Source organism: Trichosurus vulpecula, chromosome 2 (assembly GCF_011100635.1).
Source record: "Trichosurus vulpecula isolate mTriVul1 chromosome 2, mTriVul1.pri, whole genome shotgun sequence".
NCBI lineage: Eukaryota > Metazoa > Chordata > Mammalia > Diprotodontia > Phalangeridae > Trichosurus > Trichosurus vulpecula.
The window spans coordinates 81766643-81838731 of record NC_050574.1 but is presented as its reverse complement, the minus strand read 5'-3'; the positions used below and the strand labels follow the sequence as shown (position 1 = coordinate 81838731).

The window sequence follows — 72089 nt, the reverse complement described above, 5'->3', positions numbered from 1 at the left end:
AATACCTTTGACTTTGGGAACGTAGTTAATTATATCCATAATCTTATTTTTCCAAGATAAATAGAGGTTATGGAGGTTATAATATAATTTCTTCAATCTGTGCCAGAGCTTCTCTCTAATAATCATTTATATTAATAATCACATGGACAATACCGCCAAATATGTTTCCCTAGCAAACTTTACCAGTAATGGTTTAAATTGGGAGAAGTTTAATACCACTTTTTGCCAAGGAATTAAGGAACAAATGCGGGAAGACAGCAATGACAAAGAAACTGAAAAAAGTGGGGGTTGGGTGCCCAGTGCCAGAGAAATGATGAAGTCCAGAAGAGTGCAGGCAGGCAGGAAATGTGAGAAAAGAATTGAGGGCTGGCCTGGGCACTCTCCTCAAATGGAGCTTCTGAGAGGAGCTCTCCATTCTGCATTCATTCAGTCAGAGGGAGGGAGGGGACCTAGGGTCTATAACAACAGTTTGCTAGCAGCTGCTGTGGCTGTGTAAAACCAACAACAACCAGCACACGGAGGACTGCTAGCAAATTGTTGTTACAAAATGGCATAGTCATACCGGATCTGCAGATTAAAAGGAAAGTATGGAGTTTTGGGGTACTGAGATCCCAGTTATTGGGTTGCTCTTTGTACTTGTGGTGGCTATGGTTCTGTGGAGCCCCAGGAGCAACAGAGGCCTAAAGGAGAGCAGGCAAGTAGCAGTGATGGGAGTGGTTTCCTACGAGCCCAGAGTAGGGGCCCTGGGAGATTACCTCTCCTTCCCTCTCCCTACCCTACTAGCTCTCCAGAGGAGACAGGCCAGAGTAGAGGCTGTGGGAAGAGAACAAACAGTGCTTGGGGGAGGTGTGGATGGCTGGAGCGAGGGCTTGAGATGATAAGCCCAGCTCCAGACTGTGCTGAAAGGGTGAATGTCTTGACATCATATTGTATGACAAGTTTTGAAACAGGAGTGGAGAATGGCCTTCATGAAGATTTGGCAGGAGTGTCTGGTGGGGAGGGAGAAGAAGTGGATGGTAGCTGCCGACATATTAACTCAGATGGAGCAGAAGACTGCTTGCATGAGAACTTTGGAAAGGTGAGAGTGGTGAGGTGAATGCAAAGGTGGAGAACCACCTACATGGGGATTCCAGCAGAAGTCAGGAATGGCCAGCAGGAGCTGGATGACCAGGAACCCAGGAACTTGGAATTCAGCCCTGGGGCAAGATAAAAACTTGTGTGCTTTTTTTGCTGCCTTCCACTGGGACTGTTTAGGACCCAGGAGGGAGGGGTGGAGTTGCCTATGGTGGTGGTGGTGGGGAAGTGCTTTGGACCCCCAGCGACCCCACCCTATTGGCTTTGTTACCCAGCCACCCCTCAGGACTTGGAAATGGGGGGCTGGAACAATGTGGAAAGAATAGACCCCCAAAAGAACTTTATTTGGACTTTTTTGTTTGTTTGCTTTGGGACTTTACTAATTAAAGCATGATGGTACCTGAGGGTGCCAGGAGGAAGCCTGCAATGGCAATGTAGGGAGAAAGACACAGCCCCAAGAGAACTTTATTTGGACTTTTTTTGTTTTCATTGGGACTTTGCTAATTAAAGCATGCCCATTCCTGAGGGTACAGGGAGGAAGCCTGCAACTGCAACGTGGGGAGAAGGACCCACCCTCAAGAAGAATTTTACTTGGACACTCTGTATTTACTAAAGGAGATGGTTACTTGCTGTGACCAAGGGGTGGATCATGTTTGTATCATAAACAAGTATTTTGGGGAATGATACTGAATGATATGTTATAGTTCCATGATTGATTGGATCACAATGTATAATGCTTTTATTTGTTCCAGGATCCATGGCTATTTACATTATATAACGCCAAATATCCTGGAAGGGGGGAGATGTATAAGTAAGTAAGGTGGGACTTTCTTTTACTGCTTTCTCTTTTATTACTTATTTAATCAAGAGCCCTTGAAGAGTCTGGCCTTTGTTTCTTTGATGGGATTGGGAGTCTTTGATGACTTGCTTGCCTCAAGGGACAACCTAGTTTATGTGAGTTTAAGTCACGTGTTTCTGATGCCAGAAGCTTTTAGGCCACATGGGTTTGAGTTGCATTTTTGTGACGCTTCTAGGTCACGTGAGTTTGAGTCACATATTGTGATGCCCTTTGACCCTGAAAAAGATACATAAACCCAGAGGTTGGCGTTTTTCCTTTGGGGTTCTCACTCACTGGAAGAATGGCATGTGACTCTGGGCAAGCTGATGTTAAGAGCCCCCCGGCTTTGAAGAAACCCAGAAATTTTGTTTGGGGCTCTCTCTCACTGGAAGAGTGGTGGGTGACTCTGGGCAAGTCACTGTAACTGCCCCCTGGCTTTGCTAACCCAGATATTGGTTTGTATTTGGTCTCTTTATAATGTATGTTTGTAATTTGTATTTGCTCTGAAGTTTAGGTTGCTGGCTTTTCCTCCTGAACTAAGTGAGTGATATTCAAATGTTGGATTGAAGTGGGATTGTTAACCCCTTGAAGTTACTTTCCTTAGTATAGCAGATCAAAGAACCTGTGCTTGCAGGCCTCTGTGTGCTGGTTGTTGTTGGTTTTACACAGCCACAGTGGCTGCTAGCCAAATTGTGGCTACAGGATCAGGGAGGAATGAGGAGATAGGGCTGATGTGATCTTGCAAGAAGATGCAGTTTATGGGGAGCATGATGAAATCTAAAGAAGTGCAGCCAGTTGGGAAATGGACAGTGACAGGTTGGAGTGCACACAGAAAAAGTAGATCAAGATGTTGATATATCTTGTGATCATGGCATAGAAGAGTGGTAGAAGGAAATGAAGGCATTTATAGTTGTGGGGTAGAGGTAGAGACTTCTAAATATTTTCAAGTGTTGGAATGTCTATCCTGTGGGAGAAGGATAAGATATGGTCTGTTTTGTCCAGGAGGCAAGAACTAGGGGTAGGCAATTCGTGGAAGAGCCTAGATTAGTCTTGTTGTAAACAGAAACTGGCTGACAGTTCAGACTGTGGAAAGATGAATAGGTTTCCTCAAAGGGTAGTGAGCATTTCTGACTAGAGATTTAGGAATGAAGGCTGGATGATTTTGCTAGGGAAGCCCTCACTTCCCTTTCCCCACTGTCAAAGTTACAAGAAGAAAGGGAAAGAATTATCTTACTCACATCTACTCCTGTTCCCTCTTTGAAATTACACTATAAGCTCACCATGCCTCCTTCTACTTGGGTGGACTTTCCTATTTGCCCTCAGCCAGAAGGTCCTAGAATCAGGGGTGGAGAATCTGTAGCCTTGAGGCCACATGTGTCCCTCTAGGTCCTCAAGTGTGGCCCTTTGAATGAATCCTAATTTCACAGAACCCACCCACAGCACCTTGCAATGGCCAGCTATAACATGCTGATGTCCAGGAACGCAATTCTGGTCCACTTCTAGGTGACTATCCCAGTCAAAGTAAGATGGTTTTAGAATGGACTGTGTGTGAAATATGAAACCATTTCAGAGCTTTCCCTTCATGCATGCACATACTTACAGTTCTGAAGAGTATACTCAGAAAGACAATGGAGCAGGAACTTTCTTTAACCCAATGGATCAAGACCAATAGGCTCTTTTATTTCCTCTGATGCCCCTTTTGCATGAGGGTGAAGAAAAGGCTCTTGAACATCTGACCTGAAGTGTTGTTGCTGAATGGGATAATTCTGGGAAATAGAAGTATTCTGGGAAATGAAAAGAAAATGATTTTGACATTCTGTTTAGTGGGTTCTGAGGTGGGAAAGTGTGTTGGTAAACAAAATGGGCTCTTAGCACTCAGTTCAACCAAGTGCCCTCGAAGAATTTGGCCTTTGTTTCCTTGATTAGATTGAGACTCCTTGGTGACCTCCTTGCCTCAGGAGAGGGCATAAGTTTGAGTGACATGTTTGGGACATCAGAGGCTTTTAGACTACGTGGGTTTAAGTAGCCTCTTTGTGATGATTTTAGGTCACATGGGTGAGTTGCATGTGTGACTCACCCTTGACCCTGAAAAAGATATGAAACCAAGGGTTGGCTTTCTCTTTTTTGGAGCTCTTGCCCACAGCCATGGCGGCATGCATGACTCTGGGCCAGCCCTTGTTATGAGCTCCCAGGCTGAACCTAGATGTTGGTATCTATGAATTGTATTTGGTCTGTGTGTCAATGTTTGTAATTTGTTTGTATTTGTTCCAAAGTTCAGGTGCTGGCTTTTTCCCCTGAACTAAGTGAATGGTATTTGTATGCTGAATCAAAGTAAGCTTGTTAACCCCTTAGCGTTGCTTTCCTTAGTAAAGCAGATCAAAAGAACCCGGGCTTTGGCAGCATTCTTGTTGTTGGACTTGTGTTGGTCTTTCCCCTCTGCAGCAGCTGCTGGCCAAATTGTTGAAACAGAAAGTGTGTAAGTACAGTGTGCTTGTATGTAGGACTGTATTTTTCTCTCGGAGTACCTAGGTCCTCTAAGTTCCATATACCTGAGAACTCTTTCTTATTTCCCCCATCCCTGGTGAAAACCTTACCTTGTTTCTCTCTCTTCTTGACTGCTTTCCTATTGAATTTTCATGTATTTGTGCAACAAATTGTATGTGCATATGTTTGACCTTTTCTTTCCCAATTCAGAGAAGGATGAAATACATGAGATATCCATGTCCACTCTTGATTTTTTGTCTTGGTATGCTTGTTTTCTCAAGCACTCCAACTGTGAGAAATAGCAAGTTCCTACATCCTTCTTACTCCATTTGTCATTCCTTTTTTCTTTTATCTCTTAAAAGTAAAAAAATAGAACATGCATTTGGCATTCCTTCAGGGAGTGCACTGCTTAAGCAATGGTCTCTATCTTCTTTTCTAATCTATTCTCTTTGCAATTTATATTTCCCCCAGCAGCTCTAATTTCATTTTGCTTCATTTGCTCTGGCTTTATTTCTTTGGGTCATTTTTGCAGTTCTTATGGCCTAACCCAGATCTTCACAACTTGGCAGTAGGTAGGGACCAAAATTAAAATAGGCTAAACTTCTTCAGACTGTGGATAGGTTTTTAGTGACTCACTTTCCAAGTAAAAGTATAATTAATGATTTAAACTATTTTGCCAATAAACTATATTTAAAAAGGGAAATTTCAATTATTACCAATTAATTACACTTAAGATTTTTATTCATCGTGAAATCACATTGATGTTTAAAAATTATTTTGCTAATTGGTCAAGTTTCAATACATTTTTCAGGTTTTCTTATTGTTTATATTTAGTTAATGGGATGTATTGACACTTTTTGTTACCACGCAGTTTATCATCAGCTAGTCTTCACTGCACAGTCATATGGGGCAAACTTATATTCTCAAAAACTCTTTTTTTAATTGGGATGTAATTCAAAATCTGCAATCAGCAAACACTTCTTTATGAAGTCACCTTCAGTAAAAGATTTCCCAGCAGCAGCAATTTCTTTAGAAATCCAAAAACTAGCCTTAGTAGTTGCTTCATTTTCTGAATTTACTTTCTTGAAAAACTGTTGTTCCCCACTGAGATTTTTCAACAATTTGGACATTTTAATTTTTTTCGTTGGTGTCCAATTTACTTAAGTCAGGATGTTTTGATGCAAAATGGTGACAAAGATTGTATTGCTTCAGAACTGCTACTACTTCTTAGCAAACAAGGCACAATATTTTGTCTCTTGTGTAAGTAAACAGGTATCTATTTGTCCACTCCAGATTAAACACTCTATGTTCAGATTCTATCTTCCCTTTTCTTTTACCACCCATTTTACAAAGAGTGACCGATATGTGGAATAGATTAGGTATATAACATATGGAGGTAAATGACCATCATAATCCAGTGTTTGATAAACACTTTGTAAACGACTTTGTAAAATTAAATAAATTATAAATAAATAAATAAATAAAAAATTAGAATAAAGTTTATTCTAACTTTAATGTTAGAATAAAAAAATCTCCACAGCAGCTGATCACATACAGTGAAATACTGACCTGAGTGTCTGGCTTCAGAGAGAGTGCCAGACACTCATATAACTTAAAGGGTGGCCACACAGTGAGGGAGGAGAAGAAACACTTGTGTTGTTGCCCCTCATTGCATAGCAAGGGTCAGCTGCATTGGCATGTGACTGCACCCACTTTGTCTCTGTTCAACACCAGTAAGGACTGAAAACACAGTGAAAAGATACAATTCTTTCTCCTCTCAGACCAGAGACAAACTAGATGGTTGGTTGCTGCAGATCATGTGGCAAACAGGAGAGAATGTGCAGTGGCAACCCACTGGCCAAGTTATATGATGGGCAAAAGAGTGACTAGTGGAAGGTGAGTTAAGTGGGGCACAGACAAAGCATTTGTTACATCTTTACTCTGTTTACATCCGTTATATTTTTCATGGGCCATCCAAAATCCTTTGGTGTGCCGCAAGTGGCCCACAGGCCATATGTTGTGCCCACCTGTCTTAGCCATCCTTTTGTCCAAGGCTTTGCTTATGCATAGAAAAGAAAGAAGGAAGGATGGATTTATCAAAGACATACAGTGTGCCCGACAGTATGCTAAGCACTTTACAAAACTGATCTCATTTGATCCTCACAACTATTCTAGGAGGTAGGTGCTATTATCATGACCTTTTTATATTTGAGGAAACTAAGGCAGCTAGGTGGCACAGTGGATAGAGTTCTGGGTCAGGAGTCAGGAAGACTCATCTTCTTGAGTTTAAATCTGGCCTTAGACACTTACTAGCTGTATGACCCTGGGCAAGTCACTTAACCCGGTTTGTATCAATTTTTTCATCTGTAAAATGAGCTGGAGAGGGAAATGAAAAACCACTCCTATATCTTTGACAAGAAAACTCCAAATGAGGTCATGAAGAGTTAGAAATGACTGAAACAACTGAACAACAAATAGCACATAGGGGGTAAATGACTTGCCCAGGGTCATACAGATAGTATCTGACACCATATTTGAACTCAGGACTTCTTGATTCTAGGCCCAGTGCTCTATCTACTTTACCACCTAGGTGTCTTATACTTTTTGTGTCATTATTCTCTTCTAGGTTCAGCTCTTGGGGGTCTCTTAACTCATGGTATGTCTTTACTATATTCAGAGCTGTCTTCTCTTTATTCATATCTACAACTTCAGTTCCTGGATTGTGGTTTTGTGCCAGGACCAGGCTCTTTATCCTCTTGTACCCTGTATAGAGTTGGCATGCCATTTGTTTCTTTTCCCCCTGTAGTCTGGATGCTGCCATTGTCGCCCTACACTTATGGATGGGATAGCTGAGAACTAGCCCACCTTCTGCTGTACTAATTGGCTTCTGCCTTGATCTCTGGAGTCTCAAGGCAAGTATTGACCCAGGCTCTATCACCCTTTCCTTCTTCTTCTGCAATTCCCAACTGGGACTCTCTCTTGTTGTGGCCCTGAAAGGCCCCAGTGACATGTTTGAAATTGTGTTGGTTTCTATGTTCCTGGAAACTCCCTTCCCTTCCCACTCTCCCCACCCCCCATCTCCCCATCCCTGCCCCAGCAATATACTTGGGCCACCTGGGCACTGCCTTGGTCCCATTTCCTGCTGTACCTGTATTAGGAACATTGGCTTTGAGTCATATGGGGGGGCTCTAGGGAGGAGCACACTGCTAAACCCTGTAAACCTGCACAGTGTACCAGAATAAAAATGATCAACCCAATTGTGTTTTATACATGTTTATACATTCCAAAGGCTTAATTAAATGTTATGCTTGAATGATTTACATGAATTAGGACAATAAAATTATTTCTAGGTGGAAAGATTTACCAATTTAGATTTGTCTGTTAAAAAAGGAGACACCAGAACTCCCTCTCCCATCTTGCACTCTTTATTTTGGATTGGGCAAAGTAGGGTTGGGAAGAAAGAAATATTTTTTTACATGTCTCTTTGGTTAGAATGTGTGTGTGTGTGTGTGTGTGTGTGTGTGTGTGTGTGTGTGTGTGTGTGTGTGTGTCAATGTGCCATTTTGTGTGTTGGGACCAAACACTGTTTTCAACATAAAATTTACAAGCCAGCATAAAAAGAAAGAAGCCATTAGATCTGGCAACTGTGTGGTATATAAGGTAAGTGTCAGTGAGGAGTTAAGGATGACAATGAGGATGTAAAGCTAGCATCTTATTCTAGCCTTTATTGTACCTTCAACAGGTCATTCAGGCTCCATTTATCAGTCACTCAGAGTTTCTATTTGCACCTAGAACCTTTAAACGAAGAGACAACAGAGTTTATATTTGAATCGCTAGGTAATAAGGATATAGTCCAGTTTATTGAGTAGGGGGTGGCATGATTAGCCTTGGACCTGAGAATAATCACTTTGGTAGTTGTACAGATAGTGAATGGGAGGAGAAAGAGGTGAGTCTGTGAGTCTAATTACTCTAGTAGTCCAGGTGATGGGTGCTGAACTAGGACAGTAGATGTGCAAGGGTGGGGTGGGGGGAAGAGGACTCATGTGAGAGGTATCAGAGAGGAAGAAACCACTAGATCTGGCAACTGAGTCAGCACATGGCATGAGCGACAGGGAGGAGTTGAGGATGACACTGAGGTCATGAACTTGGGCACCTGGCATGGTGGTACCCTCAACAGAAAAAATGGAAGATTGGAAGAGGGGTGGGTTTTGGAAGTAGGATGATGAAGGCAGCTTTAAAAATGAGTTTGAAATGCATATAGGACGGTTGTCAGCTTGGACAGAATTGTTAAATATATGGGAACTACTATTGAAGTAGAAAGAGAGCCAGCTGAAGAGCCCAGAAGATCAGAGTTCAAGTCTTGTCTCAGATACAAACTGTCTCTATTGCCTTAGCAAGTCCCTTAATCTCTCAGTTTCTCAGGGCAACTCTGCATGAATAAAAGTTGCAAATTAGAGGTAGTTCTTTATTGGTGGAGGGAGCTCTCTATAATAATTGACTCACAGGTTTGGGAAAAATAAAAATATTATTATTATTACAGCTGTATGCCCTTGGCTCTAAGTCTGGACTCCCTCTCTTTGGATATTTTAAAACACTTTTATTAAGTGTCCCAAAATCTGGCTAATTAGCACTTTAGGCTATAATTTCAGTGATGGTAGGGCAAGTCTCACTTTCCTCCTTCTTTTTCTTTTCCTGTGAATTTCTCTTAATAATCACTTCTGTTTGTTTGAAAATACTTTTACTTCCTGTTCTTCAGGCTGCCCTGCCTCACCCTTAGGGGCTCTCCCCAGTGGTGTGGATTTATTAGACTCCAGGCAGATGAAGCTTCAGTCTTGTGGAAGGCTAGCTGCAGCCAGCATCTCTGAAGACAGAGGGGCTTGAATAAGCCCTGGCATCTGAGAGGGAGAGCAGACAACGTGTGGCCTGGAGAGCAAGGTTGGTGGGGAGTGAAGGGCTGTAGGCATCCTGAGGGAGGGTAGAAACAGAGAGAGGCTGGAGCTGAGACTAAGTGAGCTACAGGAGGAGTGAAAGAGATATTTGATTCATTGATATAGATACATAGATATCTATAAGCATACACATATATACGTACACACACAAATATACACTCGTACACACACATATGTAAGACTGTATTATGCTTATTTTTTCTTGTCATCTGTTTCTCTGAAAGTGGATTGCATCTTCCTTTATGAGTCCAAGTCTTTCCATGTTTTTCTAAGTCAACTGGCTCATCATTTCCTGCATTACAGCAATATTCCCACCTAATCACATTCCATCTGTGAGATTGTCTATGAAAGATTTCCCCCCAGTTTTCTGCATTCCTTCTATTCTGGGATGCACAGGTTTCACTGACACAAGAAATTCTAATTTAAAATAATCAACATTATCCATTTTATACTTCAACAATGCTCTCACCTAGTAATGTGGTTTAAGGTCTGATACTACTGAATCTGCTTCCTTTACATCTTTTTCCCTTTGATTTCTTTGAAGTTCCTGACCTTTTGTTCTTTCAAATGAACTCTGTTAGTATTTTTTCTAACTCAGTAAGATAATTTTTTTTAGTAATTTAATTGGGACAGCATTATATAAATGGATTGGTTTGGTAGAATTGTCATTTTTTATTATATTGGCTTTACCTATCCATGAACAATAAATATCACTTCAATTATTTAAATCTGACTTTATGTAAACAAAATTATCCACTTTGCCTCCATTGATCCTCTCTTATTTGGTCATAAAATCTTCCCTTATCCATAGATCTGACAGATAGTTTTCTTTTTTCGTGTTCAACTAATTTGCTTATGATACCACTCTTCATGTCTAAATAACACACCCACGTGTACCTTAGCTTGGTATAGGATGTGAAAATATTGATCTATGCCTAGCTTCTGCCAGGATGCTTTTTACTTTTTTCCTCAGCAGTTTTTGTAAAATAGTATGTTCTTGCCCCTCAAGTTTGGGTTTATCAAACACTGGATTTTGATGGTCATTTACCTCCATATGTTATATACCTAATCTATTCCACCTATCGGTCACTCTTTATTAGCCAATACCAGATTATTCTGATGATTACCACTTGGAAATAGAATTTGAAATCTGGTACTTCCTTCATACTTTTTCATTAATTTCCTTGATATTCTTGATCATTTGTTTCTCCAGATGGATTTTGTTATTATTTTATTCTAGCTCTATAATTCCTTGGTAGTTTGAATGTTATGGCACTGAATAAGTAAGTTAATACAGGTAGAATTATCATTTTTACTATTTTGGCTCAGTCCACCCATAAGCAATTACTATTTCTCAAATTCCTTAGATGTTTTTATTTATATAAAAGTCTTTTGTAATTGCATTCATATAGTTCCTTGACATGTCTTGGAAGGTAAACTCCCAAGTATTTTATACTGTTTGCAGTTAATTTAAATGGAATCTATCTTTCTGTCTCTTTCTGTTTGGTTTTCTTCATAATATATAGAAATCTTATGATTTATGTAGGTTTATTTTATACCCTGAAACTTTTGCAAAGTTGTTAATGCTTCCAACTAGTTTCTTTTACAGTGATTCTCTAGAGTTCTCTAAGTACACTATCATATCATCTGCAGAGTAGTAGTTTTGTTTAGTCCTTGCCAATTCTTATTCCTTCAAATTTTTTCTTGTCTTATTGCTATAGCTAGCATTCCTAGTACAATATTGAATACTAATAGTGATAATGGATATCCTTTCTTCATCCCCGATCTTACTGGGATGGTTTCTAGTTTATCTCCATTACCAATGATGCTTGCTCCTTATTTTAGATAGACACTACTTATCATTTTAAGGAAAACTCCAATTATTCACATAGGGCCTTTACAGGAAAGTGTTTTGTATTTTGACAAAAACCTTTTCTTTCATCTATTAAAGTAATCACATAATTATTGTTGTTTTTGTTTTTGATATAGTCAAATTATGCCTAGAGCTTTCCTAATATTGAAAGAGCCCTCCATTCATAATATAAATGCCATATGGTCATATTTCATGATCTTTGTGATATATTGTTGTAATCTCTTTATTTAAAATTTTTTTTGCATCAATATTCATTAGAGAAATTGACCTATAGTCTTCTTTTTTGTTGCTCCCTCTGCTTTAGGTATCAAAACCATGTTTGTGTTGCTCTAAGAATTTGGTAGGACTCCTAGTTTGCCTATTTTTTCTAAATAGTTTATATAGTATTGGAATTAATTGTTCTTTAAATGTTTAGTAGAATTCATTTGAAAATCCATTGAGTCCTGGGGATTTTTTTTCCTGAGGAAATTCATTTATAGCTTGTTCTATTCTTTTTTCTAAAATGGGGTTATTTAAGTATTCTATTTCTTCTTCTATTAATCTGGGTATATTTATTTTTTTAAATAAATACTCACCTTTTTCTTTTAGCTTCTCACCCTTCCATTCTTTTCTTGAGATCATCCCAACACAACCAACTCATACCCATGCCCTCTGACTATGGAGAGTCCTTCTAACTGCCCTAATAATGATAAAGTTCTAAAGTGTCATCTTCTCCTTTGGGAATACAAACATTTTAATCTTGTTAAGTTCCTTATGATTTCCCACTCATGTATACCCTTTAATCCTTCTCTTGAGTATTGTGTTTGAAAGTCAAATTTTCTATTCAACTCTGGTTTTTTCATCTAAAATCCTTGAAATTCATCTATTTCATTAAATATCATTTTTCTCCTTGAAGGCACATGACTGATAATATCTTCTTCCTTGGTGGTGCAATTACCTTTTTCATTTTGGATACTGATAATTTTTTCTTTTTCTCTTTTCCATTTCCTTAACTTCTTCTTTACCTTATGTTTACATTTATCTAGTTCTGAGAGAGGTAAATTGAGTTGCCTACTAATATAATTTTACTTTCTATTTCCTCTATTGACTAATTTAACTTTTCCTTTAAGAATTTGGATGTGCACTCTGTCTCTTTAATTTATTCTATCTCTCCTAGAAACTGTTTTGCTTCTGACCATTGCTTCCCTTAATCTGCTCTCTTACTGCTTCCCCCACCCCAGCTTAGACCCATTCACTTTTACATCCCTATTCAATCAGATAGATTTCGATAGTCAACTGAGTGTATACATGTATGTGTATGTATATGTATATACACATATGTAACTGAGCATGTGTGAATATCTATATTTATACATGTTGTTCTCCTTTTGAATCAGTTCAGAAGAGAATGAAGTTTAGACATTGCCCATTTCTCCCTATTTTTCTCTCGACTGTGAACTCTTTTTTTGTATTCCTCTTTTATGTAAGAAAAATTTCCCGATTCTTCTTCCTTCACCTTTTCTTCTAGTACACCTTTGTTTCTCACCATTCCATTACTTTCTTGAGATCATTCCAATACAATCAACTCACACCCATACCTTCTGTCTATGTAGAGTCCTTCTAACTGTCCTAATAATGATAAAGTTCTAAAATATTATCTTTATATTGGGAATATAAACATTTTAATATTATTAAATGTCTTGTGATTTCTCACACATATTTTACCTTTTACTGCTTCTCTTGAGTCTTGTGCTTGAAAATCAAATTTTCTATTCAGCTTTGGTCTTTTCATCTAAAGTGCTTGAAATTCCTCTATTTCATTAAATATTGACTTTTTATTCCCTTAAAGGATTATACTTAATTTTGTTGGGTAAGGTATTCTTGGTTACAATCCAGCTCCTTTGCTTTCAGGAATATAATATTCCAAGCCTTCTGCTCCTTTAATGTGGTAACTACTAAATCTTTTGTGAACCCGGCTGTGGCTCCACAGTCTTTGAATGGTTTTTTTCTGGATGCTTGAAGTATTTTTCCCTTGGCCTGAGAGCTCTGGAATTTGGTTATAATATTACTAGGAGTTTTCATTTTGGAATCTCTTTCAGCTGGTCATCAGTGGATTCTTTCAATTTCTATTTTACATTCTGGTGCTTAGGATATTATGGCCATTTTCCTTTATAATTTCTTGAAATATGTTGTCTATACTCTTTCTTTGATAACAGCTTTTGGTTAGCCCAGTAATGCTTAAATTATTTCACCTCATGATGAGGTTCTTTTCATTTTTTTCTATTTTTAAAAATTCTTTGGGCATTGTTTTATTGTTTCTTGATGTCTCACAGAATCATTGACTTCCACTTGCCCAATTTTAGTTTTTAAGGAATTATTTTCTTCCATGAGCTTTTATTCTTCTTTTTCCATGCAGCCAATTCTACTTTTTAAGGATACATTTTCCTCAGTATTTTTGTGCCTCTTTTAAGATCTATTAACTCTCTTTTCATAATTTTCTTGCATTGCCATAATTTCTTTTCCCAATTTTTCTTCTATGCCACTTATTTGATATGTTAAATGATTTTTTTCTTCTTTCTATCTCTTTCTTTATCTCTTCTAGGAATTCTTGTTGGGTTCTGTCCAGTATTTTTCCTTCGAGGCTTTTCTTGTAGATGTTTTCATGTCATTGTCTTCTTTTGAATTTGTGTCTTAAGTGTTCCTGTCACCATAGTAGCTTTTTATAATCACGTTTTTGTTATTGTTGTTTGCTCATTTTCCCTTCCTATTACTTGTCCTTTGCATTTGTGTTGGAGTTGGGTTCTGTTCACATCTGGTGGGAAGTCACGGACATCATTGCAAAGTTGAGGCTTTTTTTCTCCCTAATCTTTTCACAGATAGTTCTCAGGGTCTTTAAGTTTTTAGTGTTTCCAAGGTGGGTGATCTGGGAAAAAGTGTGGTCATTGCTTTCCTGATCTATGTCCTGGGACTTACAGAAGGAAGGCCTCTGCTCCTTTTATTCTTTCTCAGCCCTAGAACTACTACCAGGTTTAGTGCCCCTACTCTCTTTGTGTCCTAGAAATGTTCCCTTGTGACTACAAGCAACCCTCCCCATCCTAGAACTGTGACCCAGAATTGGATAATGGTCAATGGAATTGCCAAGCCCACCTAAGCACACCCAGTCGTCTGCACACAAGTCCCCTGTAATCTCTTTTTGACTGGTTGTCCAATACTCCATACTGTGATCTGTTAGTCTCCACTTCAATGGTATAGACCTTTCCTTTTAACCTCTTAAGTTGTCTTGAGCTAGAAAAATATCTCACCCTGACCTTTTGTCAGCTATATCACTCTAGAATTTGATTTGATGCACTATTTTAAAGTTGCTTGGAGAGGAATATTGAGAAAGTTCAGCTGGAGCTCCCTCTACTGCTCCATCTTGGTTCCACCTCCCTACAGTAAACTTTCAAAGTCCTTATTCCCCCTTAAACTACTAGCCTGTTACTCTTCTACCTTTCCCTGCCCAACCTCCATAAGCAGCAATCTCTCTTTATATGCTACCTTCTCTCTTTTATCATCCTACTCATTCTTCAGGTTACTGAAAACTGGCATTTTTAAATGCCACCCTGTGGAAATTGGTCTCACCAAATAAATCACTAGTGGTCACACAATCCATAAATTAAAAGGCCTCTTCATAATCTTCACTCTCCCTAACCTTTCTGTCATACGTAACATTATTGATCATCTTCTTTACATTCTCTTCAATTTTGTGTTATGGAGTATGGGCTATTTGGGTTTCTCTCTATTCTTTTGTGAGAGAAGAAACATTGATGTGCTAATATTTTGTTCAGTCATTTTTCAGTAATGTCTGATACTTCATGACTCCATTTGGGTCTTTCCTGGCAAAGATACTAGAGTGGTTTGCCATTTCCTTTTGTAGTTCATTTTACAGATGAGGAAACTGAGGCAAAAAGTGACTTGCCCAGAGTCACACAGCTTAGTAAGTACCTGAGGTCAGATCTGAATTCAGGAACAGGAGTCTTCCCGAATCCAGGCCCAGCACTCTGTCCACTGAGCCACCTAGCAGCACCTTCCTGATATTAGAGGAAGGCAAATGACAAGAAATAGTTTCTTAACCATTGTGGCTATTTAAAAATGGAATGAGCTGTCTAAAGTGGTAGTGTATTTTCTATCTCTTGATGGATACTGGTATATTGAAGGGAAGGCATGGACATCACTTGTTATCTCCACTTTCTTCTCCTCCCTTCTTTACAACATTGACTCTCATGTGAGTTATATGTCCCCTTTAGACTGACCTCTTGATACTATCTATCCTATCAGCTGTATCTGCCTTTAGTTTTCCCTCTTTGTACACCCTTCTTTCTTTGAAACCTCTCCTTCTTTCAAAACAAATCAAAAAACCCAACCTCTTCATCTCCTATTTACCCTTCCTTCTTTATTAATAGTAACTGATTGAACATCTCACCTGGTACTTTCAGGCAGAGATGTCCATGCTGATGTGGCTGTATATGTAAGCAATTCACCCCACAATTAATGTAGGTCAAGACACCAGACCTCTTACTATGAGGCCACTGGCCTCCCAGAAGATAATAGAAGCAGTAACTCAATCACTTAGATCTCTTCCTTTTTCACCAACCCAGTAGATCAGCCCAGATCTAGAGTTTCAGCTCCTAATTTTTAGCTCTTTCACCCAAGGGAGAAAGTAAAATTGATTTTCTCATTTGGTCCCTGATTATACACCTTTTTCCTACAGGGACTGGTGAGAAAATCTACTCTCCTGTAGCTGGCAAACTTTCTCTTCATTCTAAAATGGATGCAGAGTTCAAAGCTGCAAAAGTAAAACTTCCATCTAATGCTGTCACTTTTCCCTTAAAATCTCTCTTCTAATGCTATCACTCCTTCCCCACTTATTTGCATTATCCTGCCCCTGCCTCTCCATATATATAGACTGGCTTGGCTCTCCCTTTGCAATGTACCATGAAGAACCACATTCTGTTGCTAGCAAACTTCCTTTCATATGAGACATTCCTCTCACATTTTTTTCCATTTCCTTCCAAATATGAAATCTAGGTTCCCCCAGAAGACACTGTATTTCTGACTAATAAGTTATTAATAATGCAAAAGAGCTGATATCTTTAGGAAAAATGAGTTTTGATTTACAGAAGGATTGAGAAGGAGCTTATCAGTAACGACATTAGGATTTCAGTGGGCAAAGTAGAATGGCCTTGGAGAGGTGCATACCAAATTGGAATGGGTCTGGTAAAGGGTAATCTCTGAATAGGGGTTAGGGTTCATGGTGTAGCAGTAGGGATATCCTAGTCTGACTGGCTTTAGGGAACCAGCATAACAGGAAGTAGGGTGGTATTTTGGCAGTGGTACAAGGAGATGGCTGACTAAATAGAAATTAGACATTGGGAGAACTTGGAGCATTGGATGAGAAGACATTCTTTCCTATAAGCAGGCCAAGGTAGATAGCAAGAAAATGGACCTTAGAGTAAATTAAATTCAACTCAATAAATAAATATTTATTAAGCAGCTGCTGTGTATAAGTCTCTATGCTCAGTACTGGGGAGAAAATGATTAAAAATAACAGTTTCTCACATCAAAGAGCTTGAATTTAATTGAGGATAATACAACAAATAATATGAGGCATGGTATGTTGGAGGCAAGGGGAAGTCTAGTACAAGTGTTGTAAGACGTTTCAAAGAGGTAAAAATCACTTTCAGATGGGATCATCAAGAAGGCTCCCCTGAGGAAACAGCAACTAAGCTAAGTTCTGAAGAAAGGATTTCAACAGTCAGAGATAAGGATGGAGATAATTCCATTTACAAACACTGAATTACATGAGATCAGACAGTATCTTGTATATAAATTTTGGTGGAATGTAGAACGATGGAAGGATAGAAATATTAAATAACATTGGAAAGGTACGATGGGTGCAGATCACATAAGGACTAAAAATCCAAGGTAAGGAGTGTATGTTTTTATACCTAGGTATGAGTAGAAATTTTCCAGATATGCTGAAGATAAACTTTAAGTAGGGAGAAGAAACAGAAGGTTACCAGAAGTAGAAGGAGAGATTTTCCCCTCACTGAAATGAGAGCTGTTTGCCATTCTTTTTTTTTCCTTTTGTTTTTATTATTATTTAATATATTTAGTTTTCAGCATTGATTTTCACAAGAGTTTGAATTACAAATTTTCTCCCCATTTCTACCCTCCCCTAACTCCAAGATGGCATATATTCTGGTTGCCCTGTTCCCCGGTCAGCCCTCCCTTCTGTCACCCCACACTGCTCCCATCCCCTTTTCCCTTTCTTTCCTGTAGGGAAAGATAAATTTCTATGCCCCATTGCCTGTGTATCTTATTTTCTAGTTGCATGCAAAAACTTTTTTTTTTTTGTTTTTGAACATCTGTTTAATTTGAGTTCCAAATTCTCTCCCCTCTTCCCTTCCCACCCACCCTCCCTAAGAAGTCAAGCAATTCAACATAGGCCACATGTGTATCATTATGTAAAACCCTTCCACAATACTCGTGTTGTTAAAGACTCACTATATTTTGCTCCTATCCCCCTTTATTGAATTTTCTCCCTTGACCCTGTCCCCTTTCGAAAGTGTTTGTTTTTGATTACCTCCACCCCCATCTGCCCTCCCTTCTATCATCCCCCCCTTTTTATCTTCTTCCTCCTTTTTTCCTGTGGGGTAAGTTCCTGTGGGGTAATATGTATGGTATTCCCTCCTCAGGTCAAATCTGATGAGAGCAAGATTCACTCAATCCCCCTCACCTGCCTTCTCTTCCCTTCCTACAGAACTGCTTTTTCTTGCCACTTTCATGCGAGATAATTTACCCCATTCTATCTCTCCCTATCTCCCTCTCTCAATATATTCCTCTCTCATCCCTTAATTTTATTTTATTTGTTTTAGATATCTTCCCTTCATCTCCAACTCAGCCTGTGCCCGCTCTCTCTCTCTCTCTCTCTCTCTCTCTCTCTCTCTCTCTCTATATATATATATATATATATACACATACATATATACATATATATACATTTATACATACATATATACATATATACATACATACACACTCACATATACTTATACATACATACATACATATATATATATGCATATTCCCTTCAGCTACCCTAATACTGAGGTCTCATGAATCATACACATCATCTTTCCATGTAGGAATGTAAACAAAACAGTTCAACTTTAGTTAAGTCCCTTGCAATTCATTGACTTGTTTTTCATGGTTTTCTTGCATCCTTCTCATTTCTCTTCCCAATTTTTCCTCTACTTCTCTAACTTGCTTTTCCAAAGCCTTTTTGAGCTCTTCCATGGCCTGAGACCAGTTCATGTTTTTCTTGGAGGCTTTTGTTGTAGGCTCTTTTACTTTGTTGACTTCTTCTGCCTGTATGTTTTGGTCCTCTTTGTCACCAAAGTAAGATTCCAAAGTCTGAGACTGAATCTGGGTGCATTTTTGCTGCCTGGCCATATTCCCAACCAACTAACTTGACCCTTGAGTTTTTCAGCGGGGTATGACTGCTTGTAGACTAAAGAGTTCTATGTTCCATGCTTGGGGGGATGCACCAGCTCTGCCACACCAGCACTCCTCCTTGCCCAAGAACCCCCAACCCAGACTGCACTTAGATCTTCAGCAGGCTCTGTACTCCTGCTCTGATCCGCTACTTAATTCCTCCCACCAGGTGGGCCTGGGGCCAGAAGCAACTGCAGCTGTAGTTTTGTAGCTGCCCCACCTCCGCTGCCCCCGGGGCGGTAGCTGAACCACGAACTCCTTCCACTCCCATAGCTTTTCCCACTAACCTTCTCTGTTGTCTTTGGTGTTTGTGGATTGAGAAGTTGATGTTTGCTATTCTTGATGGGGAAAAGGAATTGAGCCACATGATTTATTTAAACCATTTACCATTCTTGTCCTCACCTCTATCCTCCACATAGCTTTGGTGTTGCTAGACTCCACATGCCACCAACCCAAATCAGCAGGCGTTTGTGCTTCCACATAAATCATCTACATGCAGTGATGGTGCTGGAGCAGGAGACAAGAGTGAATGCATTTCCTGTGGAGCTCCCTCTACATTTTACATCCTCACCACACACCTTCTGTGTGTCACTCCTCCCAAAGTAAAAGCAGGTTCTGAATAACTGATGTTCTCTCCTCTCCTGCAGCCATGTCTACACCAGGGGATAATGATGATGAACCACCCCATGGAAACCCAGGAAGACGAGAGCTGGAGGAGAAGCTGAGAGAATTGGGGCTGGATGCCCAGTATTGGGTGCCTAAGCTGCAGGAATATCTGGGTGTGACTTCTGTTCAAGCTTTAAAACACCTACAACAGAGGGAAATCCTGACACTGAAGTCCCAGGCAAAACATCCTTGGGAGAAGCAGGAATTGGAGAAACTTCTTCAGCTGTCGAGTGGCCAGGGCTCAAAGAAAATGCAAGAGAATCACTGGGTGACCGTGAAGGAGAGACAAAAGTGGGCACAGTCAGCCTTGAAGGAGCTGAGGGAGATGCAGGCAACAGGCAAAAGCAGGCAGGAGGCAATTGTGAGGGAGAAAGAAGAGGAGCTGAGGCAAGCCATGGAGATCCCACCTAAGTACTGGTCACTCCCTGAGAAACCCCTAACAGAGGTCATAGAAAACATGAAGAGACACCTCAGTCTCATGAAAGGAACAGTCTCTCATAAGGAGAATCTTCCTGACAGGGAGCTCCTCAAAAGGGTGTCAGGTGGTCTTGCCCTGCAGGGCATTTACCAAACCAATAACCCTGAGGATCTTTTGGGGAAGAGAGAAGAACTGCTCAGCCTCCCAGAGAACTTCTTCCTGCTCAGCCCAGCACAGGGAACAAGGATGGAAACAATGGAGTTTTTGTCTTCTCATGAAGAGTCCATGTTTACTGAAAGCATGGAGAAACTGGGCTTCAGTGTCAGCTTCTTGGCTAAGGGTGAAGGTTGGGGATTGAACTTGGAGGCCAGCACCAATTACACCAGATCTTCTGACTAGAGAAGTCCATAAGTCACGCTCTGAGCACACTTACAGCTGTGCCACGAAGTTCTGCTATATCCCATTGGCCTCCTGCCACTTTTCACTGGACCAGCTCCACCTATCCAGGTCAACTCTTCAAGAATTAAAACAGCTGGAGCAACTTCTGAGTCACTCCAATGGTGCAGAAACTAATCTGAAGCATAGATGTGAGGCATTTTTCCAAAGGTTTGGCTCTCATGTGAACCAGGGCCCATTGCACTTGGGAGGAGTATTCTGGTGGAAAACTGTAGCTGAGGGCTTCAGATCAAACCAGCTGCAAGATGTGAAGCAGCAAGCCTCAGAGGCACTTGATGTGTACATTGGGGGCACCTACAGTGGTTTTGGGGTGAAAGCAAGAGCCATGGTAAATGCATCAAAGTCTCGGTCCCAAATGGATTCTCACAATACAAGTTCTACAAATTTGCAAGCAAGATTCCAAATGTCTGTATACCAAACAGGAGGCCCCCAAGAAGTGGATTCTCTCCCACAGTGGAAAGCTGGTCTTGTGGCCAGTAACCACACCTGGTGTGTCATTGACCAAGGCTACCAGCTAGTGCCTGTCTGGGACATAATTCTGTCTAACCACAGACAAGATTTTCAGGATCCTCTACGAGTGACTTGCTGCCTCACAGAGATTTACACAGCTCTGACTGGCCGATGTGCAAGGATCCAGGATGGAGAAGAGTTACTGAGTGCAGTAGAGGATGCCAGGTGTTTTGTAGAAGAAGTGAAATACTGGGAAATCACTGAGCCTGTGGAGAAACTGATGAAACTGATGGACTTCAAGAAAAAGCTGAGTGAGAAAAGTAGGAACTCAAACATGTGGATTAATATCTGTCTCAAAAACCTGACCCTGCAGCAGTTCTTAGTTGACATTGTCAATTTTTGCAAGGACTTGCCAGTTCACGAAACTAAATTCATTAAATCCCAGTTGCATAGCCTTTTGTACCCTCATGTTTATCAAGTGGAAGACTTCCCACAGAGTCACTCAATTATGCAGTGGGTTTTCCACTCAGCAAAGAAGCAACAAGCTATCCATGTCACAGAGTTTGCTGACTTCATTCAGAGCTTAGAAAAGACAAAGAATGACCTTCTTGAAATAAATCACAACCCAGAGTCCTCAGGAAAGATGGAAGAAGCTCAAAGAAAGGCTACTTATAAGATCAGTTCATCTCTCAGCTCCTTTCTGAAGGCCTTGAAACAGGCAGAGGATTCAGGCACACATCTGCTGCTACTTTCCATTGCAGCTGGTGCAGGGTACAAGGAGGAAAACCAAACCTTCCACTGTCTCCTAGGATGTGAAGAATTAAATTTCCTGTTATGTGAAATGAAAGAAGCCCATGAAAAGTACCAGGACCTTAATAAGAAATGTGGCTATAGGGATCAAGCATTTCTACTGTTCACAGGGCTCACGGTAACTCCTAGACCGACTGCTGTGTCTGCAGAAGAAAAGAAACAATGTTTGAATCTTATGCAATCTCACATGAGACGGTCATGGTCCAAAGAAGTGCTTCATGTCCTATGGAAACCCAAGGCAAGTCATGATTGGAAAACTCTGGAGAAAGACCTGAATTTCCTCATCGGTGGAGAATATGAAGCTACAGTGAACTATTTACCGATGGATGAGGTGAAAAAAGAACTGTAAAATTTTCCTCAGAGAAAGAAAAAGATCTCTGGGCCAGAACCAAGTACCATCACACACCATGATGTGATAAAAAATTCCCTCTTTCTAGACTTAGCCAAGAGGCTTGGTCTAGAGCATTACTATCCAAGGAATATGGGCAGAACAGATTTCCATCTGATTGACAAGGCCTCTGTGCATGACAGTCAGCCAGACACAGACAAAGAATTGCCATTTTATTTCCTACGAAAGCTGTTGATGTTGGATTATTGACTGAGATACTTGGTCTGTAAAGGTGATGGAGACACAATGGGCAGTGGGACATTGACTCTGACAAATCTTGAGGTTGACCCTTCAGATCCTTATGATGATTTGTCTGATGATAAGAGCACATCCTCTCTCCTCTTGTCAAAAGATCCACCCCACATCCACCCAATGGACACTCAGATGATGATTTTTCACTATGCTGATGATTTCATGAGACAATACATTTCAAAAAACTTTCCATTTGTCAATTTGCTCTCCCCCTTGTGGTGCGCAATCCCTGTACCTCTGTAATAGAATTTCCTCTCTGGTCTCTCAGCCAAGTGAAGAGGAGCTGGAGACAGGTGGATAAAGCATCAGAAGACACAGTCATTAATTTTAATAACCAACTCATCTCCCAGGTACCCATCCCCATAGTGTCCTTTATGAGTTGTGAGTTCTGCTGCTTCTTCCAAATCTCAGATCTTGAACTCTCTCCTGAGTAAGCACAAGCATGATGCTTTTTTCCACCGTCACTGCCGAGGCAGCAGCAAATCCTGCCTCTTAATGGGAGGTATGGTAGAGATCTCCTGGTTCTGTCCAGGGGGGGAGAGATGAGGACAGATTTGAAAGGTGTGTGGCCTTCACCAATCTCCATGGAGATGCCAAAGATTATGAGATACAGCTCCAATTTCTGCAGGAAATTGCTTCAGTCACAGTGGTCCTTGTTTCTAATTCTGATAAATGTGAGAGGACTGTCCAAATGGCCCAGGGCCTGTGTCACGCAACAAAATCTTTGGTTTATTGTTTGATGACGAAGATGAGAATGCATTCAATGATTCTGACCAGAAAGTGAGGATTGGGATTAGGAATAGAAATGAGGTAGAATTAATGGATAAACTCACAAGTGTCATCAATCGCTTGCTGAAGACTTCAGGTCCCTTTCTCAGTCTGGAAGACTGTGCTGAAGTTGCTGGGCGCCATGGCTTTCTTGTAGATGTGGACAGGAAAGAGTGTCAGGAGGCTAAGGTAAAGGCACAGGCTTTGCTGGCCCTCATGAAAGAGATAAGATTGTCTGAAATGAAGGAGAGATTACTGCCCCTTCAAGGAGAGCTTTGGCACCGGTGGTGCAAGAAGGATAAGGAGCTTTGTCACCTGCGAGAGAAAGAGAACTGCAGCCTTGAACAGCACAAAAGTGAGATTGCGACAGAAAAGCAAATAATAAGACAAACACAGCTAACAAGAGCATTTCCTCTTAATGACTTGATGAGATCTGTTCTTGAAATCCTTCAGTCTCACTCAGAGAAAGACAGTAGCACTGAACTGTATTTCCTACAGTGGCTGAGTACATTCATGGACAACCTGACCAAAAGTCGCCTGGAAAAACTCCGGAAGAGGTACAATCAGTTGTGGTCTCTGGTGATGGCAGAAAAACAAAAGGGATCCCGGAGTGCCTCCTTGAAATGGCATGAAATGGAACTAGAAATTGTCTCCAAAGAGATCAGGGATTCTTCATTGGGTATTGAACATCTCCTAAGGGAGGCTGGCCAGATCTATGAAGCTTTGGAAGAAGCTTCATCCCAAAGGAACACTATGTTCTTCTCCCTTCCTCAAATTGCTGCTGACCTGATGGTTTCTGGGTACCCCCTTGAGCTGATGGATAGGGATGCTTCCTATCTACCCCTCAAGTGGGTAGCAGCTGTTTTTGACAGATTGATTGAGAAAATTGGAGACCAAAAGCTCTTTGTTCTCTCTGTTCTTGGCCTCCAAAGCACAGGGAAGTCCATTCTGCTGAACGCTGTGTTTGGCCTACAGTTTAATGTCAATGCAGGGTGATGCACACAAGGAGCTTACATGCAGTTACTGAAGGTGGAGGAGACACTCTGGGAAGAGCTGGGCTTTGGCTTTGTCCTTGTGGTTGACACAGAAGGACTCAGGGCCCCAGAATTCACTGGTAAATCACAGAATCGGGACAATGAGCTGGCAACTTTTGTTATTGGTCTTGGAAAACTGACCTTGATCAATATATTTGGAGAGAATCCTTCAGAAATGCAAGATATCTTGCAAATTGCTGTCCAGGCCTTTCTGAGAATGAAACAAGTGAACATTTCCCCAAGCTGTCTCTTTGTGCATCAGAATGTGGGGGAAATCACTGCCAAAGATCAAAATGTGGAAGGAAGAAGGAGACTTCAGGAGAGACTGGACAAAATGGCAGCCACAGCTGCAGAACAGGAACAGTACCCTGGTATTACCTGCTTCAGTGACATCATTCGGTTTGATGTAAATAACTATATCCATTACTTTGCTCATCTATGGGAAGGGGATCCTCCCATGGCCCCGCCCAACCCCAGTTATAGCCACAACATCCAGGAACTAAAAAGAGGAATTCTCTTAGAAGGCAAAAAGGAATCCAAAGGCAGCATTCTGAAGATGTCTGAGGTGAAAGTCTGGATCCACGATTTGTGGAAAGCCTAGCTGAATGAAAACTTCATCTTCAGCTTTAGGAATACCCGAGAAATCATGCCCATGGTCAAGCTTGAGACAATGTATAATAACTGGACCTGGAATCTAAGAAGTCATGTGTTGGATTTGCAGAACCAACTGACCAATCAGATTCAGAATAGGGAAATTCAGGATCTGAGAAAAAGTGCTGTTGAGGCTAACATTGCAGAAAAATATGAAGCCATCAAGAAAGAGCTTCAAAAATATTTTGATGAAGACCAAGAGAAAGAAATCCTGATTCAGTGGAAGGGAAACTTTGAGAACAAACTGAAAGATCTTAAAGAGGCACTTGTTTCAGAAAGCATTAGAAAGTCCAAAGATTTCCTTAGTTCAAGGAAAAGTCAAGATAAATTGGATAAAAGGAAATCAGAATATGAAAAAGAGTTGCTGTTAAGAAGCAGAGATGTGGCTCGGACCTTAAAGAATTAAGTGAGGAGGAGCTGAGAGAGACATTCAGTCAACTTTGGACAAATTGGGTCTATGAAGTATCCTCAACTTCCCCTCCCGCTGAAGACCCCAATATTGATATTGATTTGGAGAATGTTTTTTTGGACCATTTTAAACAGGAGCACTATGTGGTAAGCAAACTTCAAGCTCATTGCAGAAGAAAAATGTTTTCCATTAATTATGAGAAACATGTAATAATGAAAGCAAAATTAATACTTTTCAGACCCTCCATAGCAGAGTGTGATAAGAAGATCATAATGCAAAATACCCACAACAATATCTCTTTGGTCAATGAGAATATTGATTGTAAGTTAAGAATGGGAATGGATTATGATATAAGTTACTTCCATGAAATACTGCAATTAATGGACATGACCACTGATTCTGCATCCAGTGAGGCCCAGTACATATTTACAAATGAATATAAAATAGATTTGTCCTTACATTTATGCCACACAGCAGCAGCGAAATTTAAGGACATGCACATTGCATACAAGAGAGCACATGATCCTGTCACATACCTAGAAAACAAGAGAGAAGATTTCTTTATGAGTTTTAAGATTTCCTGCCAAGGTGCAACCTCTATCACAGCATTTGCTGAGTTCCTGTGGAGCAAGCTCAGTGCTTCCCTACCTATAGCCATCTGGAAAAAGATAGCCCTTGACCTTGCTGGGGAGATAAGGGCTAACTGTCCTGCCTTTAATGGAAAATGATCCAACCTGGAGAAACACATTCTTATTTGTTTGGCTAAGTAAGAAAAGTTTAACAATTATTGGGAGTGCATTCACACACCAAAAACTTTTTTTAAGAATTACATTGAGAAAGAGATCCAGGCACACTGTATAAGAAGAGGAAAAAAGAAATTGAAGAACTTTTTACATAATAGTTTGTAATATTTTAAGAAACTCATCCTCTCTGCTATTCGTGGGTCAACTCTGGTTGCTAAGGACCAAAACAATTCTGCGTCTGTATGGCTAGACACATTGTGTAATCACCTTGGGCGTCATTTGACCCTTCCAAGAGGAGACTTAAGAAGTATTGAACATCAGGAGATTACTGGCATTGAATTCCTCAAGGAAGCCATGATTGAATACTTGGATCCCAGAATCCTCCCAGGATAGGCCTGTGAAATAATTTTTATAGAGAATGTGGAACTTGGAATTCAGGTCATGCTTTCTAATCAGCTCAGTGGCTGCTGGAAGCAGTGTCCCTTTTGCAAAGCAATTTGTACAAATACAGCTACAAATCATTCCGAGGACCACAGTCCCTTTTCATCATTCTCAGACTGTTACAGGCACAAACTGGCACAAGACTGATGAGTTTTCAATTGATTTCTGTACCAGTTATGTGGCTTGTGATCTTCTGTTTGTTCTTAAGGATGGCAGGCGTTTCCCATATAAGACTTATCGTCAGGCAGGTGATGAATATGCCGCATGGAGCATCACTCCAGACACATCTGCCCAGCCATACTGGAAATGGTTTGTTTGTCACCTCAGGTCCCAATTAGAAGAGCATTACAATCTCATATTCAAGGGTAGAGGTCAGATTCCTGATGCATGGTTTAGAATCACCAAGCAAGATGTGCTAAATGACCTGAATAAATAATTATTCTCAGTGACACCAAGGGACCTGAATGTAGATCTTTTTGAGAACTTATTCTCTTAGAAATGATTTTTTAAAATATTAATGGTGGAGGCATAGCGCTATCAGATATATATATATACATATATATATATCATATCTATCTATCTATCTATCTATCTGTCTATCTATATGATAATGTAGTAATCATCAAAACTGTATCACTGGTTAAAAAAAATAAAATGAGATTTAGAAGGAAAGACTATACAATGGAGAACCAGAAACCTTGATCTTAATTTAATGGTTTTCAGTAAAGAAGAATATAAATTATTTATTGAAGAACTCCTGTGTGCAAGAATTGTTGGAAAATCTCAAAAGGATTTTTAAAAAATTAGGTTTAGAGTACCAATTAACACCAAATATCAGTGTAAGTTATAATGGATATGTAACCACAGTGATAAAAGGTCATAGCATAAGAAAATTGGAAAAGCAACAGAAAACATACCTTTATTATCCTTGACCAGGGGTACAATTCTTAAATAAACAGACAAGATGGGCAGTTATAAAACATAGATTATATGAAATTGAATAGATTTTACAGAAAAAAATGAACAGAATTTAAATAAGAAGGGGACGTGTCAAATAAGGAAAACTTTGCATCAAATATCTCTGACAATTATCCAACACACAGGCAATTAACAAATATATAACCAAAAAAAGGCCATTTTCTAATGGTTAAGTGTTGAAAGGATAGAAATAAACAGTGTCCAAAAGAAAAATTGTAAACTCTTAGGAATCATAAGAAAATATCCTCAAAACCGCCACTAAGAGAAATCAGAACCAAAACAAACCAGAGGTTTTCTTTTTTTATCATATCCAGCCAGCCGACAAAGATGACAAAATATAGGAATAATCAAAATTTTATTGGGGGAAGAGGTGGTATTGTGGAAAGACAGAGTGAAGTAAGCAGATTAAAATGTAATTTGGAAATATTTATTTATTTGATTAATTTATTTATTTTTAGTTTTCAACATTCATTTCCACAAGATTTTGAGTTCCAAATTTTCTTCCCATTTGTTCTCTGTTCCCCACTCCAAGATGGCATGCATTTTGATTACCCTAATACCCAGTTGGCCAACCTTTTATTACCCCACTTCCCCCCTTATCCTTTTCCCCCTTACTTTCTTGTAGGGCAAGGTAAATTTCTATATCTCATTGCATGTATATCTTATTTCTCAGTTGTATGTAAAAACTATTTTTAACATTTGTTTTTAGAGCTCTGAGTTCCAAATTCTCTCTCTTCTTCACTCCCCACCTACCTTCATTGAGAAAGCAAGCAATTCAATATAGGTTATACATGTGTTGTTATGCAAAATACTTCCATAATAATCATGTTGTGAAAGACTGTATTTCCCTCCATCCTATCCTGTCTCCCATTTATTCAATTTTCTCCTCTGACCCTGTCCCTTTTCAAAAGCGTTTGCTTCTGAGTACCTCCTGCCCCAATCTGCCCTCCCTTCTATCATCCTGCCCTCTTATCCCTTTCCCGCCTACTTTCCTGTAGGGTAAGATACCCAATTGAGTGTGTATGTTATTCCTCCTTAAGCCAAATCCTATGAGAGTAAGGTTCACTCATTCCCTTTCACCTTCCCCCTCTTTCCTTCCATTATAATAACTTTTTCTTGCCTCTTTTATGTGGGGAATTTACCCCATTCTATCTCTTCCCTTTTCCTTCTTCCAATATATTCCTCTCTCACCCATTAATTTTATTTTTTTAGATATCATCCCTTCATATTGAACTCACCCTGTGCCCTCTGTCTATATATTTGTATATTCCCTTTAACTACCCTAATACTGAAAAAGATCTCATGAGTTACAAATACTATCTTTCCATGTAGGAATGTAAACAATTCAATTTTATCAAGTCCCTTATGACTTCTCTTTCCTGTTTACCTTTTCATGCTTCTCCTGATTCTTGTACTTGAAAGTCAAATTTTCTATTCAGCGCTGGCATTTTCATCAAGAATGCTTGAAAGCCCTCTATTTTATTGAAAATCCATTTATTTTGCCCTGAAGTATTATGCTCAGTTTTGCTGGGTAGGTGATTCTTGGTTTTAATCCTAGCTCCTATGACCTCCAGAATATCATATTACAAGCCCTTCAATCCCTTAGTGTAGAAGCTGCTAGATCTTGTGTTATCCTGATTGTGTTTCCACTTGAATTGTTTCTTTCTGGCTGTTTGCAGTATTTTCTCCTTGACCTGGGAAGTCTGGAATTAGGCTACAATATTCCTAGGAGTTTTCTTAATTGGGATTTTTTTAAAAGAGGTGATTAGTGGATTCTTTCCATTTCTATTTTACCTTCTGGTTCTAGAATATCAGGGTAGTTTTCCTTGATAATTTCTTGAAAGATGATGTCTAGGCTATTTTTTTGATCATGGCTTCCAGGTAGTCCAAAAATTTTCAAGTTATCTTTCCTGAGTCTATTTTCCAGGCCAGTGATTTTTCCAAAGAGATATTTCACATTGTCTTCTACTTTTTTTGTTCTTTTGGCTCTGTTTTATAATTTCTTGATATCTCATAAATTCATTAGCTTCCATTTGCTCCATTCTAATTTTTGAGGAATTATTTTCTTTAGTGAGATTTTGGACCTCCTTTTCCATTTGGCCAATTCTGTTTTTTTTTTGGAAGGGGGAGGGCAGGGCAATTGGAGTTAAGTGACTTGCCCAAGGTCACAGAGCTAGTAAGTGTGTCAAGTCTCTGAGGCTGGATTTGAACTCAGGTCCTCCTGGCTCCAGGTCCATTGATCTACTCACTGTGCCACCTAGCTGCCCCAACCAATTCTGTTTTTTGAGGCATTCTTTTCTTCATTGGCTTTTTGGACATTTTTTGCCATTTGAGTTAGTCTATTTTTAAGGTGTTATTTTGTTTTGTATTTTGGGGTTTCCTTTAGCAAGCTGTTTACTCATTTTTCATGATTTTCTTGCATCATTCTCATTCCTCTTCCCAATTTTTCCTCTACTTCTCTTACTTGATTTTCCAAATCCTTTTCGAGCTCTTCCATGGCCTGAGACCAATTCCTATTTTTCTTGGAGGCTTTCAATGTAGGATCTTTGACTTAGTTGTCTTCTTCTGGCTGTGTTTTTTGGTCTTCTTTGTCACCAAAGTAAGATTCTACAGTCTGATTTTTTTAAGCTGTCTGCTCAATTACTTGACTTTTGAGCTCTTTGTCAAGATATGACTTAGCTTCCAGAGTGGAGAGTGCTCTGTCTCAAGCTTCAGGAGTTTTGCACTCCTGTTTGCAGAGCTCCTTCTAGGCACCTGTAAATTTTCAGTTCTTCTGAGGTGGTATGATCCAATGAGAGGTGTTTACTCCTCTCCTGGCCCGTGCTCTGGTCTGTGAGTGACCTCAAGCACTCTTTTCTGCCCTGGAACTTCCAGGAGGACTTCCTCTCCACAGCCACCACAAACTCTGCCACACCAGTGTTCCTCCTCAACCCTGGACCTCCACCCAGGACTGCAACCCAGATCCAAGCAGGGCAAAGCAACAGAATCCTGCCTCAGTGCTGGCAAAAAGATCTCTGCAGTCCCCCTCTGATTAGTCTGTTGATCCTCCCACTGTCTGTGGGCTTGGAGCTTTGGAGGTAGCCTTTGCTGCTGCCACCTCCACAGCCCAGGGACTGGGGCCAGACCATGCCCTTCTCTCACCCAGTCCAACAGAGTTTTTCCACTTACCTGCTAAGTTGTCTTTGGTGTTTATGGGTTGAGAAGTCTAGAAATCACCAGGGCTGCCAGTGATTCAGTGCCCTGAGGCCTTTTCTGCCAGGTCTGCTCTGGCCTGGTCTGTGCTGGCATGGGCTGCTCTCTGCTCCCAGCCTTGTGTGATAGACCCTTCCCATTGATCTTTGAGGCTGTATTGGGCTGGAGACTTGTTTCACTCTGTCATTTTGTGGGTTCTATAGCTCTAGAATTTGTTTAGAGTCATTTTTTTCACAAGTGTTTGGAGGGATTTGGGGGAGAGCTCAAGTGTATCCCTGTTTTCATGACACCATCTTGGCTCTGCCCCCATAATCTGGAAATATTTAACAAAATAAGTGAAAATACAGTAAAACACAGAAAATGTTAAGACATAGTTTTCTAAGTCAATATACATCTACAAAGATAGATATTCATGGTTTATTGGTCTGCCTTTCTATTTGAGTTTGAGACATTACACTAGAGCATTGATAGTGGTACTGTCTATACACACAACCATTCTGAAAAGGAATTTTAAATTTTGCAAATGAAGTGGCTAAAATGGTCATACCCCTTGATCCAGTGATTCCATTGAGAAAAATAAATCCTGAGGAAGTCATAAAGAAAAAAAGAAAGGTTTCTAACACACAAAAATTGTAATCACACCACTTTTTATGGAAGGAAGGAACTGGAAACAAAGTAGAATTTATCAGTAGGGGAATGGCTGAAACAAATTGTGGTGCATGAATATAATGATGAATTATTGTGAAATATTAATCAATTACTGATCATTTATTTTTAATTGCATTCTTTGATTACACAAATAATTTAGTTCTTATGAATCATAGTAGATTAAGAAGTGTATTTGAGATTCTGTGCAGGCTGACAGGACATTGGCTCCAGTTAGCTCACCTGTTAACCAAAATTCTCACTTCTATTAAAAGCCTTTGTCCAATTAAGTTTCTTATTTCTACTAGAAGCCTTGCTGTAGAGTATAGTTATACATACTCCGTGACTCCATAAGACACATGAAGATGGGAAACCACTGGATATTGCTCACCTATCGAAGTTCCCCATTTTCCTGAAAATTCGCTATTCTTATCAAGGATGATTACAAGAGATTGGCTTCCATGATTACAATGGTACATCCCAAAATACCCCAACCAATCAAAAGATGTAAACCTCTGTGAGAATCAATATTATGTCTCTCGATTTGGGATTAATGTTCCTCATTTATTATGTTCCCCATTCTGATGTTTCTCATTTATGTCTATAAAAGTGCTCTGTAAATTCAGTTCAGGGTCCTTGTACCAAGTAAAGTGGTCTTGGACCATTTTATTGGCAAACTACTAGCTATGGGCAATAAACTGTGCTTAAAATTTTTTTGCCTCGGTTTCTTTTATTCATAGATTTCAATCATGATATTATAGTTCTATAAAAATGACAATCATGCTGAATACAGAGAAGAATGGAAAGGATTGTATGAATTGATGTAATGTGAAGTTGGGGGTTTAAAACTAATATATATGTGTGTGTATGTATGTGCATATATATGTATATGTATGTAAAATGACAATGTAAATGAAAAAAACCAATCATAAAATAATCAAAATTCATATTTTGCAAAATTATCAGGCTCCAAAGAAAAGACATGATATATCTCTACCCAGTCCTTAGTAAAGGTGGATGGGGGTCCACAGGTATATAATTTTGGATATTTTCAATGTATTTATTGGTTATTTTGAATTTTTTCTCTCCTCTTTTTCTTAAAAAACTTGGTCACAAAGGATGATCCTTTGAGAGGTGAGAGGAGATAATATACAAGGCAGAAATATAGGTGATTTTGAAAAAAAAATCTACAAAAATCCCATACTTAAAAGTAAACTAGATGCTAGTCAGAACAACGCTTACATTTTACCTCAAACCAAGCAAATCGACAATGGTTATAAAAGATGAGAAAAGTCAATGCTAGATATACTGTGGAAAAAGGAAACCTAATACATTGTGGGTAGAGTTTGAAATGGTGTAACCATTCTGGAAAACAATTTGGAATTATGATGAGAAATGAATAAACATTTCTCACCATTTCCTATCATCCAGAGATCTTATTGCTAGTCATATACCATAAAACAGGCAAAGATAAAAAGATATAGTGTATCCTACACATTGTCAAATTATTTATAGTCATACTTTTTTGTAGTAGCAAAGAACTTCAAAAAAGTAAATGCACATTAATTAGGGAGTGGCAACAAATTGTGGTACATGAATGGAATGGTATAGCCATAAAAAGCCAAAAAATCCCAAATCAATGATTATGATGAATAACATTGTGGGGGTACTTCGGACTTTCTGTCCCAGAGTTAGATGAGTTATACTTCCCCTTCATGATTCCAGGGGGTTGACAGCTACATCTCTCTTCCAGTAGTGCTGTTGTCTCAAGTCCTCATTGTGGTCTATCCCTACTCCCACTCTTGCGGTTAGCACCCAGTGATAAGCAAACTAATTGCTCCAATTAGTAAAGAATTACTCTTGCAAAGGGATATTCATTTTGCAGTCAATAGAAAAAACAGAAGTACAAACATTCTTCCTCTCACCAACTGTCATCCTCCTATCCCCAGTCGGGGACACATACTACCTAAACCACCTTGCAATTTGAGGAGAGAGGGATCAGCCTTAACTAAGTTTTTACATACCATAGTAGCACATTTCCAGATGTGGTATGACTAACAGATGAGATATAGTTCTCTGTTCCTGCTGGCCTAGGTCAATTAAGTTGCTTAGGACCTCACCTTGTATCTTCTGGCATGGATTCCAATTTCCAGATTCTGGTGTTTAATATGCCTGACCTTCTACAATTCACAAGGTCATAGCCATTTCTAATGTCCATCTAAAACAGGAAAGGACAAGTGCAAAGAGTCAAAGAACCAAGGCCTCTATTTATAGGACAAATATTCAATTCAGATAGAGTGGGCCCGAGAGTTCTACCCTTATAGCATTGTCTCTCTCGGTGTCATGCAGTCAGGTAGGAAGAAGATGGATGAAAAGCAAGGCCCACAATGACTAGTGATTTTGGAATATACCCCAAATCTGATGACAGAGACAATCAGTAGTCTGTGTCCTTGTCAAAGGTAGTAGAGCCAGCTACTGGTCTGTACATGTTCCAAAGCGGAAAGCAATACACTTCTATCACACATCATCTGGCATTTCCAGAAGCAGGTAGAAGATATATGGGTTTTATTATTTCTTCATCGTTAATTTTTTTCCTTTAATTTGTCATACTCATAGTATGCTGTCAAAGGAAATCATCATTTTGGTATTTTTTTTCCTTTTCATACTACTGTCAATCTTTATGAATTTAACTATTGATCTGTTTGATCAGTGTAAATTCAGAATGGTTATATTTTTAAAAATCATTTTAACTTTCATTTTTATATAGTGACCTGGTTTGTCACTTTCAAATTTCTTCTAAATTGAATTTCACTTTTTCTATTATGGGCCCTCCTCTTTTTTTGCACTTGCAATTACATGGTATATTTTATACCAGGCTTTTAAATCAGCCTCTTTTTTTATTGTGTTTTCTATAAACAACATATTGATGGGCTTTTTCCTTACTTTATTCTATTATAATTTTTCCTTTAATGGGACAATCCACATCACTTAAATCTATTGTTCTAGCTAATAAATTTTATATGTTTTCTGTTACTTTCTTATTATTTTTTTGATGCCTGAAGACAGTGAAATTTATCTTAATCTTCCATAAATATTTCTACTTTTAAAAAAGGAGACACAAGATTTCACCGGCATAGTCAATGATGATTGGCAACTACTTTACAATTTATACTTAGGGAGCTTCCTGGGAGCAATGAGAGACTAAATGATTTACCCAAGGTCACATTGTTAGCATATGGCAGAAGTGAGATTTAATCTTGGGTTTTCCTGGCTCTAAGGTCAGATCTTCCTTTCAGCAAGTGGTTTTAACTACTTAAAAAATTGTTGCTTTATTTGGCCTCACACCTTGAGTTAAAGCAAATACCTGGATTGGAAAATTTCTAGAAAATTGGTACTCAGGAAAACAATACATTTGCTAACTTTATTGTTATAAGGCACAGGAGCCTGAAAACAAAAGATTTATACTGATAATCCTGAGCTAATCAACCAGAAGAAGCCCCTTGGCCTAACAAATATTTCCTTCTCTGAGTAAACTCAGAGAATGTCTCTTCTTGTATCAACATGGCCAGAGGGAGGTGACCAGAGCATTCTTCTGTTAATGACTACCAAGGATAGGGTGCCTATAATGGCACTTTTGCTTATCTTAATATTTTATGGACATATACTATGTTATGGCATGTTAATGGTAAAGAAAACACAGATATCCTGGATCACAATTTCTTTTTTTTTGAACTATTTACATTTATTTATTTAATATTTTTAGTTTTCAACATTGATTTCCACAAGATTTTTGAGTTGCAAATTTTCTCCTCATTTCTACCCTCCCTCCCACCCTAATATGGCATAAATTCTGATTGCCCCTTTCCCCAGTCTGCCTTTCCTTCTGTTGCCCTACTTCCCCACCCTTACCCCCTTTGAGTAAATAGTTGTTGCTTTTACTCTTAGCAATATATGAGTCTTTGCACACTAATAGATGCTGCTGTAAGAGTAGTATTCCTTCAACAGATGATCTAAATGAAATTTGCAACCTGTGCTAATTTGAGAAAGTTTAGTTTCTACTTTATTGTTTATTTAAATAATGGCCCAAAGTTCTATTACTTCTTTACTTGGTTTTCTGTTTTGAAAATTCACACGGTCATAGTAAATAACTTGCTGTTTATATGAAATCCAAGAAAATGAGCTATTCCCAAATATCTGTTTCAGTATGATGGTCATAAAAATATGAAATTTACTAGGAACAGGTGAGTTCAAAGGCAGATCCAGAGAGATCTACTATTATAGTTTCTTTGCCCCTGTTGGCATCTAACAAGAAAAACAAGGCTTTATAAGGAATAAAGGTTTCTCTTTATAAACCAGGTGAAAGTTGGTGTTTACTATTAACAAGGCTAAAATAAATACATTGTTGTTTTTTTTTTTGCCCACTTCAAATCTCTTTATTCCTGGCTCACTTTATCAGGCCTTTCAACTGGGACAGCTGGGTAATGGATAGGTTAATATTCCTAAAGTCAACCAGAAAACAAACCTGACCAAATTAATATGTATTTAGTAATCCAAACTTAACCTTTTCCCTCTCTAAAGTAGTAGTTCAACCTACTGAATAATCTTGTCTTCTATATGGTTTTCTTTCTTAGAAAGTAGTATAGCTTTCTTTTTCATTACTGAAAAGATAGTTTCTACATTTCTTTACCTTTAGTAAGTTATGGACAGTTATTACCCAAAATGTCATGATCAACTATGATATGTTGCTAGCTAAAACAAAAGCACCTCTTAGGATCTAGGCTTGGAGAACAAAAACATATCAAACTTATGGCCTAAGCCACAAAATCAAAACATTATCAATCTTTTAAAAGATTTTTTTTTATAATCTTGACATCTTTGAAAGGCATTTCTTAAGAAATGTAAAGGTAGGTCCAGTACATGTAAAATATAATACCATTTGCTAGCCTTCATATCAAATAGAGATCAAATTTAGGAATGGACACATTTCCTTTTTTATAAGTTCAAGCTAAGAAAATGTGGATTTTTAAAAAATGGTATAACTGCATAAATTCTAGGTAGAGTTTTATTTATATATATTTAATATTTGGATAAAAAAGTTAAAAAAATAACAGCATGGCAGGGGCCTAGTATGATTAGTAGTTTCTATACAGGAGAACTTTTATTTGTTTATCTAATAACAATGGCTTAAAGTTTCCATTTTCCTTTAAAAATTTTAATAGGAATAATAAAGTCAATGACAACCAAATACTGATCTTCTGCTAATATCTTTTAAAAATGTCATTTGCCAGTATACTATACATAATACATAAAGAATGAAGTGAAGTGCTGATTTAGGATTGTGATTCTTCTGGTGCTCAATTCATTAACAACTTTTTAAGTAAACCCTGGTTCCTTATTAGGAGCCGTGCAATAGATGCTCAGTGATTTTCCGTGTTCTTTAGCTCTTGCTCAGGCTCAAATCGCTGCTGGTTACCAATGCTGACAAAGATGTATGTACTCTCTGATGCATCGTCTTTCTTGAGGCTCAGGAATGATTCCAGAGTTATTTGAAGGATTTCTCTCAAGCCTTTGTTTTCTTGTTAAAGTTGAAAAATTCGTTCCTGCCCCTTACAACCCTCCTGCTCAGCAGTTTCAATAGCTTTCCTCACCACTGCTGCCATTTCGGTAATCTGGTCCACATGTACTTGTAATTCATTCAGATTTGCTTCCAAGTGCCTTCTCTCCAGTCCATGTTGGGTTACTTCAAGGATTCGTCGAGGTGCACCAAGGAAGATTCCTTCAGGGCTGTGACGGTGTACCATGTCAATCTTGGAATGTTGCTTCTTTAGCTTCATTATAATACCTGGGTCATCCTTTTTGCCGGCAATTAACAACCTAAACGTCTGCTCTAGGTACTTGCTCATTATGAGTTCTAAAGCAGACCGCTGTTCTTCAAGAGATGTGCGTAATTCTTTATTTTCTTGCTGCAATTCTCTGGTTTGTCTGTTTTCTCGCTGAATTCTTAAGTCATGTAGATCGTGCTCGGTGTCTTGCAACCTCATTAAGTTTTGAATTTCTTCTTGATACTGTTTCATTGTTTCTCTTGTTGAGGGCTGTAGTTCGTTCAGTTAGAGATTCTGCTGCACTGTCATGGTCTCTTAATAGTTCAACCAGGTGCAGCTCATTTTCTCGTCTCCCCTTCCGCCGCAGCCAGAATCGGGCGGTGGGCGGGTTCTGCAGGCGGGGCTCCGCCTGCCCCAGGAAGGACCAGCTGCACTCCTCCCTACCAGGCTGCAGCGCCAGGCTAGGTCCCCTCAGTAGGTGATGGCAGAGCCGTGCAGAGACAGCAGCGATGGGGGGGCGGCCGGACCACCCCCCCTTCACCCCCCCATCGCGTAGCGGGGGCCAGGCTATTCCTGCTGAAGTTGCCAAAGACACTTGGTGGCAATTACATACAAAAACACAATTATATGATAATAACAATCTGTAATAGATCACAACCTAGCTGTAGTACCCCACATGCAGAGTCCAGGAAAATTGATCACAAACACGCAAATAGACTGGGAAAGATCTCTTGAATAGTCCCAACCAACAAATTTCCAGGTAAGACAGTCTGTCACCACCGAGGCCTATATAATTAAATCCAAATCTGATCCATGGATATTGATATATGGATTAGATACACTTCTCAATCAATCAATAAATAATTCAAAATAAGACAGGATGTCAATTTTCAATTTCAGAGTACTTAGTGATGTGCTGGGTCGGCAGATTGGGACTTTTGTTTTTGACATAGCCAGTGCACGAATTTATTTTGTTTGACTATAAATGTTTCAAAACTGCTTTGTTTTCCTTGCTTTCTCATGATGGGATTAGGAGGGAAGCAGAGGAGGGAGCAACAGAATGCTTATGGGCTGTGCAGAGAGGACCAGCACATTTGCTGTGAGGGATTACTGAGCCCTTTTCACAACTGCTCATCCACCTTTGGTGTCCAACCAGTCAGGCCACTCTCACGTGTGCCTCCAAGAAGTTGTAACATATGCAGCAGGCACACCCTAGTAAAACCATCTCAGCAGACAGGCTAAATCAGGTTGAGGGTAACTGACAGGCATCAAACCCATGCGTGAATTAAAGGGATGTCAACCCCAAGCATGTGAAACCTTCCCTCAGCACAATGGGCAGATGAGAACAGTTTGTTCCAATGGCCATCAAGGTGACTGAAGCAGGCTCTGTGGTGTGCTTAGAACATGGTCAGACATTGAAGATACCAAGGTCATCCATTGCATCCTAAGCCATTGGCAGTCATCCTGCCTTTTGCCTTGCCACTGGACTTCTATGACTCTGTAAGAGAGAGTGAGTCTGATGACTTTGTGCAACTCTGCTCAGTTAAATCCACTTCATGTTCAAGTCAAGATGTCACCCATGGTGTCATTGGTCCTCTTTGAGAATTAAGGATGAAGGACAGCAGGCACTAAAAAAAAAGATTATGTGTAGAAGATGATGAAAAAGTGATTAATTTTCAGGTAAAGGTTGGAATGGATGGTGGCTGTAGTCCCTCTCTCCTCTGAATGAAGGACTAACAACAACAACAATCAGGAGAGAGGGGCAGGGCAATGTGTGGGTTCTGACACCCACCAGCCCTCTCTCCAGCCCGCCTGCCCAGGGGCCCCAGGGAGCTGAGTTGCTGCAGCAACCAGGGTGAGAGCACTAGCCCACTGACTGCCAGCCAGATGGAGGAGCCAAGGCCTGAGCTTGCACTACTTGGAGAAAGAAGAGAGCTCTTTGCATGAAAGCTTTGTTTGAAGGGATATTAAAGAACATATCAGGAACTGAAAATGCTGAAATCAATCAATATCCATGTTACTACCATGGATGCAGAGCTGGAGTTTACCATCCAGCCTAACACCCCTGGGAAGCAGCTCTTTGACGAGGTGGTTAAGACCATCGGCCTTTGGAAGTATGGTACTTTGGCCTCCAATATGTGGGTAATAAAGGATTTCCAATCTGGTTGAAGCTTGATAAAAAGGTCTCTGCTTAGGAAGTCAGAAAGGAGAACCCCCTCCAGTTCCAATTCCGGGCCAAATTCTACTCAGAGGTTGTGCCCAAGGAGCTGATCCTGGATATTACCCTGAAACTGTTCTTCCTACAAGTGAAAAATGGAATCCTCAGTGATGAAATCTACTGCCCTCTCGAGACCGCAGTGCTCCTTGGGTCCTATGCCATTCAAGCCAAGTTTGGTGACTATAATAAAGATGTGCACAAGGCTGGATACCTCAGCTCCTAACATTTGATCCCACGGAGAGCAATGGACCAGCACAAGCTCTCCAGAGAACAGTGGGAGGATGGGGTCCAGGTGTGGCATGCTGAACACAGTGGGATGCTGAAAGATACTGCTATGCTGGAGTATTTGAAGATTGCTCAGGACATGGAGATGTATAGGATCAATTATTTTGAGATAAAAAAAACAAAAGAGGAACAGATCTTTGGCTCAGAGTGGATGCCCTTGGGCCGATTTATGAGAAATTGACCCCAAAGATTGGCTTCCTTAGGAGCAAAAATCAGAAACATCTCTTTCAATGACAAAAAGTTTGTCATTAAATACATCGACAAGAAGGCACCTGACTTTGTATTTTATGCACCTCGCCTTCAGATTAATAAGCCGATCCTTCAGCTTTGCATGGGAAACCATGAGCTATACGTTTGCCCAAGGAAGCCAGATACCATTGAACTACAGCAGATGAAAGCCCAAGCACGTGAGAAGCACCAGAAACAACTGGAAAGGCAGTAGTTGGAAACCAAAAAGAAGAGAAGAGAGACTGTTGAATGAGAGAAGGAGCAGATGTTGCGGGAGAAGAAGGAGCTGATGCTGAGGCTTCAGGACTATGAGCAGAAGACCAAGAAAGCAGAAAAGGAACTCTCCCATCAGATCCAGAAAGCCATTCAGCTGGAACAAGAGAGGAAATGAGCCCAGAAAGAGGCTGAATGCCTTGAAACTGACTGTGTGGCTACTCTTCGAGCCAAAGAAGAACTGGGGAGACAAGCCGTGAATCAGATAAAGAGCCAGGAGGAGCTGGCTGCTGAACTTGCTGAATACACCACCAAAATTGCTCTCCTAGAAAAGGCCAGGAAGCATAAAGAGGATGAGGTCGAAGAATGGCAGCTCAGGGCCAGGAAAGCCCAAGATGATCCTGTCAAGACCAAGGAAGAGTTTCACCAGGTGAGCTCCACCACCACTACTTCCTGTGTATGATCCTGTGAATTACCACCCATATGAGAACTTGCAGGGTGAAAGCAGCTACAATGCCAAATTTTTCAATGAGGGCATTGTGGAGGGCTGAGAAGAATGAGCATGTGCAGAGACAGCTGCAGACATTGACAAACGAGCTGTCCCAGGCCAGGGAAGAGAATAAGTGGACCTCATGATGACATCAACCACGATGAGAACATGAGACAAGGACAAGACAAATTCAAGACTCTGAGGCAGATTCGGTAGGGCAATACAAAGGAGAGAACTGATGAGTTTGAAGCTATGTAAAAACACACTGTGCAGCTAAGAGTGCAGGACTGTGGGAAAAGGCAGATCTGAACACGTTGACTTTTCTGAGGGGGTCACTGTATGACAAACTAAATGTGTATATTTTTTGGTATTCTATAAATCTAGAAACTCCCAACCATATTCCAGGTTCTCTCATGGAGAGAGAATTGTTATTCAGCAGAGATATTCTGAGGGCCGGGAGGTGATGGGGTTGGATGGAGGGGTGCCTAGAGAATTTCCCATTTGTTTCCTACTGGCAAACAGGACTATGGCAGGATTGATTTGAGTCAGAATTAGCACCTATAAAGCCTGATAAAGTGATAGATAGCACTTCACACTGGCATGTGGGATGCATCAAGATTGAGTATAATTAAAGAAAACTAACATTGTGACCAAATCTTGATTCTCTCTCTCTCTCTCTCTCTCTCTCTCTCTCTCTCTCTCTCTCTCTCTCTCTCTTCAAAGAAATTAGTCTAAGAAGTGCTTGATTCTATTCTCATTCTATGCAAGATCCATCCATGTTTCTAAAGTACCAATTTTGAAAGATAGGTCTTTAAAAAAAACAAACAGAAGGAACCTCCTCCCCTCCTCCTCCCTCCTTTAGAGCATCAATTTTTCCCTTTTCAGGTAACTTAGTTTAATTTAAAAAAAACAACAACAACAACATTCCTGCAGTGATCACTCAGAAGGAACAATATAGGAACACACTGATATCTTATTTTGCATGACAGGTTTACTTTGAATTTCTTTACACTTAATATGTTATACTCTGACACACACACATATATATATGTATATGTATATATACATACACCACTTTTTTTCTAACAGAGTTTCTAATTTTTTAAAAGACAGTGTTGATTAATAACAATTCAGACTCCATCCATGAAGGGACTTTTAATCCTGTGTGTCATCTTTGTATTTTGACAAGGAAAATGTTGCTATGAGCTGCTTCTCTTCCCTCTGTCTCATCTCTGGAAAGCCATTAGCATGTCAGCTGTGGTACACTGTTAGCTCTGCTTCCTCACTGACTTCCTCCCAGTGCTTTGTCTTTTTAAAGTTAAAACATCATGTGCCTATGTCTTCTGCATGACTTGCACACGAAACAAAAGATCTGTAAGGTGAAAAATAACAACAGCAAAGACAACAACAGGAAATAAAATTGAGAGAAAAAAGACAACGCCCTGCATGCTGAAGAATATCTGTTCCTACCTCCTCAGCTGTACTCACTATTTAGTTGGCACAGTCTTCTCATCATCTTTCCAGAAGTTTGGTACATTGGCAGGTCCAGCTTTCCCAGACCAATTCTTGGATGTGTAGATACCAAAAAGGGGTTATCTCAGGCCTCTATTATTCTGCTGCTGGTGCTTCTGCTGCTGTGGTTTTAGATCTTAGCACAATGCTAGGCACATAGTAGGGATTTAATAAATGCTAGTTGATTAATTTACTGTTATGGCCTTGTGCCTGGCTAGCCAACTACACCATGGAATAAAAAATAGGCAATATCACCTTATTTCATTCCCGCAGCTCTGGGGCAGTCTTGTCCCAGAAAACTGTCTGCTACTTTTTACTCTTTTTAGGGGGCTGGGAGGAGAGACTATGCATGCCTAGAAGAATTTATAAATCATTCACAACAGAAAAGAAAACTTCAGTCAGGGCAGGGAGAAACCCAAGGTGACTGAATGATCTGCGATGCACTGAAAACAACAGGCTTTGAGCCTGCTGCTCCTTGTAGTTATGATTAGAGGAGTATGATAAAGGTATACAGCCTTTTAAAGCCAATGACAAACAGAGTAGTGTTTAGAACAAAATGTGTGTTATGATTAATAAAAACAGGTATGAAAACATTGAAATATAGCAATGTTTACTACCAAAAAGCTATTTCAGGAAGATGAGAAAAAAGTAGGAAAAAAGGGAAAGAAGCAGGAAATCTAAGAGGCAAAATTCTAGCTATAATAAGAAAGGGGGAGGGGTAAAACTAAAGGATGTGAAAAAATTAAAGATGGAAATAAGGTATATTCTTCTTTAGATTTTAATAGTAAAAACCGTTCGATGAGGGGCAGATCTGACCTTAACAGCCATCAAGACCTAAGACCAAATCCTGCTTCTTCCACCTACTGACTGTGTGACCTTAGGCAAAACATTTAATTTCTCAAGTGTTCACAGGCTGCTCCCTAAGAATAAATTGTAAAGTAAGAGGTGCAAATTGTCTTTGGTCAGGAGATTTCCTCCCAGGGAATTATACTTACTAATGAAATTTTATTTCTATTTTTTAAAAAGGGGAAATATTTGTGGAAGATTTAGATAAATTTCGCTATCCTCAAACATCAACAAGAATAGTGATAAGGAAGTGACACAAAGCTAATTTATTAGATAGAACAGTGGATATGAGTGGTCTGAATTCTCCCCTTAACAGAAAATGCATTATAGAAGGGATCAAGAAGCAAAGCTCACCAATAGGTTGCTTGCAGGAAACACATCTCAAACAAGGAGATATGGTTAGATTAACATTAAAATGCCAGCGTAAAATCTATCATTCAAGTGCAAAGCAGGAGGGACTATTTTGGTGTTTGACAAAGTAGAATTCAATTTAGAAAAAAATTGAGAGACAAACTAAGACATTATGTAATGTAAAAGCAAAAATGAATAAATACAACTGTTTCTATTTATTTCTTACTAAACAGTTCAATAGTTAAATTTTCCAAAGAAAACTTGACAGTGGTATAAAAAGAAATCAAAATATCAAAATAAAAAAAGCACTGTGACATTGTAACAAATTAAAACAAAAAAGTATCGATAAAGAAATAAAAATACATACAATTACTACTTGATTCTGGAACTGTATGATAGTATATAATGGAAGTGTCTTGCTTCTAGATGTGGAATATGTGCAGATAGATATTTTGCTGTTGGTTACAGTGTGCTAACCTTGTGATGAGAATACAGACCGTTGATTGACTACATAACTGGACCTGAGGAACGCTCCAAAGACACTAGTCACACTGGGTCTTTTCTCTTGGTTTATGTCTTTCCTACCTGCCTGTATTTCACTGAGAGGGATAATGCTGTAAATATAGAGGTCTCACATCCCCTTTATCTAAGGTCAGTATTTGGTCAGTGAATTTGGACCTTGGTTCTTTGCCTCTTTAGATTTGTTCTTTCCAAGTTTAAATGGAGATTGGAGATGGCTATGACTCTGAGAATGTAAAGGGCTAGTGTAAACTATGTCAAGTATATAAGGGCTGTGATACACCAATCTAGACATTCGATTACATGCAAGGATTTGTTAGAAAGATGAGGAGTGAGGTTCCCAAGAAAATTGCTTGATCTAGCACAGCAATAGCAGAGATACACACTCATCTGTCCATGCATCTGTCATGCTACATCTGCAAGTAAGTTTCTTTTAAGAAAATTATTTAATATTTTATTTTTTCTCAATTACATGTAAAAAATGTTAACATTTTTTTTCTTTCAAATTTTGAGTTCCAAATTCTCTCTTCCCTTCTGCCTAATCCCCCATTGGGAAGGCAAGCAATTTGACATAGGTTATACATGTGTGGTCATGCAGAACACATTTCCATGTAAGTCGTTGTATAAAGGAGAACACAGACAAAAACCTCAAGAATAATAAAAAAATAAAGAAAAATATCTTTGATTTGTGTTATGGCTCTACCACTTCTTTCTCTGGAGATGGATAGCACCTTTTATGATAAGTTCTACAGAATTTATTTGTATCCTGGTATTGCTGAGAGTAGCTAAGTTATTCCCAGTAGGTTCTCATACAATGTTGCTGTTACTGTGTACACAATATTTCTGTGTATTGTGTTTTGGTTCTGACTTTTATTTACCCTAAACTGCCCTCCTTTCTATCATATCCTCCCCTTCTCTTCCTTTTTGGGATCTTTTTCAAGAGGTGATCAGTGGATTCTTTCAATTTCTATTTTACCCTGTGGTTCTAGAACATCAGGGCAGTTTTCCTTGATAATTTCTTGAAAGATGATGTCTAACCTCTTTTTTTGATCAGGGCTTTCAGGTAGTCCAATAATTTTTAAATTATCTCTCCTGGATCTATTTTCCAGGTCAGTGGTTTTTCCAATGAGATATTTCACATTGTCTTCTATTTTTTCATTCCTTTGGTTTTGTTTTGTGATATCTTGATGTCTCATAAAGTCACTAGCTTCCACTTGCTCCAACCTAATTTTTAAGGTGGTATATTCTTCAGTGGTCTTTTGAACCTCCTTTTCCATTTGACTAATTCTGCCTTTCAAGGCATTCTTCTCCTCATTGGCTTTCTGGCGCTCTTTTGACATTTGGGTTAGTCTATTTTTTAAGGTGTTATTTTGTCCAGTATTTTGTTGGGTCTCCTTTAGCAAGTCATTGACTTGTTTTTCATGGTTTTGTTGCATCTCTCATTTCTCTTCCCAATTTTTCCTCTACTTCTCTAACTTGCTTTCCAAATCCTTTTTGAGCTCTTCCATGGCCTGAGAACAATTCTTATTTTTCTTGGAGGCTTTTGCTGTAGACTCTTTGACTTTGTTGAGTTGTTCTGGCTGTATGTTTTGGTCTTCTTTGTCACCAAAAAAGATTCTAGAGTCTGAGTCTGAGTCTGCATCCTATTTCGCTGCCTGGTCATGTTCCCAGTCAACTACTTGACCTTTGAGCTTTTTGTCAGGTTATGACTGTTTGTAGAGTAGAGAGTGCTGTGCTGCTGTTTTCAGAGTTACTTCTACTCCACTGTCACCACAAGTTCTGCCACACCAGCGCTCCTCCTCCCCCAAGAACCACCAACCAGGACAATGACTCAGTTCCAAGCAGGGTACAGCAAACCCTGCACTCCCACTCTTGTCTGTGGCTTGATTCCTCCCACCGTGTGAGCCAGGGACTCTGGAAGCAGCTGATGCTGGAGCTCTGGAAGCAGCCACAGGAGCTTCCTGCTGCTGCTACCACCACTGAGCACCACCTCTGCCACCCCCAGGGCTGGTGCCAGACTACTTCCTAACCCCATCTAGCAGTTTTCCCACTAAACTGCTCTGTGGTCTTTGGCATTTGTGAGTTGAAAAGTCTGGTAACTGCCACAGCTCAATGATTCATGACCCTAAGGCCTGCTCTGGGCTGACTCCTGGACCTGGGGCAGCCCATGCTGTGCTGTGCTGTGCTCCCAGCACCATGTAATACACCCTTCCCAGCAAACATCCAGGATGTCCTCGGCTGGAGACCTGTTTCACTCTGCTATTACATGGGTTCTGCGGCTCCAGAATTTGTTCAGAGCCATTTTTTACAGGTGTATGGAGAGATTTGGGGGAGAGCTTAAGCAAGTCCCTGCTTTCCAGCTGCTGTTTTGCAAGAAGTTCTTCTTTAAAGTGAATTTTTGTATATCTTTTTTCCATTTGTCCAAATCTGCTTTTCTAGGTATTCTTCTCTTCATTGAATTTTTGTGCCTCTTTAACCGTTTGGCTTATTCTGTCATTTATTTACTTTTTGTGTCTCTCCTTTACCAGGCTGTTGACTTTTTTTCATAATTTTCTTACATGACTCTAATTTCTCTTCCCAATTTTTCCTCTACCTCTTTTACTTGATTTTAAAAATCCCTTTTGACTTCTTTCATGGCCTGAGACCAACTCATATTTTTCTTTCAGGTTTTCAATGTTAGAGCTTTGACTTTGTTGTCTTCTGAGTGTGTGTTTTGATGTTCCTTGTTACCATAGTAACTTTCTACAGTTGGATTTTTTTCTGTTGTTTCCTCATTTTCCTGCCTATTTGTTTATTTTTAACTCTATGCTAAAGAGGGAGGGGTAGTGTCAGTGGTATGATCTAGGGAGAGGTGTATTTATTGCCCTCCTGTGCTGTGCACTGGTTTGTGAGCTACCACAAGTACTCTTTTCCACCCTGTGTAACAACAATGCTACTTGCCACTAATGTGACTGTGTAAGACTGACAACAACAGCACACAGGAAGGCTGCTAGCACAGGCCTTTTGATCTCCTTTTCTAAGGAAAGCAACTTTAAGGTTAACAATCGCACTTTAATTAAACATACCTATACCATTCACTCAGTTTGGGAGGAAAAGCCAGCATCCTGGACTTCAGAGCAAATAACAAAGAGAAACTACAAGCATACATTATAAACAGATCAACAGACAGATTTCTGTCTCACAAAATCACAATATACATAGTTACCAGAGAGGCACCAACATATGGATTTCTCAAAGCCAGGGGGCTCCTTAACAGTGGCTACCCAGAGTCTCATCACCAATACTCTTTCAATGAGTGTGCCCCCAAAGGCAAAACACCAACCTCAGGGCTCTTATACCCTGTTCAGGGCCCTGAGGGCTCAGAGCTTACTTATCAAAAAGGTATGGAGCCTGGGGCCTGGGGCTTTCTTGTTTCTTAAGCAGGTCAAAGACTCTTGATTCAGTTAAAGACTCCCAATCGAAACAAAGGCAAGACTCAATCAAAGGCACTTGATGGCCTTAGCATTCCAAAAGAGAAGAACAGCAAAAAAAGTCCCACCTTAATTACCATAATACCCTGGAACTGTGACCAGGTTTCTGTTACCCTGCAACTTGTAAGCTCTGGTATTCTAGTGCTCCTTTTCACACTAGGACTAAGACCCAGGATTGTGACCCAGATCTAAGTACAGGCAATGCAACAGAGTCCTGCCCCTGGTGCTAGGAAAGGGACCCCTGTAAATCTTCTGACCCATTGTCTCATCTCCTTACCATCTGTGGGCTGAGAGGTCTGGAGACCACCACTGCTACCACTGATTTAGTCACCCTGAGGCCTGCTCCTTGTTTGCTGGAGCCCCAGTCTGGGCTGGCCGTGTCTGCACTGGCTCAGCCTGTGCTGGACTGTGCTTCTCTCTCACCCTGTGAAACAGACCTTTCTTGCTGACCTTTTAAATTGTCTTGGGCTGGAAAATTGTTTCATTCTGTCTTTTTGTGCGTTCTACCGTGCTAGAATTAATTTAGAGTCATTATCTAAAGGTATTTGGAAGGAGAGCTCTATGGTGAGCCCATGCCTTTAGTCTGCCATCTTGGCTCCATTTTTTTCATCAATGTAGAACTTATTTCTATGTTAGCCAAGTTGCAATAAACAAACAAACAAACAAACAAATAAATAAATAGCAAGGAAAACAAAAAGAGTGAAAAATTGTGCTTCAATTTGCACTCAGCGTTTACCAGTTTTCTCTCTGGAGTTATAAGCTTGGCATTGTGAATACCATATAGAAACTGAGTCAAGTATAATCCTACTCTTACCATATATTGAGGCAGTACAATGTAGAAGGTGTCTCTGACTTTTGAGGCTTACTGTTGACATCCATTTTCTTTCAATATTTATAAAGTTCTTTTGTAAAAGGTAATAAATGTGAATTGGTTAAAAGCAACTGGTATGCTTATCACTGGAGGCTAACAGTAGGAGTGGGGGGTGGGGGTGGAAATGCTACAATTAGGGCTTGAAAACAGCATTATAGAAAAACACCCCAAACCCTAAAGCAGAGAAGTAACTGGCCTCCCATCAGGGCCCTGAAGGGGAAATGTAACTGATTGCATTTGATCAAGTTAGACCAGAAGAACAACACTGAAAGCAAAAAAAAAAAAAAAAGTAAATAAAACCTGTTGGGTTGATAAAACCAGAAACTGTTATACCAATCAAGCTACCAAGGGGTTATTTCACAGAGCCAGAAAAAAACCCACTTCTCTCATCTCTTTCTAAAGTGACAAGCAATTTGATATAGTCATGTAAACCATATTTCCACATTAGTTACAATTATGAAAGAAGAAACAGAACAAAGGGAAAAAAACTCCACAAAAAATAAAATGAAACAAAAAACGTGAAAATAGTATGCTTTGATATGCATCTAGAGTCCATCAGTTCTTTCTCTGGATGTGGACAGCATTTTCCATCATGAGTCCTTTGTAATTATGTTGGATCATTGTATTGCTGAGAAGAACTAAGTCATTCATAGGTGATCATCACAGAATATTCCTGTTACTGTATACAATGTTTTCTTGGTTCTGCTCATTTCTTGCATTAGTTCACACAAGTCTTTTTAGTATTTTCTAAAATCTGTCTATCATTTCTTATTGCACAACAGTATTTGCTTATATTCACAGACCACAGCTTGTTCAGCCATTCCCCAATTGGTGAGCATCCCCTCAACTTCCAATTTTTCCAATTTTTTGCCTTTGGGCCCCCCTCCCACCTTAATCATCTCTTTGGGTTACAGGTCTAGTAGTGGTATTGCTGGATCAAAGGGTATATACAGTTTGATTGTCCTTTGGACATGGTTCCAAATTGCTCCCCAGAATAATTGGATCAGTCCACAACTCCACCAACAGTGCATTAGTGTCTCAACTTTCCCACATCCTCTCCAACATTTATCATTTTTCTTCTTTTTTTTTTTTGTTATATTAGCCAATCTGATATCTCAGTGTAATTCTTAAAAAAAAAAAACTTTTTTTTTTTGAGATTGACTATACTGCCTGTAATTCTCTTTAACCATAGGGATGAAACTGTTTCTCCAAGTTGGCTCCATTGCCAAAGAAGGCTGGGCAGTTAGTCCTAAATTCCCAGGCCAAGTGAAGAACTAACTGTCTTCTTCTAGATGGCTATATGGAGGACAGTAGTTAGTTTTCTCCAAAGGAAGTCAGCAAATGCTGTGTTGGAGATTGTGCCTTGGTAGCAAATTTTAAAGTTCATGAGCAAGTCCTCCTTTTTGTTTTCTATATATGTGATAAAATTGTTGGTTCTCTTGAATGCTGAATACGTATGCCCCAAACTTCTCTATTGCTTTTTGGCATATACGTACATACATACATACATAGTACATACATATATACGCACACATACACACACAATACACATATATGTGATATGTGTATGTATCTCTATATCTCTACATGTATGTACTCATATATATACATGTGTATATATGCCTGTGTGTATGTATGTATAGACATATATACAGACATATGTATGTATATATATAGTATATATGAATACATATGTACACCTACATATATATGGAGAGAGAGAGAGAGAGAGAGAGAGAGAGAGAGAGACGGACTCATTGGTGCTGACTACCCATATGACCTTGGCCAAGGCACCATGGCTCTCTAGTCCTGAATTTCCTCATTGGGAAATCGAACTAAAGGCTCTTTCAGTTCCCATTCAAATCTTATGAAAACTATCCCCTTCACTTGCTTCAGCACTCCACTGGGTATCCCGCTTTCCCCGCCAAACTCAAAAATACTTCTGAGAGATGCTTCATCCATTTCCCAGAATGCATCGGGCCAGAACAGGTTCTTGTGACCAGATTCCATTGCCCCCAAATCCCCCCCAAATATAAACTTTTATCTGTGTTATGACAATGTTGTTGGTGTGGCTTAGTTTTTTCAGTTGCCTCCAACCCTTCATTTAAGGTACAGGAGTGGTTCTCCATTTCTTTCTCCAGCTCATTTTACAGATGAGGACACTGAGGCAAAGAGGATTAACTGGCTTGCCCAGGGTCCCACAGCTGGTAAGCCTCTGAGGCTCCCTGAACTGGCCGTGAGCTCTAACCACTGCGGGGCGAGCTGCCCCCTGGTGGCCTTTGGTTGAATTCTGATCGACCACCTTGGGATCCTGGTGCATTCTGGGAAATGTAGTTCAGGTTCTGTCAGGGCGCAGGCGCGGTTTCAAGCAGGTCCCTGCCCTTGTCTGAGAACTGACAGACAAGTGGGGTGTGTCCTTGAGGACGGTCTGTGAACAGATCGGAGAACAATGCTGGTGTTCATGTCAGAGAAGATTCTCTCCCCCTTGTCCCCGCCACCCCATGGTCGGCCCAGACGAACGTGTGTGAGTGTAAAGTAAGAATTTATTTCAACTGGAAAGGAGCCGTCCTGGCAAAGGAAGAGCTGGACCCAGAAGATGGGGGCGGGGCAACGCCTGGCAGACTCCGCCCCATAAACCCCCTGTAGGACCAACAGCAATCACAGGAGACGTGGCTGGTCCTGCAGCATCAGAGGCACGAGTGGGCGTCCACACGCATGTACTCTGTGTGTCCTAACCACGTGTGTTCCCTCCTTTGAGTCCTATGTGTATTATTCCTATGAGTCGCCCTTCTTTCCACTGAGTCTTTATGCATTTATGTGAGAGTAAGCCCAGGTTTAAGGGAGGACAATGTTCTATCCCAACGTGTCTATGTCACTTCATCTTCAGATGTAGGACTGTCAGATTCTGCTGTTGCTACCACCATAAAGACTAAAGGAGGGCGCCTGCCATCCGTTCCTCAGTATCTTTTGTCAAGGGAAGCTTTGAAGGTATTTCACCTATTCCTGGCTCTCTGAGGGATCAAGGCCACTCTAGGGTCTGCTTCATTACCTGTGATTCTCCTTGTAGTTATTCTAACTCCTGTTCCAGTACTTTTCTCTGTTTAGGTTACCTCTGGTTGGTAGGGGCAATTATTACCCCCATTTTACAGATAAAAAAAACTGAGGCAAACAGAATTTAAATGACTTGCCTAAGGTGACATATCTACTAAGTATCTGAGACTGGATTAGAAGTGAGATACTCCTGCCTTCAGGTATATCCCGCCATCCACTGCAGCACTTAACTCCTCTTGCTCTTTTACTACTGTTTATACCAACTTTTCCTATTTTATTTGCTTATTAAATAACTTTTGAAAAACTAATTATATCTGACTGATTGTTAACAGGGAGCATACCAGTGGGGACTTGTGAGCCATAATGTTGTTCTAGTCCCTTTGCATTAATGGTAAAGCCCTTCCTCTCTCTTCTCCTTTATTCTCTCTCTGTTTCTATCTCTTCTACTCTTTTTTTCTGCTTTCCTTCTTTTCTCTTTCTCTCCTCTCTTCCTGTTCTTTCCCTCTCTTTCTCTCCAACTTCTTCTCTGCCCTGGCCTCTGGGTTTTCTGCCTCTGCTCACTCAGGCTCCACAATTGCTGGCCCCAGATGTGCTTGCTATGGAATAAATTACCTTCCCCAGGGTCTCATTCCACCCAGGTCAAGCTGAGGTAGAGGAGGGCATAAGATATGGAAGAGAAAGCCATTTCATTTTAGGCTTTGCCTCTCTGTCTCCTTTGGGGAAATTGAAGGAAAAAGATTCTGGATGGCTGGGTTTGAATTGGAGGGTTGAGGAAAGAGTGCCCTTTCTTCTGCCTTTCCTGTCCACTCTCCTTTGGGTAAGGAAGTTGATCTGGGAACAGCAGTATCTGAAGGCCATGGAGACAGAGTCTGGCTTATGGGTCATAGAGGGGTTAATATGCAGGAACAGTCTCAGAGGGAGAAACAAACTAAACTAGGTAAACATGCCCACTCAGTGAGTTGCACCCCCCTCCCTCTATCACCCACCAAGGAAGCCAACTTTCTTTTCTTAGTCTTCTCTTTCCTAGAATTGCGCCTCTATCAGCAGTTACTGTTCTGTCAATGAATACAGACTGATATCACAGTGTAGGGAGACATGGCATCATAGGAAATGAAATCAGGAGAAGAAGAGCAGGTTTTGTGTTTTACTGTCACATTCGATCTCATATACAATTAAAAAATGGAATTGTAGTTAGCCAGCCCATGAACCAGCATTGCTTAAATGCTGTTGACTCAGTGCTAGGCATGGTGATAAGAACTGAGGATGCACACACAAAGAAGGCCAATGTTTCCTGCCCTCAAGGAATTCCCATTCTCATGGGAGAGACAGAATGTCAAAGATCTGGGTATGTCCAAGTGCTCTCCAGGGAAGGTGGAAGGTAGTCTGAGAAGGGAAGGCATGAACACATGGGGGAAGGAGAAAGGGGAATCAGGAAAGGCCTGTTGCAGGTGAGATTTGAGTTGTCTTCAAGGAAGCCAGACACAGGGGATAGGCAACCAGTGGCCAGGAAAAGAGACAGGAGATGGAGAATCCTATGCAAAAAATAGCCAATAGTCTGTGCAGTGGGATCTGAGAGGACATGGGAGGCAGGACAGTCTAAGTCTCTTAAGTTATGTCACTTTGCTGCATCCACAAGGTTAGGAGAATCTGAAATTCAGCTTGGAAACTATTGATAAAAATTCTGAGTCTCTTTGGAGAAAACAGGAATTTTTCCTAGTGCCTTTCACAGATTTCCAGGCCCATCAATTTCACTATTCTCCTGTCATCACAACAAGGTCTAAAGTTGCCTTCATCTTGATTGCTCTTTTCTGAAATTCTCAGTTTTTCTTTTCCTCTGCTATTTTGTAAAGTTGGCCGTGGCTAGAGATTTTGATCTTGGTAAAAATGAGGACTTCACATAGTTTTGTCTTGAGTGATTCCTGTTGGGGAATTGGAAATGGAAGCCATTTCCCTGGGTTCCAACTGAGTTAATTCTACTTTCTGCAGTTACCTTTTTAGAATTTGCTTTTTACTTTTAAGAGCACCTTTGTACATTTCTTGTTGTCTGTTGACTGAGCTTCGTGTCTGCATTTTGTGAGTGTAAATTACCAATTTTAAAAATTGCCTTTTAGTCACTAACCCTGCTTTACCCCCTACCAATCTCTGCAAATCACAGAATTTCATTTCTCTTTATATACCACCTTTCTTTCAAACATGGCAAATTTCTTAGCCATATACATTTTTGCTTGCAAACCATGTTTCAGATTCTACTGAGATCTAATTTCGTTTTATTCCATTGAATCCATTTTGCAAATTACCTCAGTATTCTTATATATCTCAAATTTTATATATCTCAACTTTTTCTTGCCACTTTTATGTCAGTCAGTCAGTCACCAAGCATTTATCAAGGACCAACTATTTGCCAGGCACTGTACCAAGTATCATGGATACAAAGAAAGGCAGAAAATAGTATCTCTCCTTAAGGAGCTCCTTCTAATGTTCTCTAACATGAAAACAATTATGTACCAATAAGATACATTCAAGATAAATTGTAGATAATCGCATAACATTGGCTACCGTTTCCCTAACTGCCTGAGGGCCTGGGACTATTATTTAACTACTGCCACTGGGTTCTCTAGTACCCTTAAGGGTGTTGGGGTTACCTGGGCTATGGGGTTGGGGTTGTCAATGACTGTGGTCCCAAAAGATGTTGTTCCCTTTGATTGTAGGGATCATTTCATGCACCCCAGTTCCATTTAGCCACTACCAGCTTAGATTTTCAAAGGAATATTACTTCAAAATGTATAACAAACATATAAACAGATTCCTAACACATGGAAGGCATAATCTTTCTTGTACATAAACTTGGTCTCTGGGGAGGGATGGGGATTAGGTTCCCTGCTTAGCTCAGTTCTTTTTTTTTTCCCAAATGTTTTTTTCATTTATTTAATATATTTAGTTTTCAGCATTGATTTTCACAAAAGTTTGAATTACAAATTTTTCCTCATTTCTACCCTCCCCCCACTCCAAGATGGCATATATTCTGGTTGCCCCATTCCCCAGTCAGCCCTCCTATCTGTCACCCCACTCTCCTCCCATCCCCCTTTCCCTTCTTCTCTTGTAGGGCAAGATAAATTTCTATGCCCCATTGCCTGTGTATCTTATTTCCTAGTTGCACGAAAAAAATTTTTTTTTTGTTGTTGTTGTTTTTGAACGTCTGTTTCTAAGACTTTCAGTTCCAAATTCTCTCCCCTCTTCCCTCCCCACCCACCCTCCCTAAGAAGGCAAGCAGTTTGACATAGGCCACATGCGTAACATTATGTAAAACCCTTTCACAATACTCATGTTGTGAAAGATTAACTATGTTTTGCTCCTTCCTAACCTATCCCCCTTTATTGAATTTTCTCCCTTGACCCCGTCCCTTTTTGAAAGTGTTTGTTTTTGATTACCTCCTCCCCCCATCTGCCCTCCCTTCTATCATCCCCCCTTTTTAATCTTCTTCCTTCTTCTTTCTTGAGGGGTAAGATACCCAATTGAGTGTGTATGGTATTCCCTCCTCAGGTCAAATCCAATGAGAGCAAGATTCACTCATTCCCCCTCACCTGCCCCCTCTTCCCTTCCTACAGAACAACTTTTTCTTGCCACTTTTATGAGAGATAATTTACCCCATTCTGTCTCTCCCTTTCTCCCTCTCTCAATATATTCCTCTCTTATCCCTTAAATTGATTTTATTTTTTTAGATATCATCCCTTCATATTCAACTCACCCTGTGCCCTTTGTGTGTGTGTGTGTGTGTGTGTGTATGTATATATATATATATATACACCTACATATACATACATAGACACACACATATGTATATATATGTATACACACACACACATATATATATATACATATATGTATATATATATGCATATTCCTTTCAGCTACCCTAATACTGAGGTCTCATGAATCATACACATCATCTTTCTATGTAGTAATGTAAACAAAACAGTTCAACTTTAGTGAGTCTCTTATGATTTCTCTTTCTTGTTTACCTTTTCATGCTTCTCTTGATTCTTGTGTTTGAAAGTCAGATTTTCTATTTAGCTCTGGTCTTTTCACTGAGAAAGTTTGAAAGTCCTCTATTTTATTGAAAATCCATATTTTGCCTTGGAGCATGATACTCAGTTTTGCTGGGTAGGTGATTCTTGGTTTTAATCCTAGCTCCATTGACCTCTGGAATATCATATTCCAAGCCCTTCGGTCCCTTAATGTGGAAGCTGCCAGATCCTGTGTTATCCTGATTGTTTTTCCACAATATTCAAATTTTTTCTTTCTGGCTGCTTGCAGTATTTTCTCCTTGACCTGGGAGCTCTGGAATTTGGCGACAATGTTCCTAGGAGTTTTCTTTTGGGGATCCATTTAAGGAGGCGATCTGTGGATTCTTTCAATTTCTATTTTACCCTCTGGCTCTAGAATATCAGGGCAATTCTCCTTGATAATTTCTTGAAAGATGATATCTAGGCTCTTTTTTTGATCATGGCTTTCAGGTAGTCCAATAATTTTTAAATTATCTCTCCTGGATCTGTTTTCTAGGTTAGTGGTTTTTCCAGTGAGATATTTACATTGTCTTGCATTTTTTCATTCCTTTGGTTCTGTTTTATAATATCTTGATTTCTCATAAAGTCACTAGCTTCCACTTGCTCCAATCTCATTTTTAAGGTGGTATTTTCTTCAGTGGTTTTTTGGACCTCCTTTTCCATTTGGGTAATTCTGCCTTTCAAGGCATTCTTCTCCTCATTGGGTTTTTGGAGCTCTTTTGACATTTGAGTTAGTCTATTTTTTAAAGTGTTGTTTTCTTAATTTTTTTTCAGTATTTCTTTGGGTCTCCTTTAGCAAGTCATTGACTTGTTTTTCATGGTTTTCTTGCATCATTCTCATTTCTCATCCCAATTTTTCCTCTACTTCTCTAACTTGCTTTTCCAACTCCTTTTTGAGCTCTTCCATGGCCTGAGACCAGTTCATGTTTTTCTTGGAGGCTTTTGGTGTAGGCTCTTGGACTTTGTTGAGTTCTTCTGGCTGTATGTTTTGGTCTTCTTTGTCACCAAAGAAGGATTCCAAAGTCTGAGACTGAATCTGGGTGTGTTTTCACTGCCTGGCCACGTTCCCAGCCAACTTACTTGACCCTTGAGGTTTTTGTCGGGGTATGACTGCTTGTAGAGCAAAGAGTACTTTGTTCCAAGCTTGAGGGGATGTGCCTTTGATTTCAGAGCTATTTCTATACAGCCAGCTCTGCCACCCCAGCACTCCTCCTTCCTCAAGAACCACCAACCCGGACCTGACCCAAATCTTCAGCAGGCTGTGTGTCCTGCTCTGATCTGCCACTTAATTCCTCCCACCACTAGGCCTGGGGCCAGAAGTAACTGCAGCTGTAGTTCTGTAGCTGCACCTCCCCCCGCTGCCCCTGGGGTGGTGGCTGAACCACGAACTCTGTCCCCTGCAGCTTTTCCCATTAACCTTCTCTGTTGTCTTTGGTGTTTGTGGGTTGAGAAGTCTGGTAACTGCCACAGCTCACTGATTCAGGATGCTAGGACCTGTCCTGCCTGGCTCCTTGTCTGGTTGGTCCTGCTGCCTCCCACGCTGAGCTCTGCTCCCCTCCACTCCGTATGTGATGGACCTCATCCAGTGACCATCCAGGCTGTTCTGGGCTGGATCCCTGCTTCCCTCTGCTATTTTGTGGGATCTGCAGTTCTAGAATTTGTTCAGAGCCATTTTTTATAGGTTTTTGGAGGGACGTGGTGGGGACCTCACACAAGTCCCTGATTTCTAGCCGCCATCTTGGCTCCACCCCACCTTAGCTTAGTTCTTAGAAAGAGCAGCCTTAAGTTCTAAGTCCAAAACCCCTCCTTGGGCTCCAGTATTAGGTACTCTGGTTTCTCTGGGCTTTCCTGTTAAGCTGATTGGCTAAACGCTCTTACCTGCAATCTTATTGCCGTGGCTCCAACTACCCGAACTAACTACAAGATGTCTGGGGATCACCACTGGCACCTAAAACTGCTAACAATTGAGACCAGGTCAGAGCGCAGAGCCCTGGCTGCTGGGCAGCTAGCCAGAGGCCTCCAACCCCAGGCAATGGCAAGGTGGGTGGAGCCAACATGCTGCTGTGAAAGGAACTATGGGAGCTCTCTCACAAATTCTGTCAGATAAATCTAAAAAAGTGAGTCTGAGCAGATTTGAGAGAGTTAGAAGCCACTAGCAGACTTAGAGGGGTAGGATCTCCAGGCACACAGATCGGCACCAGACCAAACCGACTGGGAACAGCAGAGGAATCCAGCCAGCCTGCTGGTCTGGGAGAGTGCTGGGTGAGTGAAACGCTGGAGCAGGAACAGGCCCAGGACAGAAGTGCCAGCCGAAGCCACGATCTAGCTTCTCAGCCCCGGATGAGAGTCTGTCAGAGCACAGAGCCTGCAGCCACGCCAGCACCTAGCCAGGAGGCCTCCAACCCACAGTGTAAAGTTTTGAAACTAGCCTTCTTGGACTCCCGGTACCCAGGATGTGCAGGTAAAATGGCTCATATTCCTCACTTGAATAAACCGAGAGAATAAAACCTCAGGAGAAATAGAGGAGGCAGAAGAGAGGCTTCAGAAGCGAGAGAAGTGGGGGAGAGGGCCCTTCCTGTGGTGGCAGAAGGATACTAGTGCAGGAAGAGAGGTGTCCCAGCAGCCTTCACCTTAGCAGAACAAGAGTAACTGAGCCTCAGGGGTTCCAGGACCCCAGACTTGGCTTTGCACAGCCAGGGGAAGTGGCAGACACCAACATAGACACAAGCTGAGAACACCCCTGCTGTAGAGCAGTCCTGGGGAAGAGGAGACTGCCAGCAGGCAGACCACCCCTCCCCCACACCTCACGAAACCAGAGGCCATAGGACATAAAGCTAAATACCAACACAAGAAACTTGGGACAGAGCCCCCTGAGCCTCAGAAACAGAGATCCACTTCAGAAACCAGGAAGGGAAAAAAAACACCATGAAAAAGAATTGTAAGAAACTTTCAAAGACAATTGACTCACATTATGGAGACAGGGAAGACCAAAATACCAATTCAGAAGAGGACACTATACCCACATCTGAAACCTCAAAAGGGAAAGTGAACTGGCCTCCAGACCAAAAAGCATTCCTGGAAGAACTCAAGGAGGATTTTAAAAATCAAATTAGGGAGGTAAAAGAAAAAATGGAGAAAATGGAAAAAAATTCATTGAGGAAAACGAATCTTTAAAAGGCAATATTGGGGAATTGGTTAAGGAAAATCAGACTATAAATGTAGAAAATGTCTCATTGAAAAGTAAAATCAACCAAATGGAAAAGGAGATAGAGAAGAAGAAGGAAGAAAACAAAACATTAAAAATTAGAATTGGGCAAGTAGAAGCTAATGACTCTATGAGACATCAAGAATCAGTCAAACAAAATCTAAAAAATGAAAAGATAGAAGAAAACAGGAAATGTCTCACTGGAAAAACAACTGACCTGGAAAATACATCCAGAAGATATAATCTAAGAATTATTGGTCTACCTGAAAGCTATGATGAAAAAAAGAGCCTGGACAGTATCTTCCATGAAATCCTTAAAGAAAATTGCCCGGAGGTCCTAGAACCAAAGGGTAAAATTGTCATCGAAAGAATCTGTTGGGGACTTCTGGGGGTGGAGCCAAGATGGTGGCTGGAAAGCAGGGACTTATGTGAGGTCCCCACCACGTCCCTCCAAAAACCTATAAAAAATGGCTCTGAACAAATTCTAGAACTGCAGATTCCACAAAATAGCAGAGGGAAGCAGGGATCCAGCCCAGAACAGCCTGGATGGTCGCTGGATGAGGTCCATCCCCTATGGAGTGGAGGGGAGCAGAGCTCAGCATGGGAGGCAGCAGGACCAACCAGACAAGGAGCCAGGCAGGATAGGCCCTAGCGCCCTGAATCAGTGAGCTGTGGCAGTTACCAGACTTCTCAACCCACAAACACCAAAGACAACAGAGAAGGTTAATGGGAAAAGCTGCAGGGGACAGAGTTCGTGGTTCAGCCACCACCCCAGGGGCAGCGGGGGGAGGTGCAGCTACAGAACTACAGCTGCAGTTACTTCTGGCCCCAGGCCTAGTGGTGGGAGGAATTAAGTGGCAGATCAGAGCAGGACACACAGCCTGCTGAAGATTTGGGTCAGGTCCGGGTTGGTGGTTCTTGAGGAAGGAGGAGTGCTGGGGTGGCAGAGCTGGCTGTATAGAAATAGCTCTGAAATCAAAGGCACATCCCCTCAAGCTTGGAACAAAGTACTCTTTGCTCTACAAGCAGTCATACCCTGACAAAAACCTCAAGGGTCAAGTAAGTTGGCTGGGAACGTGGCCAGGCAGTGAAAACACACCCAGATTCAGTCTCAGACTTTGGAATCCTTCTTTGGTGACAAAGAAGACCAAAACATACAGCCAGAAGAACTCAACAAAGTCCAAGAGCCTACACCAAAAGCCTCCAAGAAAAACATGAACTGGTCTCAGGCCATGGAAGAGCTCAAAAAGGAGTTGGAAAAGCAAGTTAGAGAAGTAGAGGAAAAATTGGGATGAGAAATGAGAATGATGCAAGAAAACCATGAAAAACAAGTCAATGACTTGCTAAAGGAGACCCAAAGAAATACTGAAAAAAAAATTTAAGAAAACAACACTTTAAAAAATAGACTAACTCAAATGTCAAAAGAGCTCCAAAAACCCAATGAGGAGAAGAATGCCTTGAAAGGCAGAATTACCCAAATGGAAAAGGAGGTCCAAAAAACCACTGAAGAAAATACCACCTTAAAAATGAGATTGGAGCAAGTGGAAGCTAGTGACTTTATGAGAAATCAAGATATTATAAAACAGAACCAAAGGAATGAAAAAATGCAAGACAATGTAAAATATCTCACTGGAAAAACCACTAACCTAGAAAACAGATCCAGGAGAGATAATTTAAAAATTATTGGACTACCTGAAAGCCATGATCAAAAAAAGAGCCTAGATATCATCTTTCAAGAAATTATCAAGGAGAATTGCCCTGATATTCTAGAGCCAGAGGGTAAAATAGAAATTGAAAGAATCCACAGATCGCCTCCTTAAATGGATCCCCAAAAGAAAACTCCTAGGAACATTGTCGCCAAATTCCAGAGCTCCCAGGTCAAGGAGAAAATACTGCAAGCAGCCAGAAAGAAAAAATTTGAATATTGTGGAAAAACAATCAGGATAACACAGGATCTGGCAGCTTCCACATTAAGGGACCGAAGGGCTTGGAATATGATATTCCAGAGGTCAATGGAGCTAGGATTAAAACCAAGAATCACCTACCCAGCAAAACTGAGTATCATGCTCCAAGGCAAAATATGGATTTTCAATAAAATAGAGGACTTTCAAACTTTCTCAGTGAAAAGACCAGAGCTAAATAGAAAATCTGACTTTCAAACACAAGAATCAAGAGAAGCATGAAAAGAATTTATGCTCCTTGAGGACAAGAATGGCTTTGCTTTTAAGCCTGGCATCTACAGCACCAAGCACATTGAGGAAAGGCAAAAGGCAACATTGGAGTCTTTTCTCTCTACAGTTCATGAGCTATTCTATCCCCCTGAGCTTGAAGGGGAGAAAAGACCCCAGTGCTCTAACTATTCAGCCTTCTTCATAATCTTCTTGTTGAAGGCTGGGATGAAAAATATTGCAGATTCAATTCTATCTGGATACATTCCAACTTTTATGGGACTATACATGTATACATCCAAAATCTTTACAAACTGGTGCTCATATTTAAAACACTGGGAGGGTCCTTAGATGCTCAAAGAAGAATGAAACTCAAGGTACCTTTTTGGCAAATTTATTCACCGGCTCAGGACTGGAAGAAGATGGTGGCCAAAGAAGACTAGGAGCAAAGCACACTCCCAGGTTGTATGATGTCATCTGATTTAAAGTTGCTTGTTGCTTGATGTTGTGCAATAAGCCAAATAGATGCCTCAAAAGAATGAAATTCATCCTAGGAAGCCGCTCCAATGCCCTAAAAATTGGAGGAGGAAAAAATGGTGTTTTTAACGTAAAATATTTGGCTTATTAGGTTATTTAATAAAAATCAAAAGAGAAAAAGAGAACAGTGTATTTTTCACAACTCAATGAAAGTGGAAAAGAATGCAGACATGTCAAAGTTTGTGAAAATACAATGCCTGGAATATTTTTCTGGAAAAAAAGAAAGAATCCGTTGATCACCCCAGGAAAAAGATCCCAAATTGAAAACTCCCAAGAAATATTATAGCCAAATTCCTGAACTACCAGGTTAAGGATTGCAAGCAGCTAGAAAGAAACAATTCAAATATTATGAAAATATAGTCAAGATCACACAAGATGTTTCAGCTTCTTCATTAAATGATAGGAGAAATTGGAATATGATATTCTGAAAGGCAAAGGAGCTTGGACTACAACAAAGGATCAACTACCCAGCAAAACTTTGCATAATTTTCCAGGCGAAGAGATGGACATTCAATGAAATAAGGGAATTCCAGATGTTTCTGATGAAAAGGCCAGAGCTCAATGGAAAATTTGATCTCCAAATACAAAACTCAAGAGAGACATAAAAAAGTAAATTGGGAAAAAAAATGCTAGTTAATAAATAAGGCTAATTAATTTCATCCTTATATAGGATTATTTTTTAATACATGTTTGATATGTATGTATGTATGTATACATATATAATATGTCGGTCTTGAGAATAGTAGACTTATGATAGTTGAAAGGGATATTCATTGACCATGGATGTCAGTATAAAATAACCTACATAATGATAAAAAATATAATTATAGAGATATAAAGGGATGTTTCTGGGAGAAGAGGTAAGGAGGTAGTAGAAAAGGGTATATTACATCACATGAAGAGGCACAAAAACATATTGTAGTATAGGGAAAAAAGGGAGGGAGAAGAGCAGTATGTGACCTTTAGTTTCATCGGATTTGGCTCAAGAAGGGAATAACATAACCTGATAAGTATAGAAATCTAACTTGCCCTACAGGCAGTAGGAGGGGAAAGGGGGAAAAAAGGGAGGGGGGTAGTTAGAAGGGAGGGAAAAAGCAGCAAGTAGAAAACAGGAAGATACAGGAGGGGAATCAAGAGGGAGGGTAAACTGAGGAAGGTGGTGGTCAAAAACAAAACTTTGTTGAGGAGTGGAAGGGGAATGGGAGAAATAAAAGCATAAACAGGGGGGAAATAAGATGGAGAAAAAGGCACAGATAGCAATCATAATTGCGAAGGTGAATGGGATGAATTCTCCCATAAAACAGAAATGGATAGCAGAATGGATTAAAAATCATAATCCTACAATATGCTGTTTACAAGAAACACATTTGAAACAGGTTGATACATACAGGGTAAAGATAAAAGGCGGGAGTAGAATATATTGTGCTTCAGCTAAAGTAATGAAAGCCAGGGTGGCAGTCCTAATTTCAGACAAAGCAAAAGCAAAGATAGATCTAATTTAAAGAGGTGAGGAAAGATACTACATACTGCTAAAAGGCACCATAAACAATGAAGCAATATCACTGTTTAACATATATGCCCCAAGTGGTATGGCATACAAATTCTTAGAGGAGAGGTTAAGGGAGTTACAGCAAGAAATAGAAAGCAAAAATATAATAGTGGGGGACCTCAACCTCCCCCTCTCTGAACTTGATAAATCTAACCTCAAAATAAACAAGAAAGAAGTTAAGGAGATGAACAGAATTTTAGAAAAGGCAGATATGATAGACAGCTGGAGAAAACTGAATGGGGATAAAATGGAATATACTTTTTTCTCAGCAGTACATGACACATACTCAAAAAGTGACCATGTACTAGGGTATAAAAACCTCACAATCTAGTGCAGAAAGGCAGAAGTAGTCAAAACATCCTTTACAGATCATGATGCAATAAAAACTACTTGTAATAAACAACCATGGAAAAATAAGCTAAAAATTAATTGGAAACTAAATAATCTAATTCTAAAGAATAAGTGGGCCAAAGAACAGATCATAGAAACAATTAATAACTTCATTCAAGGGAATGACAATAATGAGACAACATACCAAAACTTATGGGATGCAGCAAAAGCAGTTCTTAGGGAAAGTTTTATATCTCAAAATGCTTAAATGAATAAAATAGAGAAAAAGGAGATCAATAAATTGGGCATGCAACTGAAAAAGCTAGAAAAAGAACAAATTGAAAATCCCCAATTAAATACCAATTTAGAAATACTAAAAATCAAAGGAGAGACTAATAAAATTGAAATCAAGAAAACTATTGAATTAATAAATAAAACCAAGAGCTGGTTTTATGAAAAAACCAATAAAATTGATAAACCTTTGGTCAATTTGATTAAAAAAAAGAAGAAAATCAAATTACCAGTATCAAAAATGAAAAGGGTGAATTCACCTCCAACGAGGAGGAAATTAAAACAATAATTAGTTACTATTTTGCCCAATTGTATGCCCATAAATTTGACAATCTTAGGGATATGGATGAATATCTACAAAAATATAAATTGCCCAGGTTAACAGAAAAGGAAGTAAAATCCCTAAATAACCCCATCTCAGAAAAAGAAATTGAGCATGCCATCAATGAACTCCCTAGGAAAAAATCTCCAGGGCCAGATGGTTTTACATGTGAATTTTATCAAACATTTAAAGAACAATTCATTCCTATACTTTATAGATTATTTTGGAAAATAGGTGGAGTCCTACCAAATTCTTTTATGACACAAATATGGTACTAATGCCCAAACCAGGAAGAGTCAAAACAGAGAAAGAAAATTATAAACCAATTTCCCTAATGAATATTGATGCAAAAATTTTAAATAAAATATTAGCAAAAAGATTGCAACTTATCATGAGAATAATACACTATGACCAGGTAGGATATATTCCAGGAGTGTGAGGCTGGTTAAATATTAGGAAAACTATCAGCATAATTTATCATATCAACAGAAAAACTCACAGCAACCATATGATCATCTCAATAGATGCAGAAAAAGCCTTTGACAAAATACAACACCTATTCCTATTAAAACACTAGAAAGCATAGGAATAATTGGAGCCTTCCTTAAGATTATAAATAGCATCTACCTAAAACCATCAACAAGCATTATTTTTAATGGGGATAAACTAGATGCATTCCCAATAAGATCAGGGGTGAAACAAGGATGCCTATTATCACCCCTACTATTCAATTTGGTACTAGAAAAGTTAGCTGCAGCAATAAGAGAAGAAAAAGAAATCGGAGGAATTAGAATAGGCAAAGAAGAAACTAAATTATTGCTTTTTGAAGATATGATCATTTACTTACAGAATCCTAGAGAATCAAGTGAAAAACTACTTGAAATAGTAAACAACTTTATCAAAGCTGCAGGATATAAAATAAATCCACATAAATCCTTGACATTCCTATAGATTACTAATAAAGCCCAACAACAAGAGATAGAGAAATTCCATTAAAAATTATCATAGACACTATAAAATATTTGGGAGTCTATCTGCCAAGACAAACCCAGGGATTATATGAACATAATTATGAAACACTTTTCATGTGAATAAAGTCAGATCTAAATAAATGGGAAAATAGCTATTGCTCATGGTTAGACTGAGCTAATATAATAAAAATGACAATTTTACCTCAATTAATTTACTTATTCGGTGCCATACCAATTGAACTACCAAAAAATTGTTTTACAGAGCTGGGTAAAATAATTACAAAATTCATCTGGAAGAACAAGTGGTCTAGAATGTCTAGGGTATTAATGAAAAGAAATGCTAGGGAAGGTGGCCTAGCCATACCAGATATTAAACTGAACTACAGAGCAGCAGTCATCAAAACTACCTGGTACTGGCTAAGAAACAGAGCCGTGGATCAGTGGAATAGGATAGGCACACAAGATGGAGAAGTCAACAACTATAGCAATCTACTCTTTGATAAACTCAAAGAATCCAGTGTCTGGGCTAAGAATTCACTATTTCACAAAAACTGCTGGGAAAATTGGAAAATGGTAGGGCAGAAACTGGGCATAGACCAATATCTTACACCATATACCAAAATAAAGTCAAAATGGGTTCATGACTTAGGAATAAAGGCTGATACTATAAGCAATTTGGGAAAGTAAGGAATAGTTTACCTATCAGATTTATGGAAAAGCAAAGAATTCCTGACACAATAAGAGATAGAGAGCATTACAAAATGCAAAATGGATAATCTTGATTATGTTTAATTGAAATGTTTTGTATAAAAAAAATCAAATGCAAAAAGATTAGGAGGGAAGCAGAAAATTGGGAGAAAATCTTAACAACCAGTGTCTCTGATAAAGGCCTCATCTCTAAAATATACAGGGAACTGAGTCAAATTTATAGGAATGCAAGTCATTCCCCAATTGAGAAATGGTTAAAGGATATGAACAGGCAGTTTTCAGAGGAAGAAATTAAAGATATCTATAGTCATAGGAAAAAATGCTCTAAATCACTACTGATTAGAGAAATGCAAATCAAAACAACTCTTAGGTACCACATTTCTCCTGTCAGATTGGCTAACATAACAAAACAGGAAAATGGTAAATGCTGGAGAGGATGTGGGAAAATTGGAACACTGTTACACTTCTGGTGGAGTTGTGACCTGATCCAGCCATTCTGGAGAACAATTTGGAACTATGCCTAAAGAACTATAAAAATGTTCATACCCTGTCACCCAGCAATACTACTTCTAGGTTTGTATCCCAAAGAGATCACACAAGTGGGAAAAGGACCCATATGTACAAAAATATTTATAGTGGCTCATTTTGTAGTTGCAAGGAATTGGAAATCAAGGGGATGCCTATCAATTGGGGCATGGCTGAACATGTTGTGGTACATGAAGGCAATGGGATACTATTGTGCGGTAAGAAATGGGGATGATACGGACGTCATTAACAACATGGAAAAACCTACACGATATAATGCTGAGTGAGTGGAGCAGAACCAGGAGAGTATTATACACAACCACAGATACATGGATTCTGTGATGTCTAACCCTGATAGACTTCGTTCTTCTCAGCAATACAAGGTGCAAAGACAACTCCAAAGGGCTCATGATGGAGAGAGCTATCTACGTCCAGAGAAAGAACTATGAAGTATGAATGCAGATTGAGGCACATTGTTTGCTTTCCTTTTTTTTCTCCTTTGTTTTTTTTCTCCTTTGTTTGTTTTTGGTGTTTTTGGCTTTGTTTCTTCTTTGTCCTGATTCATTCCATTGGTCATAATTCTTCTTTACAACTTGACTATTGTGTAAATGAGTTCAATGCGAAGTTATGTGTAGAAGATATATCGAATTCCATGCCGTCTTGGGGAGGGAAGTGGGGAGGGGAGGGAAGAAAATCTGGAACTCAAAATTATGTGGAACTGAGCATTGTAAACTAAAAATAAAAAATCTTAGTTATAAAAAAATGAACTTTTTAGAAAGAAAAAAAATATGGAAAGATTGGACGTCTGAAGGAAAACATTATCTACCCTCAGAGAAACAGAGGACAAACAAGTATACTACAGTCTTGCATAGATGCCTATGAATATATATGTCAACATATGACTATGAGTATAGATACATAAGTATATGCATGTGTACGTAAGAGTATGCATGTATGTATATATGCATAAATATATCTGCTTGCATGTATATGTGAACATGTATGTGTATGTGTGTATATGTATGCATATGTATTTGTGTGCATATTTGTATATATGTGTGTATTTTATATATATGTGTGTGTGCGTATGTGTGTATATATCTATCTATCTATCAGTGCTTAATTATAGCCATCTTGGGGGAGGAAGGGAGGAAGAGGGAAAAGAAAGAATAATTAAAAAGTACACAGCAGAGAACAAAAGAAAATCTACAAGACAGAGCCCCACTCACATACACAGGGAAATAGACACCAAGTCAGTGAGCATGAGAGAGGAACAGAGACAGAGACCAATAAAGACTGAGATACAGAGGTAGTAAGAGATACAGAAAAGGAGGTACGAAGGTGACCGAATGGAGAGACTGATGGCCATAGCGTCAGGAAGACATGAATTTAAATCCTGATTCAGGCTCTTCCTATGTTTGTCACCCTGATCAAGTCATATTTGATTTCTCTTTGTCTCATGTATAAAATGTGGATATTAAAAGAGCCTACCTCAGAAGGTTGTTGTAAGGATCATATGAGTTAACATATGGAAAACACTGCAAATCTCAAAGTGCTGTGTAAGCGCTGACTAAATATGCATATGTAGACACACATATTTATATACATATAAATCATTAAAACTTAAAACTGCACTAAGCTTTTTTTGGGCAGCGTGTGTGTGTGTGTCTGTGTGTGTGTGTGTGTGTGTGTGTGTGTGTGTATGTGTGTGTGTGCTCTTGTGGAAATATGGAAAGTGTAAAAACCATCAAATGAGTGAATGAATAATACATCTAATAATCACTTGTTATGCACAAAGCACATAGAGCTTGGGATGCAAAGTGAAAAGCCAATCCCTGTTCTCAAGGAGTATATATTCTTTTTTTAAAATTAAATTAATTTTTTGATTACATTTTAAATTCTGAACTGTCTCCCTCCTCACTCTGCACTAGACAAGGCCACCATCTCTCTCTCTCTCTCTCTCTCTCTCTCTCTCACACACACACACACACACACACACACACACACACACAGCCATCAGGCCCTCACTATTTTGCAGTGGTGGTCAGTAGTGCACATGGACCTCTGGTCTAGCACCAGCCAGTGGAGGACCCTTCAATCTTTCACTGATCAGCAGCCTGACCCCCACACAGTCAGTAGGGTGAAAATTCTTGAAGCTGAGGCTGCCTCCTAAACAGTTGCCCATAGGGCTTGTTATTTGTTGATTTGGTGGTATCTGCCTAGAGGTATCTGTGTTTCAATCAGGCCAGACCACTACCCTTGGAGGTCAGGTCTTTCCTAGTCCTCCCAAGTTGTCTTAGGTTGGACAACTGCTTTACTTCAACTTTTAATTATTTCTCTCACTCTGAAGTTCACTTTGAGGCATTATTTTAAATTATTTGCGGGGGGGAATTTGGGAAAGCGAGGTAATTTCTGCCATCTTTCCCCCACATTCTTTTTAAAAAAATTATCTTTATTTTCAGTTCCATGTTCTCTCTCTCCCTTTGCCCCCTCCCTCACACCTTGAGAAGGTAAGAAATACTTAAAATATACTCAATATACATATATAGTTATGCAAAACATATCTCCCCATTAGCTATGTTTTGAAAAGTAAATCAGCACTCTGAGTCCATTAGTTCTCTACCTGGAAGGGGATGGCATTTTATATCATGAGTCCTTTGGAGTGGTGGTGGACCATTGCATTGATCAAAGTAGTTAAGTCTTTCACAGTTGGTTATTCTTACAATTTTGCTGTTATTGTGCATTGTTCTCCTGGTTCTGCTCACATCAGTTTATGAAGGGTTATACATTTCTTCCCTCAATTTTCTTCCTTTCTTCTGATCTTCCCTATATTTGTTTTATTTGTACAACTCCTTTTTAATTTAATGTAATTGAAATTATGCATTGTACATCTCAGTCTGCTCTCTATCTCTTGTTTATTCATAAATTGTTCACCTATCTATAAATCTGAGAAGAAATATATTCTATGTTCTTTAAATTTTCTTGTAATATCTCTCTTTATATCTAGGTCATGTATTCATTTTTACATTATCTTGGTAAATGGTGTAAGATATTGGTCTATGCCCAATTTCTGCCATACTGCTTTCTAGTATTCCAAACAATTTTTACCAGATAATGAATTCTTATTCCAAAATCTTGTTTTTACACATGTTGAATATGAGGTTATTATATTCATATTGTATATATTTATTTGCTTCTGTAAATTGCATGTTGCCCTACCTCTTATCCACCCACCCCCTCCCCAAGTCTCTTATCCCCTTCCCCTCCTATTTCCCTATTGGTAAGATAGATTTCTATACTCACCTGAGTGTGCATATATATATTCTTCTGTCTTGGAACCAATTCTTACAATAGTGAGATTGAAGCATTGTCCACCATTGCCCCATTGCCCCATCCACTATAAAAGCTCTTCCTTGCACATCTCTTTATTGTGAGTAAAATTTTCCTATTCTGCTTCTGCCTTTCCCCTTTTCCCCTTTGGGAAACTCTAGAAAATGACCTGAATTTCCTTATCAGTGGGGAATGTGAAGCTACTGTGAACTGTATACAGATGAACCAGGTGAAAAAGGAACTGGAAAGTACTTCTCAGAGAAAGAGAAAGACGTCTGAAGCAGAACCAAGTACCATCACACACCAGGAAGTGATAAAAAATTCCCACTTTCTAGAATTAGCTAAGAGGCTTGGTCCAGAGCATTACTATCCAAGGATGATTCGGAAAAGATTTCCATCTGATCTACAAGGATTCTGTACATGACAGTCAGCCAGACACAGACAAAGAATTGCCATTTTATTTCCTACGAAAGCTGTTGATGCTGGATTATTGACTGAAATACTTGCTCTGTAAAGGTGATGGAGACACAATGGGCAGTGGGATACACTGACTCTGACAAATCTTGAGGCTGACCCTTCAGATCCTTATGATGAATTATCTGATGATAGGAACACACCCTTTCTCTTCCTGTCAAAAAGTCCACACCACATCTGTAGCCAGAATGGACTTTGTTTTCTTTGAATGACTCAGCTTGCCTCGTTGAGCTTCCCTGGATGCTGGGGCTTGCTCTTCCGGGGCAGGAGGCCCAGCGACCATGCCAGGGATTGGAGAGCTTCCTGTGTGATGAGTCGTGGGGCTGGCTGAGGGGAGGTGTGTTAACGTGGTCTACGCTAGGGGGAGGGGCCAAGTCAAGAACCAATCGGCCCTGGTCGTTCAGGCGGCGCTTGATGATGTCAAAAACTCTATAAGAGGGGAGAGGACAGCTTGAAGATCCTCCTTTCCTTTTCCGGTTGGAGCCAGAGACGCCTACAGCCGAAGCTGAGCGGCTGGTAGCAGAGCTGACTAGAGGCTAGTGGGTAATCTTCTTACCGTAGAGGGGAAGCATGTATACGATTTTGCCTTATACCATCTCGCTTCTCTGTGGCCTCCTGGTTACCCTTGTTAGGCGGACTTATTGGGCCTGGAAGCTTTTGATGAAAATATCAAAATGGGGATGCTGGTTTGTGGGCTTGTTATTGTGGAGTGTAAATACATGCTTTAGTTCTCCTGCCTTCTGCCTAGAGAATTCCTTATATCCTGCGGTTCTGGACCTTTTAGGCACATATGAGATTCTCTTTGAAATCATAAATTCTGCCTTCCTAATATAACATCCACCCAATGGACACCCAGATGATGATTTTTCACTGTAGCGATGATTTCATGAGACCATACATTTCAAACAAACTTTCCATTTCTCAATTTGCTCTCCCCCTTGTGGTTCCCAATCCATGTACCTCTGTGATAGAATTCCCCCTCTGGTCTCTCAGCCAAATCAAGAGAAGCTGGAGACAGGTGGAGAAATCATCAGGAGAAGACACAGTCATTAATTTTAATAACCAACTCATCTCCCAGGTACCCATCCCCATAGTGTCCTTTATAAGAGTTGTGAATTCTGCTTCTTCTTCCTAATCTCAGATCTTGAACTCTCTGCTGAGTAAGCACAAGCATGATGCTTTTTTCCACCATCACTGCCGAGGCAGCAGCAAGTCCTGCTTCTTAATGGGAGGTATGGTAGAGATCTCCTGATTCTGTCCGGGGGGGGAGAGATGAGGACAGATTCGAAAGGTGTGTTACCTTCACCAATCTCCATGGAGATGCTGAAGATTATGAGACACAGCTCCAATTTCTGCAGGAAATTGCTTCAGTCACAGTGGTCCTTGTTTCTAATTCTGATAAAAGTGAGAGGACTGTCCAAATGGCCCGGGACCTGTGGAGGTCAACAGAACTTTTGGTTTATTTGTTTGATGACAGAGATGAGAATGCATACAATGATTCTGGCCAGAAATTGAGGATTGGGATTAGGAATGGAAATGAGGCTGAATTAACGGATGAACTCACAAGTGTCATCAATCATTTGCTGAAGTCTTCAGGTCCCTTTCTCAGTCTGGAAGACTATACTGAAGTTGCTTGGCACTGTAGATGTGCATAGGAAGGAGTGTCAGGAGGCTAAAGGAAAGGCACAGGCTTTGCTGGCCCTCATGAAAGAGATAATATTGTCTGAAATGAAGGAGAGATTACTGCGCCTTCAAGGAGAGCTTTGGCACCAGTGGTGTAAGAAGGACAAGGAGCTTCTTCTGCTGTGAGACAAAGGGAACTGCAGCCTTGAACAGTACAAGAGTGAAATTGAGACAGAAAAACAAATAATAAAACAAACACAGCTGAGGAGGGCATTTCCACTCAATGACTTGATGCGATCTGTGCTTGAAATCCTTCAGTCTCACTCAGAGAAAGACAACAGCACTGAGTTGTATTTCCTACAGTGGCTGAGTATATTCATGGACAGCCTGAACACAACTGTAGAAAAACTCTAGAAGAGGAATAACCAGTTGTGGTCCCTGGTGACGGCAGAAAACCAAAAGGGATTCAAGAGTCCCTCCTTGAAGCGCCATGAAATGAAACTAGAAGTTGTCTCAAAGGAGATCAGGGATTCCTCATTGGGTATTGAACATCTCCTCAGGGAGGTTGGCCAGATCTGTGAAGCTTTGGAAGAATCTTCATCCCAAATGGACACTGTGTTCTTCTCCCTTCCTCAAATTGCTGCTGACCTGATGGTTTCTGGGTACCCCCTGGAGCTGATGGGTGGGGATGCTTCTTATGTACCCCTGAAGTGGGTAGCAGCTGTTTTTGACAGACTGAGTGAGAAAATTGAAGACCAAAAGCTCTTTGTTCTCTCTGTTCTTGGCCAACAAAGCACAGGGAAGTCCTCTCTGCTGAACGCTATGTTTGGCCTGCGGTTTAATATCAAATGCTGGGTGACACACAGGAGGAGCTTACAAGCAGTTGCTGAAGGTGGAGGAGACAATCTGAGAAGTACTGGGATTTGGCTTTGTCCTTTTGGTTGACACAGAAGGACTCTGGGCCCCAGAATTCACTGGTAACTCACAAAATCGGGATAATGAGCCAGCAACTTTTGTCATTGGACTTGGAAACCTGACCTTGGTCAATATATTTGGCGAAAATCCTTCAGAAATGCAAGATA

The 72089-nt window shown here is 39.9% G+C and overlaps 4 pseudogenes; 3 read left to right on the top strand and 1 right to left on the bottom strand.

Moving 5' to 3' along the window:
* The first annotated feature begins 19382 nt into the window (after nt 1-19382).
* On the top strand, nt 19383-26655 carry LOC118840316 (annotated as a pseudogene).
* A 9816-nt stretch (nt 26656-36471) lies between these two features.
* On the bottom strand, nt 36472-38437 carry LOC118836500 (annotated as a pseudogene).
* Nucleotides 38438-38848: 411 nt separating this feature from the next.
* Nucleotides 38849-40548, top strand: LOC118839373 (annotated as a pseudogene).
* Nucleotides 40549-57314: 16766 nt separating this feature from the next.
* Nucleotides 57315-72089, top strand: part of LOC118836499 — a 16430-nt pseudogene continuing 1655 nt past the window's right edge.